At 32.3% G+C, this 53,765-nt stretch overlaps 3 protein-coding genes, 2 non-coding genes and 1 pseudogene across 5 annotated transcripts; 1 reads left to right on the plus strand and 5 right to left on the minus strand.

Moving 5' to 3' along the window:
- Window positions 1–6,391: 6,391 nt before the first annotated feature.
- LOC120577526 (disease resistance protein RPV1-like) lies at window positions 6,392–8,075 on the plus strand (annotated as a pseudogene).
- A 430-nt stretch (window positions 8,076–8,505) lies between these two features.
- On the minus strand, window positions 8,506–11,338 carry LOC120577527 (receptor kinase-like protein Xa21). Its single transcript, XM_039829102.1, has 2 exons — window positions 9,235–11,338; window positions 8,506–9,030 (listed from the first exon to the last, which is right to left on the minus strand). The coding sequence occupies exons 1-2, from the start codon at window positions 11,336–11,338 to the stop codon at window positions 8,678–8,680; spliced, it is 2,457 nt and encodes an 818-aa protein (XP_039685036.1). The 3' UTR covers window positions 8,506–8,677.
- A 4,774-nt stretch (window positions 11,339–16,112) lies between these two features.
- On the minus strand, window positions 16,113–16,219 carry LOC112417591 (small nucleolar RNA R71). Its single transcript, XR_003008192.1, has one exon. It is a non-coding gene; the product is annotated as a small nucleolar RNA R71 (small nucleolar RNA).
- Window positions 16,220–21,502: 5,283 nt separating this feature from the next.
- Window positions 21,503–28,953, minus strand: LOC120577431 (LRR receptor-like serine/threonine-protein kinase EFR). Its single transcript, XM_039828852.1, has 2 exons — window positions 28,329–28,953; window positions 21,503–21,782 (listed from the first exon to the last, which is right to left on the minus strand). The coding sequence occupies exons 1-2, from the start codon at window positions 28,951–28,953 to the stop codon at window positions 21,526–21,528; spliced, it is 882 nt and encodes a 293-aa protein (XP_039684786.1). The 3' UTR covers window positions 21,503–21,525.
- On the minus strand, window positions 24,991–25,097 carry LOC112417590 (small nucleolar RNA R71). The gene has a single exon (XR_003008191.1). It is a non-coding gene; the product is annotated as a small nucleolar RNA R71 (small nucleolar RNA).
- An 8,213-nt stretch (window positions 28,954–37,166) lies between the features above and the next one.
- LOC120577528 (uncharacterized mitochondrial protein AtMg00310-like) lies at window positions 37,167–37,956 on the minus strand. The gene is made up of 2 exons (XM_039829103.1): window positions 37,267–37,956; window positions 37,167–37,172 (listed from the first exon to the last, which is right to left on the minus strand). The coding sequence occupies exons 1-2, from the start codon at window positions 37,954–37,956 to the stop codon at window positions 37,167–37,169; spliced, it is 696 nt and encodes a 231-aa protein (XP_039685037.1).
- Between the last annotated feature and the right edge of the window lie 15,809 nt (window positions 37,957–53,765).

Here is a 53,765-nt window from a genome sequence, read left to right on the forward strand (position 1 = left end):
CCGTTTTGATTCTGTCCAAAGTTCGCTCAAGCGAACCGTGAGCGACCCGTAAGCGAACTGAACCCAGACCTACTGTAAGTTGGTCGCTTAAGCGAGCTAGCCGTCGCTTAAGCGAACTGAGTGTTAGTTAGCTTTTTCTGAATCTTGCTTCACGCACTAAGGGATCCTTTTGAGTATTTCTAGATGTTCCTTACAGCTTGTATAACCCTTGTATAGACTTAAAGTCCTACTTAAATCATGATGATAATTAGTTGGTTAATTTTATGAATTTGAATGTTGGAATGCTTGAATCAATTGGATGAACATGTTGCATTGAAGAGGTGTTAAGTCATATAAGTACATATGCATTTGTTGTTGAGTTGTATGCAGATATACACAAGTGGAGTCAGTTGCATAAGCATAAAAACGATGAGAACTTCGGTTCTGGAACGCTTTGTCGTTCAAAACGATGGAACACGATGTTGTTCAAAACGATGTTAACGATGAGGACTCATGTCCTGATAAAGAATGCTTTAACCATTCTATAACGATGAGAGCTTCGGCTCTGATATGGTACCACATGCATAATTGCATTTGTTGAGGAGTCTTAGAAGAGTTGTCATGTCTTGCATGAGTCTTAGAAGTGAAGTCGAGTAGTCGCATGAGTCATTGTTACTGTTGACATTGTTGTTGAATGATGAAGTTGATAATAAATGTTGTATTATGATTGTTGAATGATTATGATGATAGGGTGTTAGATTCATTATGTTATTATATATTATTATTAATGTTGGAGAATCTCACCCCTTCTGCTTGAAAATGTTGCCCTTCCTATGGGTAACTTGCAGGTGATCCTGAGTAGTAGGTGGTGGCTCACAAAGTCTAGGGCTCTGATACATGGGATGGGGTTTTATTATTTGAATTCTTTCCTATGTATCGATTTTGAATTATAACTGATGTAGTTATTTGGTGGTTGACTTTTATGTTGAAATGGCCTTTATGCCAAGAATAATTATTGTAGACTGAATGATGATGAAAATAATCCGCTGCGAGTTTAATGATAATTTTATGAACGACGTTTGATTAAATAGATTTTATATATCCTCTATTTAGCAATTTTTAAAATGAAGAAATGTAGCATGCCCGTTATGATTACTCTGATTATTTTGTATTATTACTATTTAAGTAATTTTGGGAAACGGGGTGTTACAGCTCGCGAGGCGAGGAAGGGTTGCTCGCCATGGCGAGTTGCACCAAACAACTCGCGAGGCGAAGGGAAAGGGCTCGCGTGGCGAGCGATGAAGGTCATCACTCGCGAGGCGATGATCATCACTCGCCGTGGCGAGCGATGAACAGAAGCACGGGCAGACTACGGGTTTTCTCGAAAATCCATCAAACAACATGGTTCAAAGCCTAATTTCAATTCCAGAATTCATCTAAATCATTATCTAAGGTCTAAGGACAGTTTCTACATCTTTTTAACAAGTTTCCACCGTTTAATCATCAATTCTATCAATTTGACCTAATTTCCGATTCTTCTTAAACTCATCCTAATTCATGTTAAACTTAACCATTGATTCACATACTTAATAGAATTGCAAAGTTAGTCTCACCCTTACCTTATAATCAGGTAATCGCAGCCCCTCTAGGTCTCTCCCTCTTCTCTTGACTTTTCTCCCTTTTCTCCAAAAGCAGTCGTACGTACGTTATGTTTTTCTAAACTAGGTCTCTCCTATTTATATAAATCTTTAACCTACTTATTTTTCTCTTAAATCCAAATATTAATATTCTATCCCAATATATATATATATATATATATATATATATATATATATATATATAAAATGTTTCTATAACAATAATAAATAACAATTTTATCTCTATAATATATATATATATATATATATATATATATATATATATATATTTCTACAACAAATCGTGTATATATTTCTATAACAAATGACATATATACATTCCTAAATCAAATAACATATATTATATTTTTAAATCAAATAGCATATATATATATATATTTCTAAATCAAATAACATATATATTATATTAATAAATATATAACATATATCATAATAAAATATCACTCATCAAAATAAATCATATAAATCACACAAATCATATAAGTATATTCTAAACTCATTTAAAATAATCAAATAATTAGAGAGGGCGTTACAACTCTCCCCCCTTTAAAAGAATTTCGTCCTCGAAATTCAAGCACACAAGAAATAAATTCAATCATTGCATAACCATACTAAACCATATATAGTTAAATAGAAACTTCAACAAAACATGCAAACCATATCAAAGTTAGTCAATCAAACATGATCACATAGTAAACATAACTATTAATCAGAAACACAACAACAACTAATCAAATAGCATAAAGATAGTAATATAACTATTACTAAAACTCGACACAACTCTTCTAATTGGCCGGACGGACCGACCAGCTCTGATACCAATTGTAACACCCCGTTTTCCCAACGTGAAAATTTCATTTATTTAATCAGAGTAATTCACCTAAACGGAATGTCACATTCTTTTCTTAAAATCATAAACTGTATAAATAACTATTTATCCTTTAAAATTCAATAACTAAAAAGTCTTTAATACTTCGCAGCGGAAATTATTCAATAATCAAAACAGTCTTTGGCACTAAAGCCTCTTTACAATTATGTCATAAAAATCCATTCTAAAAACATAGTCATAATTCTTCAAAAACAATACGTAAGGAATAGAAAGCAATAACAAAGTTCCCATCCCGTTACGTATCAGAGTACCTAAAGACACTTGAGCCACCACTCCTACTAATCATTAATACCTGCAAGTTACTCATACGAAGAGCAACATTTTCAAGCAGAAGGGGTGAGATTTCACAAAACAATAATATCAAGCATATAATTCAATAATTATATTTAACAACACAAATAACTTCATCTATTAGCAATAATACTTCTTAATGTATAACTCTTAATAATCCAACTAACCTCTAATTATCATTTACTTTATATTCATCACATCATAGTCATAGTTCATATATAGCATAACAACATCTTAATCCTAATTCATATACAACATAACAACATCATTAATTCATAATAATAATTATTCATCAAACACCTCATTATCAATTCATTAATAAAAGACAACTTATCAATTTAACATAAACATCATCAAGTACACTTAACAACTCATAGATATCATCATGTAATCATCATCACTAATAACTTTAAAACAACACAATATAATCATCTCTTATTAATAGTAATAATTTTCTACATCATAACATAAACATCTTCTTATAATATAACAACAACGTAACATGATATTCACTTAATAATAATAATAATTATATATACATCATCTCGTCATAATATAATAATATAACAACATAGCATGATATTCACTTAATAATAATAATAATTATATATACATCATCTCGTTATAATATAATAATATAACAACAACATATTCATCTTCTTGTATTAATATAACAACAACGTATTCATCATCTTATGAAAATATAATCAACACATACTAACACCAAAATCAACATCATAAATCTTCAACATAAACATCTTAAACAATATCATCATAAACATCATAGCATCTTTGATAAACAATTACCAAGTAATCACAACATTCGATCATCATCAATAACATAACATAATATTCATTTAATAATATTAATCATATATAGAACAACATATTCATCACTTAATAGTAACAATTATACACAACATCATAACAACTTAACAATATCATAATCATTATCTTAAACAACATAGCAACGTAACAATATCATAATCAATATCTTAAACAACGTAGCAACATAACAGTATCATAATCAACATGTTAAACAACATAGCAACATAACAATATCATAATCAATATCTTAAACAACGTAGCAACATAACAATATCATAATCAACATGTTAAACAACATAGCAATATTTTAGTCAACATCATATAATTCACATCGTACAATCTTCGTAGGTACTTCTTTAACAACACATGGGTAGAACACAACTCGACAAACTCATGGATGATAATTCATCGACAACTTAACAACTCATGGATGATAATTCATCAACAACGACCTTGACTCGACATATGCGACAATGCAACTTAGACACTTATATGCATGTGGTACCAATCGTCATCATAAGTATTAATATACTTTTATCGTGCGGAGGACAAAGCTCCTAAAACGTGCGGAGGACAAAGCTCCTAATCGTGGTGAGGACAAAGCTCAATGAAATGCTATGCATGGACTCTTAACAACAAAACACCGTAATCATCGTAATCAACATATCATCATGCATCCAATAATTTGGAGCTAAACGTCATCATTTCATAATATATATATAGACATCATGCACTTAGTTAAATAACAGCAGTAGCACAGTCAAATCACACAACAATAGAGAGATATCAATATATCAATTGCAATTCACAACATAACATTATTAATGTGAAGCATCAACAACTTAAACATCAAACATCTTCCACATAAGGCATATAAATATTTCACATAACCAACAACAACAACATAGGCGACACATAAACATCTCAGGATATAACAATATCAAATGATAATCAACAACAACTCATGCAACTTAGTTAAATAACAATAACAGCATAATCAGATCATATCAACAGCTTAATATCAATTCATTTTCAACAACTTCCTAATCATTCAATAATAATTCAAGTAATGCAATCAATCAATAAATCACATTATAAACACTTAGCATTTCAATATAGCTTCACAAATAACAGTTAACATCTTAGATAGGTCTCATTACTACCTAAAGTTCCATTCCTAATCCAATCAAACGACTCAGGTCTCAAATTCCTCAAAAGCACTCAATTCTGGATGTGCTCGCGAGGCGAGAGTTCTTACTCGCCATGGCGAGTACCACTCATCTCCCAAACTAGTATTGTTCTGGGTTCAATCTGATCCTACATTCAATCCTAATCAATACTAGGTATGTTCAGGCACTATAAGGCATCCAAGGTCCAACTAAAAAGGTCGAAACACAAAATCTAACATGCTCTCTGCCTTAGCTCGCGAGGCGAGGAAGGGTTGCTCGCCATGGCGAGTTGCACCAAACAACTCGCGAGGCGAAGGGAAAGGGCTCGCGTGGCGAGCGATGAAGGTCATCACTCGCGAGGCGATGATCATCACTCGCCGTGGCGAGCGATGAACAGAAGCACGGGCAGACTACGGGTTTTCTCGAAAATCCATCAAACAACATGGTTCAAAGCCTAATTTCAATTCCAGAATTCATCTAAATCATTATCTAAGGTCTAAGGATAGTTTCTACATCTTTTTAACAAGTTTCCACCGTTTAATCATCAATTCTATCAATTTGACCTAATTTCCGATTCTTCTTAAACTCATCCTAATTCATGTTAAACTTAACCATTGATTCACATACTTAATAGAATTGCAAAGTTAGTCTCACCCTTACCTTATAATCAGGTAATCGCAGCCCCTCTAGGTCTCTCCCTCTTCTCTTGACTTTTCTCCCTTTTCTCCAAAAGCAGTCGTACGTACGTTATGTTTTTCTAAACTAGGTCTCTCCTATTTATATAAATCTTTAACCTACTTATTTTTCTCTTAAATCCAAATATTAATATTCTATCCCAATATATATATATATATAAAATGTTTCTATAACAATAATAAATAACAATTTTATCTCTATAATATATATATATATATATATATATATATATATATATATATTTCCATAACAAATCATACATATTTCTATAACAGATTATATATATTTCTACAACAAATCATACATATTTCTACAATAAATAACATTTATTTCTATAACAAATCACATTTATTTCTACAACAAATCGTGTATATATTTCTATAACAAATGACATATATACATTCCTAAATCAAATAACATATATTATATTTTTAAATCAAATAGCATATATATATATATATATATTTCTAAATCAAATAACATATATATTATATTAATAAATATATAACATATATCATAATAAAATATCACTCATCAAAATAAATCATATAAATCACACAAATCATATAAGTATATTCTAAACTCATTTAAAATAATCAAATAATTAGAGAGGGCGTTACATTAGTCAGCAATCCTCGAAGGCAGTATTTTGTTGTTGTTGTTTCTACAAGTTTAAATTAATATTTTAAGTTAAATATTTGTGCACCCTCTTTTTTTAACTTTAGAAACTAACCCAATATTTTAAACTCCGTTGATTCTCAATTCTCTCTTTGCTTTAATTTCTACATATTTTAATGAGCAAAGAAGTTGCATAGATCGACCGTCGATCTATATAAAAAGGGAAGTTCTCAAGTTTCATAATCTAGCTATAGCCGCAATATATGGCAAAATCATCCTCCTCCTCCTCTACCAAACCTAAACAAACGCATGAGTATTCCTTAGCTTCAGAGGCGAGGATACTGGTAAGACATTCACAAGCCATTTCAATAGTGCACTAAGAAGGTTTGATATCAAGACTTACATAGATGACAATCTATAAAGAGGAGATGAAATATCACAAGCGTTTCTCAAGGCGATCGATGAAGCAAAACTTTCTTTGTTTTTCCAAAAAATTATGCAACTTCAAAATGGTGTTTGGATGAAGTTGTGAAAATACTCGAGTGTAGAAAACACAAAGGGCAAATTATATTCCCAGTTTTTTATGAAGTTGATCCTTTCCATGTTTGACACCAATTAGGAAGTTATGTTGAGGCATTTGTTAAGCATGAGCAGCGTTTTGGAAGTACAATGAATATTGTGCAAAAATGGAGGGATGCTTTGGGAGAAGCAGCCAACCATTTTGGGTTGGTGTTTACACTGAAATTTGGTAAACAATCGCTGGTTTCAAAGATGTTCACTTGCAAGATCAACCAATAAATCTTAAGAGCATATTGTGCTTTTTATTATCCGCTTCAAACGTAATACTTGTTCTTAAAGAACTTTGATTAAAACGAGAACAAAATACAAACAATCGAATCCAACTCAATTGAATCCAATCGAAGTTTAGTGTAAATAACAGTAAAGAAAATACTTAAAAATGCTTAAGTAGATTGCAAAGATGTTTAAAGACATGTATTGAAATTGTAAAGATTTAATGAAAATTGGTGCACATGTTCATACTTTGCAACTTGTGACTCGTTTGTCGCTTCCATACGGACAGTATTGAGTGTAAGTTTTGAGTATGATTGAATTGTGACCAATTTTTCCTAAGAAAAACTACTATTTATACAAATAGACCTATAACTACCTAGTCATAGCCATTCAATTTGAATATCGAATATAGCCGTTACTATCTTTTTGACCTTATCCACAAAGATGATAGCGCTTCGATAACATCTCTACCAATCGAACTGGAATTAGCGTCTTCGATTCTCGCTGCGAACATATCTTCGATAGATTTTTATAAAGTCAAGTCCATCTTCTTAGGTCAAACCCTTGACTGTATTAAATGATACCCTTTTCATAAATATTGGCTAACAGTTGGATTGCTCCATCAACAGGTAATTTTTTTTATCATATTAATGTTATTTGATTTACTATTAGAAAAATAAGATTTTTAAAAAATAATCCACTTGAGTTGCCTCGTGGTATTGGCTTGGGACCTAGGAGTATGCTCCTCTTCAAGATCTTAGGTTCAATTTTTCCGCTGCCAATTTGAATGGACTAATTTAGCTTCTTAAAAAAAAAAAAAAAAAAAAAAAAAGACATATGTTTATATTTTTCCATGTCTGTACAAACAGAGCAGAAGCTGAACTTGTTGAGGAAATTGCGATGGATGTGCTGCAAAAGCTGAATCATGTTTATGTTGGTGATCTGGATCACCAAATTACTAAATTAGTGCAACTTGCACAACTTCAGCTACAATACTATAAAAGCATAGATACTTATGAAAATCAACTAAGTCATGAGGCAACGGTTCAACGCATAACTGAACTTAAGATGAAGAGAAGCGTCCACATGCTTCGTTTGACATGTGAGAGGCTTTCATACATGAAGGATTCAGAAGCTTATGAAAAACTATTTTAGGTGCATTATAAATGTGCTTCTTCTTTTACATATTTATCAATGTATGTGTTACAAAACTTTTTTTATTTTATTGAAAGAATGTGTTACAAAACTTTAATCAGCACAAAGTTTAGCGCATGTAGTTGGAGCACAATGTGTGTAACTGTGATTTTAGTGAACTCAAGGATATCAAAATAAAGATTCTATGAACATCTTCATCATCATTCAATTAGTAACACCACATCTTGAAAATTATATTAGAGACATTTGAGAAACTTGAAGCTTCTCTAAACTATATTAAAGACATAAAGCTTGAGAAACTTGGTAAGAAAGGAAATATCATCTCACTACTCTCCTCCAAAGACTGCACCATTAATAAACTTCAAATTAAATTAAAAATAATAATAATAATTGAGAGGGGATACAACATATATGGATACAGTACACACGATTTACACGCAAAAGGAAATATATTAAGGAGATAATGTACTTCAATCTCATACAAAAACAGTTGAAAGGACAAACCAGAAGTAGCAAGACATCAATCAAAAAAAGAATATTGAAAACATCAAACACAAATATTACAAAAGGAAAAAAAATTACATCAGTTTACAAATGAATAACTAGAGTGTGTTTGCACCAACAACCAAAGTCTTGATTTTGATTAGCGTCGCAATAACATCTGCCATATTGATTCTTGCTTCAGGTGAATCTTCACAACAATTCAGTGCTAAACTAAAAATATATGACATGTGAGTCAATATATCATCAATTTGGTCCCCAGTTATTTGGACTAAATTTGAATCCATGACCTCCATGATTGAATTAGGCAATGATCCACTGATCCATGTCTTCAAGCTTAGTTCTACAACAAACATATCATCTGTTGGCTTTTTTCTTGTGAAGATTTCCATTAGCATAATCCCATAGCTGTACACGTCTCCTTTGACAGAAACAATTCCTTTAGATCCATATTCTGCATGTTAAGTCTAGTTATTACTAGTTATCAAATATTCTTAAAGTTAAGGCTTAGATCCATACAATGTACACATTAATTACTAATATAACATGTTGATGACTAATATGTGTTGTAGATATTTTTTGTTGACAAAATAAGATAGATTGGTTGGGACTGAAACATAAACAAGATAATGTTAAGAAGTAAAAGAGAAGAAATGACCTGGTGCAAGATATCCAATAGTAGCCAAAGTTTGTGTATGAGTTTGAGATTGTCCTTCATCCATGAGCTTGGCAATACCAAAATCACTAACATGTGCAACCATATTTTCATCCAACAAGACATTGGAAGGCTTTAGATCACAATGAACCACTGGTATTGAAGAACCATGATGGAGATATCCCAATGCAGATGCAACATCTATCATTATATTTAACCTTTGCAAGAAAGTTAGACAATAGTTATTTAAATATAACCATTTGTCTACACTTCCATTTGACATGAACTCCATCACCAATGATTTGAAATCAAGATTTGAGCAACTACTGATAATCTTTACCAGATTTCGATGTCGTAGATTTCTCATCGCATTGCATTCTGCATCAAAGCTCTTTGATTTTGCCTCTGATTGCAAATCAATTACTTTAACTGCAATCATCTCACCATCAAGAAGCTTCCCCTGATAAACAGAGCCAAATCCCCCCCTTCCAAGGAAATTACTCTCACTGAATCCATTTGTTGCTTGCACAAGTTCATAATATGATATTCTTCTTGGAGCTCCCAAAGTTGACAAACCCTTTTCAAGAGTATTTTCATTCTTTCTCCTTTTATTATGTTTTAAAACTATGATGCAAGCAACAACCAAAATGGCTGACACAACTATGGGAAGTATGCATTTCAATATAAGCTTTTTTTCCATTGACCATTTCTTAACTTGCTTACCACATAGAGGTACCAAGAGGCGAGGATCACCGCAAAGTGCATCATTATGCATAAATGATTGAGCTGTGAAATTTTTGAAATGTCCACCATCAGGAGTCTCTCCTTGTAATCTATTATATGAGAAGTTGATGTTTTGAAGATACAAAAGGGATTCTAAGGATTTTGGAATAACACCAGTTAACATATTTTGGGACAAGTCCAAAGAGATCAAGCTTACCATTTGACCAAGTGATTTGGGAATTGATCCATTCAGTTTATTATCTGCTAAGGAGAGACTCTGCAATGTTAGTAAGGAATTAATGGTTGTTGGAATGTTGCTTGAAATCTGATTTCTTGATAGGTCTAATCGTATAATTGCTCTCAAATTCCCAATCTCAGGTGGAAGATTACCAATTAAAGAATTTGAAGAAAAATTTATCTCTAATAAATCTCTTAGACTCCAAAGAGATAAAGGTATTCTAGAGTTGAAACTGTTAGATCCTACATTTATCCTTATAAGAGAAATCATATTTCCCAAACATGTTGGTAAAACTCCAGAGAGCTTATTATTTTTTAGATACAACTCACCCAAACTCTTCATTTCACAAATCTCCTCAATAAATGATCCTTGTAGTCCATTGTTGCTAAGACTCAAAAACTGAAGTTTTTGCAACTTTTTGAATGTACCAGGTATTGGTCCAGTTATATTATTCCTAAAAAGAGAAAAAGTTAGCAAGTTGCTCATGTTTCCAACTTCTTGGGGAATATTACCATCAATTCCACATGATTCTGCGGAGAAGAATTCCGAAGTTATGTTTCCAATTGACTTAGGAAGATTAGATATATGATTCCCTGATAGCTCTAAATATTTCAAATATCTACAATTTGTCAAGGAAGTAAAGAATTGATGAGAATCTTCAATTGTCAAATTGTTGTCATATATGAATAGCGATTCAAGGAATCTTAAATCTCCAAAAGCAGTATTGGGTAGAGTTCCACTGAATGCATTGTCATCCAATTGAAATTCAATAAGATTAGAAGAGTTGAATATGTTATTTGGAATATTTCCAACAAAATTGTTATCATTCAAGTATAGATATTGCAGACTAGGAAGGCTATATCCCGTATTTGATGGAATTGTGCCTGAGAGGCTATTCAGATCAACCTCCAAATCAGTGAGTGATGACAAGTTGAAGATTTTGGAAGAAATAGATCCACTTAAGCTATTGTTAGGCAAGTATAACACCTCAAATTTATCAAGATAGCCAATCTCCTTGGGAATCGTACCTGGAAATGTTAATAATGTTTTAGCAACACAAAAAGGGACAATAAAATCCGACCACCTTTTTCCTTTTTTTGGTATAATTATGTAATGTGATAAATAGGATTCAACAGTATTTGACATTTCTAGAAAAATAAAAATAAATTAAATTTAAATAGAAAAACAAAAAGTAAAAAAATATATACAACGAATTTGACTTTTGTGAAATATCACGAATTCCTTCCAACCGTTGGATTTTTTTTTACGTTGGATTATTTTTGGTTTTTATGTGCTTTGGATACATTTGTCTTTTAAAAATGCAAAAAATGAATCATTTATGTTTTATGTATTGGAGATTAAATTAGCACATATATGCTATAAATATTTACACCTCTGATTGTATATCAAGTGTACAAACAATAAAAACAAATTTGTAAACTATTATAAAACTCTCTTTTAATTGTGATTAAACATTTGGAAGTCTCTTGCTTGTGTGTTTAAGTATTGAAAGTCTCTTGGTTGTGTCCTTGAGCAATTTCAATCAGTTGTGATTATAATGAAAAATCATTTGGAAGTGCACGGGGACTGGACTACTCCTACATTGTAGGAGGAACCAATATAATTGCTTTGTGTCTGCTCTCTCTCTCTCTCTCTCTCTCTATATATATATATATATATATATATATATATATATATATATATATTTTTGTGTTTGATTATATTTGCTTCTATCAGACTATGTGTCGTTATGATACGCAAATTATCATACATACTTCCCTTTTAGATGTGGAACATGAAAAGACACTGCTTCGGTATTCTCCATGACTATGGAAGGATTTATTATTGTAACATAAACTTTGATGCCACAATTTTTTTTTGAAATGAGGAGGTTATAGCGAGCTTTTGGGAGAAATTGAGGACGACATAAAATTTAAGAGAAGGACAATATCTACTTGTTAAGAGGACGCTTTGATTTTTATTTTCTTGCATTTTACTTAGTATACAAATGATAAGCTCTACCATTTTTATAGGCCTCAGGAAAGAGTTCTGCATGCATCATACAACAATATTCTACACATTTCCCGAGAGAGTTCTATACACTTCTCTCTACTGCATGCGTTTAATACTCTGCTTTTATACTACTAGCCGACTTCTACACATCTCTAGAACTTTTTAGACTACACCACTTATTATCTCATTGGACTTGACACTTTATTATCCAACCACACACACTTCATTAAATTTATTGTTGAGAAAATTCTTGAATAATTTTTTTTGAATTTTTAATTCTATTTCTTAAGGGTTAACTATGCATTTTTTACCAAAAGTTGTTAATATTAAAGAACATTTTCAATTAAGAGACTGTTTTTTTTATGAATATTAAGAGAATATAATTCTAAAATAAAAAGATGAAATTCAATAAATAAATAAAAAGGTAAATGAATGCTTTTAGGAAATGTAAAATAATTGAAAAAATGATAATTATGAATCTTATTTGAGGTAAATATGTCGAGATAGAAAACACAACATACCTGTGAGAAAGTTTGATGATAAATCTAAGTATATCAATGATGTACAGTTACCAATTGATTGTGGAATGCTTCCTTCAAATTGATTGTTGTTTAAATTAAAATTTCTGAGTTGAGGAAGCTGATTGAAAAAATCATTTGGTAGTCTTCCATTTAAATTGTTAAAGCCAAAGTCTACCACCCTCAAATAAGTCATGTTGTTAAGCGATGGAATTTCACCTGCATGTGTGTAACAATAATATCACATTTAATATTTGTTCAGCGATGGAATTTCACCTGCCTTATAAAATTTTCTGACTTGACATGTTGTGATCTTGACACATTTTCTGTTTTTGAACTGAAATTATTTGGTGTTCTGCTGCTCTGTATGTATTTGGTTAGCAATTTTACAGGTTTAAGCGATGTATATGATTCGCTTGTGTCTTCTTGTAATTGATGATATCTTGTACCTCTTGTGCTTGGTATTGGTGTTAGTAATATTTTGCTAAAAAAATAAACAGGTGTTGGGATGATATTGGGGGAGTATTCTGACTAAAATATGTTAGTTGGGATTGTTGGAATCAACACTATTTAATGAGTTTCTTTGTAAAATATGTTCATGCATGTCCTTACTTTTTTTTGCCTTTCTTTTGAATAAAATTTAAATTATAAATAAAATAGATATATTTATTAACTAGTCTATCGTCACGGATTGGGATTATCTTTTTTCCAAACAAGCGGTGAAAGAATTGAGGATCCTATAAGGCAAATAGTTTTAATTTTGTATTTTTACTAGGAAATTCTTTTACGAGTTAAGAAGAGTTATGGGGCTTTTTAACAAGCACAGTAAGTTATCTTATAATCAATAGATTATAACTTATAAGCACTTATGACTAATTAAAAAAAAATCTATTTAGTAACCGTTATTTGATAACGAGTTTATAACTAATATGTTTACTAGCTTTAAGCTTATCATTATTTATTTTTTTTAATTTTTACAACTGTTGTCTTAATTGGATGAAAAAAAAATAAACAAATGTTTATAATTTAATTTCATATTTATAGTAAATTAGTTGATAGCTAATAGTAAATGACTTAATAAGTTAATCGAACCATTAATTTTATCGGTTGTTTTACCAAACAGTGTTATGATGCCTCAACCGCTCTTTTTGTGCTTTATTAGACCAGTGTGTAGGATCTATTACATCTTAAACTAAAATTTGAATATTATAGTGATAATAAATTGGAAAGATATATATAGTTTTATGAAAATTTACAAAATAATTGGATCGTTGTCAATCTTAAATTACTGTGTGATATGTTTTAGTGGCAAAAGGGGATTGCGGCCAATCTTAAATAAAATCTTAGAAATACAGATTTTGCAAAACCTAGACACTTTCATCATTAAAGAATTAAGTCGTTTATCAAGTTTATAAGCATATACTATAGAGAAACAAGTATAACAAACAGACAATGTTGTCAATGAAAATATCTTACCCTCCAAGTTGTTGCCAATAAGATATAGTTGTTGAAGTTTGGTCATGTATCGGATGCCATTCAGCATGGGTCCTTTGTTGAAACTATTGAATGATAGATATATAATGAGTCAATAATTAGTCGTTTTAATATAATATTTAGTTTCGTTTTATTTAGATTTAAGTTTATTTTATTTAAATATTATTTTCTTTTAGAGCTATTTTACTTCAATTGCATATTATTATATTTCAGGAACGAATGTTTGATAGATTGAGTCTTGGAGCAAAAGGAAGAGGATTAGGAGCTGATTCAGGTGAAAAATACGAAGATTGAAGACGAAAATATATCCTCACCAAGTCAGAAGCTTGGCACGGCCAGTGCCACCTCCCAGGGCCTCTTTTGCTGCTTTTGTTTCATGATCTAGCTGCCTGTTTTGACCGAAAAGCCCGTGGTTTCTTGTAGAACATTCTATTGAATAATTGCTTAGGTTTTAAGTCGATATAAGACTATAAATAGAGTAGCTAGCTATCAATAACATTCATCTTTTGTTCTTGGAAATAATAAGTGACAATTGTTTCTTTGAATAAAAGTTCAACCTTTATTTTATGTTTTTCTTCTTCTTCTTCTTCTCTTCTATGTCTCCAATGAACGTTAGTGAGTATACTCTTCTTGTCTTGAGATTTTTGGATATGTCTAATGACATAATCCTAATCAAACGAAGTTTTAAACCCTAATTTTATCTAACCCTAATTTCTAATCTAAATTCACCATTTTAACATGAATTAACCATTATCAAACTGTAGAAGCAAAAGTGGAGGGTTTGATAATTGTTAATCCATCATCTCAAATATCAATTCATAAAACGAAAATGGATTTTTGATATTCGAACAAGTGAATTTAGACAAGGATTGCAAAGGCAGCGAAATAGTCTTTGCAATCCTTGAGACATATAAGTTTCAAACTTCAAGGATTCTAATAGTAATCAAGTCAACGAAATAGGCTTGGTTGCTAGAGGAACCAAAATCTAATAGTAATTAAGTAAGCGAAATAGGCTTGATTGCTATAGGAACATAAGATAAACTTGTTTTTAGAAGTTAGGTCTAACATAAGGTTCTAGGTTTAATAGTTTGGTTTGTGAAGAGTTTGTCATTATGATAAACCAATAATCCCAAGGCGCCTTTTTAATATTATTGTTATTTTCATTATGTTAAAAATTCAAACTTTATAATCTCAAACTCTCATCTAATCATTATTTAAAGTTAATTGAATTCATAACTTCCTGTCGGAACGATACTCTTTTATTACTACTTCGGTAAGACCGTGCACTTGCGGTTTTATCCCATCAAGTTTTTGGCGCCGCTGCCGTGGAGTTATTGTAATTTGATTAATTTTTTTTAGTTGTTAGACTGAATTTTTTTTAAATAAAAAAATATATATTCTTTTTCTTTTTTGCCTTCAACTTTTGGAGTTTTTTATTCTTGAGTGCGAAGAACCATAAGTCTTGGAGAATTCGTTTCTGAGATTGAAAGGTTCTTCGTGAAAGAAGATGCAACACACATAATAATAACAATATACCTGAGGAGCGCACTCTCAAATAGTATGCAATCCCATCTTCATATGAGTTATACGCTGTTATTGTGTACGCAACAATTGAGGACAATTTTGAAATAAAACCTGCACTTATTTATTTAGTGCAGCAAAATCAATTTTTCGGATCACCTACTGAGGATCCGAATCTTCATATTTCAACTTTTTTAAGACTCAGTGGAACCTTGAAGGCAAACCAAGAGGGTGTAAGGCTGCACCTCTTTCTTTTTTCCTTAAGGGATAGAGCTAGTGATTGGTTTCATTCATTGACAATTGGTTCTATCACTTCATGGGACCAAATGAGGATAGCTTTCCTTGCCCAATTCTGTCCCCTTTCAAAAACCGCTCAATTAAGGGCGGGGCTTTTTCAATTCACTCAAAAAGAAGGGGAATCTCTTTACGATGCGTGAGACCGTTTCAAAGAAATGCTCAGGCTTTGCCCTCATCATGGTTTAGAGAAGTGGCTTATTATCCACACCTTTCATAATGATCTTTTGTATACCACAAAAATTTATGTTGATGCAGCTGCAGGTGGAGCTTTGATGAATAAAACTTATACAGCAGCATGTGCTTTGATCGAGGGCATGGCACAAAATCACTATCAGTGGACAAGTGAGAGAATCATAACTGCTTCATCACCCTTCCCACACAAAAATTCACTCAAAAAATTTTCACCAAATTTTTTTTACCCAAACCCCATCATTAAACCAACCCTTCCCACACAAAACCTTTTCCAAACCTAACCTCCACCCAAACCCCCACCAAGTCAAATTAAGGTCAATGACATCCAAGAGAAAAATTAAGGAGATTGAAGGCCTCGGAAGCGGTGCAAGAAGAAAACAATCAATAGTCTGAAATCATGGGATCCAATTCAAGAATCCCGAGCAAAAGAATAAGTATAAATCTCAAATCTCTAGAACTATCTCTTCCGGCAGGTACCCTGATGATTAATGCTTTGGATAGACTAGGAATAGAGGAACATATGATTAGGTTGTTGAATAACACAACCTTGTGCTTAGGTACTTTCAAAGGGTTATGGCTTGCACCATATAGGGTAGGAAAGAAGTAGGAATGATGAGGACTGTTGAGCTGTGTATGTTGTGGGTTATGCTTTATAACCACCCTGTTAACATTTGCTATTATTCGCTTATTATCTTGTTTCAATTGCTCGAAAGAAACCGGATGATAAAGGTGATATAGTGGAATCATCACTTATCTTTATATAACAGTAAAAACAATTGTAAGACATAAAAGTTATATTAATAGTTAATGTGGTAGGCGAATTTAGAAATGAAGGACAAAAATCCATAAATCAAACAAAAAAGGGGAGAAAAACTAGCCAATTAATGTACATATAGTTTATTATTTATTTTTATATAACAGTAAAAACAATTGTAAGACATAAAAGTTATATTAATAGAAAAAATTTGTATCCAAAAATAATTTAATAGAAAAATTTACTTATAAATGTTGATAGTTCTTTGTTAGAAAGTTTTATAATGGACCCATTTGTTATTACTTTTTTTAAAATAGATTTTAGTAGTGTAATATATTTGTTACGCTTTTTTTAACAAAGAAATTTTTTCGGAAAGCTTCAAATGAAAAATTTCTTTGAATAACTTATCTTAAAATGTAATTCTAAAAATTTCATCATTTTTGTTGAAATTTTTTATGATAATAAAATTGTGAAAAAATGTCTAAAAAAAAAAGCTATTTTAAATTGATTTTCATAAAAACCATTTTTAAAGATGTCATTTTGAAAAAATATGTGATTTAGTTAGTGTTTGATAATCACATGCTATTGTTTCATTTGTATATAATAATTTGATGTATTACAATAATTTCATATTTTGTGAATGATAGGTCAATTGTGTAACCATACTGCTTTTTTATAATTTGGAGGAATATGAATAGCTTAACTATGGTTATATTGAATAGATGAGATTGCAAGATGCACAAAAATTATAAATCCAATTCTAATCACATTAGATATCAAATATGTTATGAATGTGAAGCAGATTGCAAAGGTGCATATAATAATAATATATACTTCACAACAATCCAAATTATATAGGAAAACATGTATTATAACTTTGATTTGGCCCCATCTTAACACTCAATACAGCCTAAAAATGATTCATTGTGTTAATAAATTGTGCATGGGATTAAATTTAAACTGAGGAATCAATTACTATGATGTTAACAGGAATGATGTTTGCGTGTTTTTATGATTAAGATTGTCAAGGGGTTATGTGGAAGGAAGTGTGAGAGTAAATTTATTTATCAGCTGTCTTGCTTGAAGAATGAATCATTTATGCTTTATGTATTGGAGATTAAATTAGCACATATATGCTATAATCTGGATGTTTTAGGAGAATTTTGATATTGGCTTGTTTACATTTGTGAAGAACCAGGTCTTGCTGCTATTAGAGAAGCCACACAAAATGGGATGGTCATTCCGAGAGGACTATCCAGTCCTTAAAAGATTTATTGAGAGAGTGTGTTCTAAAGCAAGGGACATAGTTGTTTGAAAATGAGTTTCCTACGCCATGATTAATGAGATCATGTTTATTATTTAAAAATTTATATAAAAATACAAATATTTGTAAAATATTACATAAAATACATGAGACTCATTAACGCCGTCTTTATTATTAATGAGATGTATCTTTATTATTTGTAATACTATGACATATTTTTAGTCTAACATATTATAATATTTCAGCCAAATACCACATTTGGTCCTTTTAGTGTGACATAATTTTCAAGTTAGTCCTTTAAGTTTCAAAAGTTTCAAATCGATCCTTTTAGTTTGACCAAATTCCTAAGTTAGTCCTTTAAGTTTCAAAAGTTTCACATAGGTCATTTTAGTTGATAAACTATTTCACCGTTACCCATGTTGTCAGTTAATAATTAATTGATGTTGATGTAGCCGTTAAGTTGTTGACTTGGATCAAAACGATGCATGTTAAAAGTTTCGGATGTCAAAACGTTACGTTTAATGGTCACAAACATCATTTTAGCACTATAAATGTCGTTTAATAGTGCTAGAAATGTATTTGTTGTTATAAATAGCTGTCTTTCTAGCACTATAAATGATCAATTGTGATATTTGACCTAATATTTATTAATAACTATTTCAATATTTTTATAGCAAACACAAAAAAGGTTACGAGAAAATCAATGGGTTATCTTCAGAAAAGTCGGATTAAAGTCTATTTTAAAATTTGGTTTTAGATTATTGTAATTAAAGAAGATGAAAATATAAATGGGTTTATGAGAATAGATAGAATAGAGGGAGGTGTTGTTTTTTAAATAGGGAATTTTAATCTTAACCATCGAATTTAAATCCAAGGTCAATAACTATTCCCATTATTCTCACTTAAAAAATGAACTCTCTCTCTCTTTCTACATATATATGATATGTTTGAAAATATAACTACGATAACAAGATCTTGACGCTCGTGCTGAAGACGATCTGGTTCAGCGAAGGAAGAGCTTTGATACGGTGGAGGTTGTCCTTCGACAGTGGGGAAGAAACATGTAAAGTAGGTAACTTTTCCAACGCTCAAATTATTATATAATTAAGGAGTAGAAAGTGTGTAAAATGCATTTGTACTTAGGTGTGGCAGTGGTGCCACGGTTATATAAACGAGCTCACTGTAACTGCTTTTGTGAAACTCGTACGTTGGAGATTCTAGGATTTGGTTAGAGATCAGTTGGACGGCTAGGATCGCCTTAGGGTGGTGATTTTGTGCGAGGTGGTGTAATGGGTTAATACATCTATTGAATTGGACCGAAATCTGGTCTGGAACAAATTCCCCCTAAGCCCTCATTATCTTTATGACATGAGTAGATTGTATATTCTCAAAATTGTTGGTTGGCCGATGACGTTTTGTTGTTTCTCCCAAAGAGTTCGTAGTGCGAGGAGAACTTCTAAGGAGCACTAAATGGGAGTTGAAAGGTGATAATTGGAGGAAGGTACATCATTTTGTTGGAACAAAATTAGTTTGTACATTTTCTCTAGAGTTTTAATGATAACAAAGTACTGAAGAACCATAGATTAAAATTTAACAAGGTCTGAACATGTATAAGAGCATCAGAAGCATAAGATAAGTTAAAATACTTTGCTAGAAGATCTGAAGAAAGGTCAATCAGAAGTTAACATTTTAATCAGAAGAAAGGAGATCACTCAGAAGCTGAAGATCAACATCAAACTCTGAAGACCATCAGACTCTGAAGACCTCTAGACTCAAAAGAAAAGAATCTTGAGGACCCAGATGTCACGTTAGATTTGTCCTCTTCTATGACTTGTCTCCATCAAGAATTTTCAAGGACAAAGAGAATGGAAGGATAATTCCAATTGCAGTAAAGGAATTTCAAATGTCTAATCAACGACATTATTCATATCAGGCAAAGTCCTAACTATCTAGATTTTAAGCTTATCAACGACTCTTAGTGCACTAACACTTCTACAACGTCTTTTAAATCCTTACCTATATAAGGAATTGAAGACTTGAAGGAATATAACAAGACTCTGTTATTTTAACGTGTCATTACTTTGTCAAATTCAAAAGCGCATATAACACTTTAAGAATTTCTTACTAAGTTTTTATCTTAAAAATTTTAAGTTCATAAAGTATGTTCTTAATATAAATATTTACACCTCTGATTGTATATCAAGTGTACAAACAATAAAAACAAATTTGTAAACTATTATAAAACTCTCTTTTAATTGTGATTAAACATTTGGAAGTCTCTTGCTTGTGTGTTTAAGTATTGAAAGTCTCTTGGTTGTGTCCTTGAGCAATTTCAATCAGTTGTGATTATAATGGAAAATCATTTGGAAGTGCACGGGGACTGGACTACTCCTACATTGTAGGGATACCAATATAATTGCTTTGTGTCTGCTCTCTCTCTCTCTATATATATATATATATATATATATATATATATATATATATATATATCTTTGTGTTTGATTATATTTGCTTCTATCAGACTATGTGTCGTTATGATATGCAAATTATCATACATACTCCCTTTTAGATGTGGAACATGAAAAGACACTACTTCGGTATTCTCCATGACTATGGAAGGATTTATTATTGTAACATAAATTTTGACGCCACAATTTTTTTTTTTAAATGAGGAGGTTATAGCGAGCTTTTGGGAGAAATTGAGGATGACATAAAATTTAAGAGAAGGACAATATCTACTTGTTAAGAGGACGCTTTGATTTTTATTTTCTTGCATTTTACTTGCTTAGTATACAAATGATAAGCTCTACCATTTTTATAGGCCTCAGGAAAGAGTTCTGCATGCATCATACAACAATATTCTACACATTTCCCGAGAGAGTTCTATACACTTCTCTCTACTGCATGCGTTTAATACTCTGCTTTTATACTACTAGCCGACTTCTGCACATCTCTAGAACTTTTTAGACTACACCACTTATTATCTCATTGGACTTGACACTTTATTATCCAACTACACACACTTCATTAAATTTATTGTTGAGAAAATTCTTGAATAATTTTTTCTGAATTTTTAATTCTATTTCTTAAGGGTTAACTATGCATCTTTTACCAAAAGTTGTTAATATTAAAGAACATTTTCAATTAAGAGACTGTTTTTTTTTATGAATATTAAGAGAATATAATTCTAAAATAAAAAGATGAAATTCAATAAAAAAAAAAAGGTAAATGAATGGTTTTAGAAAATGTAAAATAATTGAAAAAATGATAATTATGAATCTTATTTGAGGTAAATATGTCCAGATAGAAAACACAACATACCTATGAGAAAGTTTGATGATAAATCTAAGTATATCAATGATGTACAGTTACCAATTGATTGTGGAATGCTTCCTTCAAATTGATTGTTGTTTAAACTAAAATTTCTGAGTTGAGGAAGCTGGTTGAAAAAATCATTTGGTAGTCTTCCATTTAAATTGTTAAAGGCAAAATCTACCACCCTCAAAGAAGTCATGTTGTTAAGCGATGGAATTTCACCTGCATGTGTGTAACAATAATATCAAATTTAATATTTGTTCAGCGATGGAATTTCACCTGCCTTATAAAATTTTCTGACTTGACATGTTGTGATCTTGACACATTTTCTGTTTTTGAACTGAAATTATTTGGTGTTCTGCTGCTCTGTATGTATTTGGTTAGCAATTTTACTGGTTTAACCGATGTATATGATTCGATTGTGTCTTCTTGTAATTGATGATATCTTTTACCTCTTGTGCTTGGTATTGGTGTTAGTAATATTTTGCTAAAAAAATAAACAGGTGTTTGGATGATATTGGGGGAGTATTCTGACTAAAATATGTTAGTTGGGATTGTTGGAATCAACACTATTTAATGAGTTTCTTTATAAAATATGTTCATGCATGTCCTTACTTTTTTTTTGCCTTTCTTTCGAATAAAATTTAAATTATAAATAAAATAGATATATTTATTAACTAGTCTATCGTCACAGATTGGGATTATCTTTTTTCCAAACAAGCGGTGAAAGAATTGAGGATCCTATAAGGCAAATAGTTTTAATTTTGTATTTTTACTAGGAAATTCTTTTACGAGTTAAGAAGAGTTATGGGGTTTTTTAACAAGCACAGTAAGTTATCTTATAATCAATATATTATAACTTATAAGCACTTATGACTAATTAAAAAAGATCTATTTAGTAACCGTTATTTGATAACGAGTTTATAACTAATATGTTTACTAGCTTTAAACTTATCATTATTATTTTTCTTCTAATTTTTACAACTGTTATCTTAATTGGAAGAAAAAAAAAATAAACAAATGTTTTTAATTTAATTTCATATTTATAATAAGTTAGTTGATAGCTAATAGGAAATGACTTAATAAGTTAATCGAACCATTAATTTTATCGGTTGTTTTACCAAACAGTGTTATGATGCCTCAACCGCTCTTTTTGTGCTTTATTAGACCAGTGTGTAGGATCTATTACATCTTAAACTAAAATTTGAATATTATAGTGATAATAAATTGGAAAGAGATATATAGTTTTATGAAAATTTACAAAATAATCGGATTGTTGTCAATCTAAAATTATTGTGTGATATGTTTTAGTGGCAAAAGGGGATTGCGGCCAATCTTAAATAAAATCTTAGAAATACAGATTTTGCAAAACCTAGACACTTTCATCATTAAAGAATTAAGTCGTTTATCAAGTTTATAAGCATATACTATAGAGAAACAAGTATAACAAACAGACAATGTTGTCAATGAAAATATCTTACCCTCCAAGTTGTTGCCAATAAGATATAGTTGTTGAAGTTTGTTCATGTATCGGATGCCATTCAGCATGGGTCCTTTGTTGAAACTATTGAATGATAGATATATAATGAGTCAATAATTAGTCGTTTTAATATAATATTTAGTTTCGTTTTATTTAGATTTAAGTTTATTTTATTTAAATATTATTTTCTTTTAGAGCTATTTTACTTCAATTGCATATTATTATATTTCAGGAACGAATGTTTGATAGATTGAGTCTTGGAGCAAAAGGAAGAGGATTAGGAGCTGATTCAGGTGAAAAATACGAAGATTGAAGACGAAAATATATCTTCACCAAGTCAGAAGCTTGGCACGGCCAGTGCCACCTCCCAGGGCCTCTTTTGCTGCTTTTGTTTCATGATCTAGCTGCTTGTTTTGACCGAAAAGCCCGTGGTTTCTTGTAGAACATTCTATTGAATAATTGCTCAGGTTTTAAGTCGATATAAGACTATAAATAGAGTAGCTAGCTATCAATAACATTCATCTTTTGTTCTTGGAAATAATAAGTGACAATTGTTTCTTTGAATAAAAGTTCAACCTTTATTTTATGTTTTTCTTCTTCTGCTTCTTCTTCTTCTCTTCTATGTCTCCAATGAACGTTAGTGAGTATACTCTTCTTGTCTTGAGATTTTTGGATATGTCTAATGACATAATCCTAATCAAACCAAGTTTTAAACCCTAATTTTATGTAACCCTAATTTCTAATCTAAATTCACCATTTTAACATGAATTAACCATTATCAAACTGTAGAAGCAAAAGTGGAGGGTTTGATAATTGTTAATCCATCATCTCAAATATCAATTCATAAAACGAAAGTGGATTTTTGATATTCGGACAAGTGAATTTAGACAAGGATTGCAAAGGAAGCGAAATAGTCTTTGCAATCCTTGAGACATATAAGTTTCGAACTTCAAGGATTGTAATAGTTATCAAGTCAGCGAAATAGGCTTGGTTGCTAGAGGAACCAAAATCTAATAGTAGTTAAGTAAGCGAAATAGGCTTGATTGCTAGAGGAACATAAGATAAACTTGTCTTTAGAAGTTAGGTCTAACATAAGGTTCTAGGTTTAATAGTTTGGTTTTTGAAGAGTTTGTCATTATGATAAACCAATAATCCCAAGGCGCCTTTTTAATATTATTGTTATTTTCATTATGTTAAAAATTCAAACTTTATAATCTCAAACTCTCATCTAATCATTATTTAAAGTTAATTGAATTCATAACTTCCTGTCGGAACGATACTCTTTTATTACTACTTCGATAAGACCGTGCACTTGCGGTTTTATCCCATCAAGTTTTTGGCGCCGCTGCCGTGGAGTTATTGTAATTTGATTAATTTTTTTTAGTGGTTAGACTGAATTTTTTTTAAATAAAAAAATATATATTCTTTTTCTTTTTTGCCTTCAACTTTTGGAGTTTTTTATTCTTGAGTGCGAAGAACCATAAGTCTTGGAGAATTCGTTTCTGAGATTGAAATGTTCTTCGTGAAAGAAGATGCAACACACATAATAATAACAATATGGCTGAGGAGCGCACTCTCAAATAGTATGCAATCCCATCTTCATATGAGTTATACGCTGTTATTGTGTACCCAACAATTGAGGACAATTTTGAAATAAAACCTGCACTTATTTATTTAGTGCAGCAAAATCAATTTTTCGGATCTCCTACTGAGGAACCTTGAAGACTCAGTGGAACCTACGGACAATTTTCGGATCACCTACGGACAATTTTAAGACTCAGTGGAACCTTGAAGGCAAACCAAGAGGCTGTAAGGCTGCACCTCTTTCTTTTTTCCTTAAGTGATAGAGCTAGTGCTTGGTTTCATTCATTGACAATTGGTTCTATCACTTCATGGGACCAAATGAGGCTAGCTTTCCTTGCCCAATACTGTCCCCTTTCAAAAACCGCTCAATTAAGGGCGGGGCTTTTTCAATTCACTCAAAAAGATGGGGAATCTCTTTACGATGCGTGAGACCGTTTCAAAGAAATGCTCAGGCTTTGCCCTCATCATGGTTTAGAGAAGTGGCTTATTATCCACACCTTTCGTAATGGTCTTTTGTATACCACAAAAATTTATGTTGATGCAGCTGCAGGTGGAGCTTTGATGAATAAAACTTACACAGCAGCATGTGCTTTGATCGAGGGCATGGCACAAAACCACTATCAGTGGACAAGTGAGAGAGTCATAATCCGCTTCATCACCCTTCCCACACAAAAATTCCCTCAAAAAAATTTCACCAATTTTTTTTTACCCAAACCCCATCATTAAACCAACCCTTCCCACACAAAACCTTTTCCAAACCTAACCTCCACCCAAACCCCCACCAAGTCAAATTTATGTCAATGACATCCAAGAGAAAAATTAAGGAGATTGAAGGCCCCGGAAGCGGTGCAAGAAGAAAACAATCAATAGTCCGAAATCATGGGATCCAATTCAAGAATCCCGAGCAAAAGAATAGGTATAAATCTCAAATCTCTAGAACTATCTCTTCCGGCAGGTACCCTGATGATTAATGCTTTGGATAGACTAGGAATAGAGGAACATATGATTAGGTTGTTGAATAACACAACCTTGTACTTAGGTACTTTCAAAGGGTTATGGCTTGCACCATATAGGATAGGAAAGAAGTAGGAATGATGAGGACTGTTGAGCTGTTTATGTTGTGGGTTATGCTTTATAACCACCCTGTTAACATTTGCTATTATTCGCTTATTATCTTGTTTCAATTGCTCGAAAGAAACCGGATGATAAAGGTGATATAGTGGTAGGGGGAATCATCACTTATCTTTTTATAACAGTAAAAACAATTGTAAGACATAAAAGTTATATTAATAGTTAATGTGGTAGGTGAATTTAGAAATGAAGGACAAAAATCCATAAATCAAACAAAAAAGGGGAGAAAAACTAGCCAATTAATGTACATATAGTTTATTATTTATTTTTATATAACAGTAAAAACAATTGTAAGACATAAAAGTTATATTAATAGAAAAAATTTGTATCTAAAAATAATTTAATAGAAAAATTTACTTATAAATGTTGATAGATCTTTGTTAGAAAGTTTTATAATGGACCCGTTTGTTATTACTTTTTTGAAAATAGATTTTAGTAGTGTAATATATTTGTTACGCTTTTTTTAACAAAGAAATTTTTTCGGAAAGCTTCAAATGAAAAATTTCTTTCAATAACTTATCTTAAAATGTAATTCTAAAAATTTTATCATTTTTGTTGAAATTTTTTATGATAATAAAATTGTGAAAAAATCTCTAAAAAAAAAAGCTATTTTAAATTGATTTTCATAAAAACCATTTTTAAAGATGTCATTTTGAAAAAATATGTGATTTAGTTAGTGTTTGATAATCACATGCTATTGTTTCATTTGTATATAATAATTTGATGTATTACAATAATTTCATATTTTGTGAATGATAGGTCAATTGTGTAACCATGCTTTTTTATAATTTGGAGGAATATGAATAGCTAACTATGGTTATATTGAATAGATGAGATTGCAAGATGCACAGAAATTATAAATCCAATTCTAATCACATTAGATATCAAATATGTTATGAATGTGAAGCAGATGGCAAAGGTGCATATAATAATAATATATACTTCACAATCACAACAATCCAAATTATATAGGAAAACATATATTATAACTTTGATTTGGCCCCATCTTAACACTCAATACAGCCTAAAAATGATTCACATGTGTTAACAAATTGTGTATGGGATTAAATTTAAATTGAGGAATCAATTACTATGTTGTTAACAGGAATGATGTTTGCGTGTTTTTATGATTAAGGTTGTCAAGGGGCTATGTGGAAGGAACTGTGGGAGTAAATATATTTATCAGCTGTCTTGCTTGAAGGATGGATCATTTATGCTTTATGTATTGGAGATTAAATTAGCACATATATGCTATAATCTGGATGTTTTAGGGGAATTTTGATATTGGCTTATTTACATTTGTGAAAAAACAGGTCTTGCTGCAAAATAGGATGGTCATGCCGAGAGGACTATCCAGTCCTTAGAAGATTTATTGAGAGAATGTGTTCTAAAGCAAGGGACATGGGATGACACATATTTAGTTGTTTGAAAATGAGTTTCCTACGCCATGATTAATGAGATCATGTTTATTATTTAAAAATTTATATAAAAAATACAAATATTTGTAAAATATTACATAAAATACATGAGACTCATTAACGCCGTCTTTATTATTAATGAGATATATCTTTATTATTTGTAATACTATGACATATTTTTAGTCTAACATATTATAATATTTAAGCCAAATACCATATTTGGTCCTTTTAGTTTGACATAATTTTCAAGTTAGTCCTTTAAGTTTCAAAAGTTTCAAATAGATCCTTTTAGTTTGACCGAATTCCTAAGTTAGTCCTTTAAATTTCAAAAGTTTCACATATGTCATTTTACTTGATAAACTATTTCATCGTTACCCCTGCTGTCAGTTAATAATTAATTGATGTTGATGTAACCGTTAAGTTGTTGATTTGGATATAAACGATGCATTTTAAAAGTTTCGGGTGTCAAAACGTTACGTTTAATGGTCACAAACATCAGTTTAGCACTATAAATGTCGTTTAATAGTGCTAGAAATGTATTTGTTGGTGTAAATAGTTGTCTTTCTGGCACTATAAATTATCATTTGTGATTATTAAAAGTTGCTTTTTACACCATGGAGCTTTTAAAAGGTAACATTTTGATCCAAGTCAACAACTTAACGACTACATCAGCATCAGTTAAACGGATACTGACGGCAGGGGTAACAGTGAAATAGTTTATCAACTAAAATGACATATTTGAAACTTTTGAAATTTAAAGGACTAACTTGAGAATTCTGTCAAATTAAAATGACCTAATTTGAAACTTTCAAAACTTAAAGGACTAACTTGGAAATTCTATCAAACTAAAAGGATCAATTGTGTTATTTGACCTAATATTTATTAATAACCATTTCAATATTTTTATATCTAACATCAACTTATCATTAATCTTTTATTATTTTTCAATGCAGATGACATTGTTAATACTATAACGCATGATTTGGGCTTCGACGCTTTACCCGTGCGGAGTTTATTACGATTTTTATAAAATGGTCATATGTAACCGCTGTTAGTGTGGAACGGGAGGAGTAACAAATGAATCCTATATTAATATTCTAAAATCACAGATAGTGGGAAAAAAATATAACACATTATATCAAAAAGTACGAGTACCTGAAAAGTAGTTAACAGCTAAATTGATATGTTCAAGTGAAGACATGTTTAAAATTGTTTGAGGTATGGGTCCAGACATCTTGTTCTGACCAATTTCCAATTCTTTCAACTGATGAAGGTTACCAATAGATTGGGAAATAAAACCACTGAAATTGTTAACGCCAAGATACAAATATTCAAGTTGTGATAAGTCCCCTAACGCTGCAGGAATCCCCCCTTCAAACTCGTTATAGCTGATATGAAGAATCTTTAATCGGCGCAACCGACATAACTCTGTAGGAAGCTGACCACCGAAGCTATTGTTTTTGAGGTCAAGTATAACAAGAAAGGACAGATTCCCCAAGTTTGGGGAAACGGTACCTCTAAGACGCATATTTCGGAGAATCAAACTGTGGACTCTACCGTGTCGCTCATCACAAGTTACACCAACCCAATTGCATACAGAAGAGGAGGTTGACCAATTATTAGCCAACACATCATAAGGGTCTGAAGTAATTAGGGATTTGAAGGCTAGAAGAGCAGATTGATCAGTTGTGATGTTTTTTGTATTTGCAGCTAAGCAAGCAATAAAACAACAATGCAATGAAAGCGATAAAAGAAAGAGATGAGATGATAGATCAACCATTTTCCCGTAATGTGTGTGAATAATTGATGAGGCAAGGGACTGAAGGAATGATACATATATATTAACGTGTATTTCACTTCACTCCCCACTATTTGTTGGTGGGTTGTGTGGTTGAAGTCAACCGGGTCAACAAAGATAGATATTAAAATGATTGTTGTCTTTGACGAAAATACGATACGACCAGGAAGCAACTATAGATGAAGGGATTTCCACTTATTCTTAAAATAATAATGTTAAAGACGAAGGGCAAATGAAAAGAATCCCTTAAAGTTAAGTTTCTATTTTAAAGTCAATCAACGACAAAAAGGGGAGGAAATAAAGAAGCAAATGGGTAACATACTTTTGCAGGATTTTAACTAAACATATGTGTATTACAATTAGTCCCACATCGGGGAGTTTAAAAACAATAGTCAGGAGTGGTGGTTATAAAAGAAAATCGCTTGTGTGAATGCATAGTACGCTACAGTTGTAAATGACTACATATTATTTTCTTCTTTGTAGTCTTAAAATAAACATGTTCTATAGTTTTATCTTAGTTCTTTTGTTTTTTTTTTAAATAAAGTAAATGGTCAAGATATGGCCTTTTGACAAAAACAAAAAAACTTTCGAATTATGTTACTTGAACAACGGGTTGAACCTACCGAGCCGAACTGAGTTTTTCGTGAACTTTAAATGAGCCGAACTCAAGTTAAAAAAAGGGTTTGCATCGAACTTGAGTCGACTTTCGAGCCGAACCAATTCTTATCGAGTCGAGCTCAGACAAATTCGGTTCGACTCGACTCATTTCCAACACTAGTTGGCGGGTTGTGTGGTTCAAGTCAACCAGGTCAACAAAGATAGATATTGAAATGATTATTGTCTTTGACGAAAATACGATACAACCAGGAAGCAACTATAGATGAAGGGATTTCCACTTATTCTTAAAATAATAATGTTAAAGAGGAAGGGCAAATGCAAAGAATTCCTTAAAGGACAAGAGTATAGCATACGATAATATGTTTTATTATTATTTTTATCATTTAGTCTAATGACTTTTTTTTTTTTTTAGAGCAAATAAATTATATCATTTCATTAAAAATCAATTCGGAAATACATGCTGGAATATCATCAAAGACCTGGAAGCTAGTACTACATGTGGTTGCCTTAGCTAAAGCATGTGCAACCTCATTTGCTTACCTCCTAATAAACTCGACATGAGAGTTTGTTAAATATTCATTACAGAAGCTTAAACTACTATCCATAATGGAGCCAAACTCGGTGATATCTCCACGACCTTTGTTGAAATAATCAGCTACTCTTTTTGAGTCAACCTCGAAATCAACATTTGAGAGTTGAAGTTCATGAATCCACCGAATCGCATGATTTAAAGCCAGGGCTCCCCAACATCGACAGAGTAGGTCGGAGTGAACCACATGATTTTAGAACGGACATGGTTCCCATCCGAGTCTCGGATACACATACCAAAACCTACCTTGTTTGTTGTGGTGGGAAAGGAGGCATCAATATTACACTTATATCTGCCTCTTGTTGGTTTCTCCCATTTGAAATTGGCATCGACGTTGAATTTTGAAGAGCTCGGAGCGGAGGCTGAAGTGTTTGAGTTTATGTGCACTTGCTTGCGGTTTGCATTCCTCCTCCCTTCAAGAAGATGCTTTGCTCTTTCCAGAATGGTAATATTTGAATCAGACACTTGTTGCCATAACTTGAGATTTCTAGCTTTTCAGATGCTCCACATGAGAGTGACATTTATCTCAATTTGAGTTGCTGACAACCTTTGCAACAAGTTAAAAATAATATAAGGGGCATTGTCAAATTGGTTTAGTGATGGAGAGATTAAATGCCACAAATTAGTTGTCTGCCAAATATCAACTGCACTTGGGCAATGAAAGAGAATATGATAGTTGTAACGCTCTCTTTAATTATTTGATTATTTTAATAAGTTTAGAATATACTTATATGATTTGTATGATTTATTTTGATGAGTGGTATTTTGTTATGTTATATGTTGATATTTATTAGTATAATATATATATATGATTTGTTTTAGAAATATATATTTGTTATTGTTAATTGTTATAGAAATATTTTATAATATATATATATATATATATTAGAATAGAATATTAAGATTTGGATATAAGAGAAAAATAAGTAGGTTAAGGATTTTTATAAAAGGGGAGAGCTAGAATATTTTGCAACACAATCTGAAATATTTTGGTAGGCAATCTAATATATTTTAGTGCATGCTTTGAAATATATTTTGATACTTAATAATATATTTTTGTACTGAATAATGTATTTTTGTACTTAATATAATATATTTTAGTACTCAATTGAGATATTTAAGTACTAGATCTAATAGGTGCATTACTTGTTTCCAGTTGTAAACTATCCCTATAAATAGAGAACTCTCAGAGTGCATTCTACACACCGAAATTCACAGTTGATGCTTCCTGTACTTTTCTTGTCTTCTCCCTCTTTTGATTTGTGTTGACGAGTCTTTCTTCTTTTTTTTACTCCTTTCTGTCCCTTCGGAATTAAAAGTGTTCTTAAGACCATAATCCCTCTTCGGTTTAATATCCTTTTAGAGAAGAGAAAGCGGTAGAGTCCTTCGACGATCAATCCAAGGTAAGGGTGGGACTAACATTCAATAATCTTATGTCATTGATTCTGAAAATTGGATTTAATATGTTGTAAGTTTTAGTTTTGAGAATTTGGGAATTAGGGTTAAAATTCATTATTTGATGATTTTCTAAAATAATGTTTTGGGTCAAGTTTTATATGATTTTGAGTCTCTCTTCATGTATATAAATGTTTAGACAAACTTTGGGATCAAATTTGGGCATAGGGAAGTTAAAATTAGGATTTTGGGGTGAAAAATGGGTTTTTCCCGAGTTGCTATCTGACAGCATGTCCTGTTTCATGTTCTTGCGTCTTTTTCACATGTTTCTGTTTTGAACTAGCCTTTGGTGTAAACATGAAAGTTGTAGATAATTGTGTTAGCTTTCCAGTGGCATCGGTTTGACTTTAAAATGATTTTTGGTTTAGGAGTTATGATGAAAATAATTCCAAACCTCAAAACTAGAAGTACTAGGAGTTTAATTAAAGCGTTTAACAGTATTTAACATGTGTTGTGATGGATCCAATTTGGTCGGACGTGAATATCTTTGTTGAATAATTTGAGATACATATATTATGTGAATATTGTATGATATAGAAATAATGTTGTTCATGATTGATGATTTATTATATGAATGTATATGTTGATGAATATGATTTGATGTTGATGGTAATGTAATATATTTGTATATGTGTTATACCCTGATTTTGGACCTAAAAATACTCATTCAAATTTATTTTCTACTACTGATAATTGTCAATTTACTGTTGTTTTACCCTGAACCTTTACTTTGTTTCATCTGCATCTTTTACTGTCTCTGTCTCAGAGTATTTTCAATTGTAATTTTGTCTGTGATTTTCTTGCATAAAAGCATCCAAAGTGTCCTTTCTTGTGTTATAAGTCATTTGAAAACTCTCTAAATCATTGCTTTGTTTTCTTGCATTTTAATTCAAATATTTGCAAAAATCATACAAGAAGGGTATTTTGGTCATTTCCTGCAGTGGAACCCATTTTAGTCCCTGTGTTTGTCTCTGAGTCTTTTCAACTTGTTTTACAAATCATTGTTGAGTCTTTGTTAAAAAATTATTGCAAAAATTGCATCTGAGTCAATTTGAGTCAGTTTAGTCCCTAGGGGCATTTTGGTCTTTTCCCATCAAAATTTCGACAGAGGTATTTTAAAATACCTCATTTTTGTAATTGGTTCATTTTAGTCCTTTTGTTGATTTTATTTTAGGTTTCACTTTACTTTTTTTTCCAACTTACCAATTTTAATTCAATTTTATTTTCAATTGCATTCTGGTCCCTCAAACAAGTTTCCAGAATTGCACTTTAGTCCAAAACTTTTTAAAATTGCATTTTAGTCCATTATTATTAATTGCAGTTTAGTCCTCAATTTTACTTTTTTGCAGAGAGGTCCCTAAGTCACAACAAGTCCAAGGCCGAGCCATACAAGTCCAGGTGTCACCATTTCACTGGTCCAAAGGCACACTTGGCAGCTTATAAATAGTGCACAGTGACACAGACCCATTCAATCAGTGCCAACTCACAAACAGAATCCAATTTCTCTCTCCATTCAGTTAGATCAAAATTCAGAAAACCATCAAGAACAAGCAAGAACCCTAATTCTCCAGAACCAAAATTCATGAACAAATTCATCAGATTTTTCATTGATTCTCAGTGATTCATAGTGAATCTTCATCATTGAATCGTTTTTCTCTGCAATTCAAGTGCGAATGCATCACCAAGTGGTGACAAACTCAAGCACGATCACAGAGTTTTTCTGAAGAAGAAGAAGAAAGAAAGAAGATGAAGAGTATGAACCGGTGAAGAAGAAGAAGGAATCAAACCAGCAAGAAACACCGATTTATTTTCGGTTTCAAGTCAAAAATCAACAAACAGAATCAAATCGAAGATTTCTAAAAAATCTTGTTCGAAATCTCCGATTACATCTCAGGTAAAACTCAAACTTCATCTTTCTTTCTCAAGAACAGCATCAATAAGGACAAATCTATGTAGATCCTCAAGGTTTCAAACAGTTTCTTTCAAAGAATTTGAAAACCTAAAAAATATTTTCAAAACCGTAACAAAAATGTAGATCTACAAAGATTCATGTCTTGCATGTGATTTCTGGTGTTAGATTCGTGTTTAGGGTTTAAAGGCGAGTAAGAAAACGTAATTAGAGGTTGACCGGAAACTGGAGATCTCACCGGAGAAGATGAAGATTCCGGCGGACCAATGAAGGTTCCGGCCAGATCTTCATCTTCTCCGGCCGTTCATCCATGAATCCGGCGGACAAAAAGAGAGAGAGAGAGATGAGAGGCTAGTGAGAGAACGAAGGAGTTAGAGAGAGAAATGAATTTGGCAAATGAAATAAACCGGCGCCTTTACATATATATAGGCCAGTGAACCGGACCGGTCCAAGACCGGTCCCGTCCCCTTCATTCCTGGCCGTTGGATCTAGGGTTTGATCTCCTTTTGCTTGGGCTTGGGCTTGGGCTTTTTCCTTTTGGTTTTGCTGCGTTTTTTTGCTATTTTCTTGCTATTCACACCCTATTTCTTGCTATGTGAACCTCCTGCTTGCTTTATTTTTTTCATAAAATTCTTAAAAAATTTCTGTGTTTCTTGGTACATTTTTGATATTTTTGAGATATTTTTGCATGTTAAGAAATTGATAAAATGTGTGTGTTAGTTCTTGATTAGTTTTTTTTTTCTTTTTAAGTTGATTCTTGAGAATTTTTGCCACATTTTTGTTCATAACATTTTGATATATGATATGAGTGATTGATATGCAATTTTGTGATGAATATGCCTCTGATCATGTGTTTGTTTTACTGTTTTAGATGTGATTTTTTAGTTTCTCGTGTTTCAAGTAATGTGTTTCCTTTTATATTTTGGTTATTGTCGTCATTTTGCCGTTTTATCTCATATTCAATTGCTTACTTTTTTTTCTTACCATTTTATGCCTTATACTACTAACCATTCCATTTCATGTTTCATCCATTTCATAAGCATCTTATCACTTTATCTTCATTTTTGTAGTTTAGGCATTTTATCTTTCAATTTCTATGTCAAATGGACATGTAATTTTAGGTAGTTTAATTTCCTTTTAATTTCTTGCAAGACCATAGCATGTAAACTAGGGCAAAGTGTAAAGGACAATGGACTCTCTATAATGATGTACACCGACACAAGCACCGACATGCACACACGTTGTATGTTTACCGCTTAGATGTATGTTTAGGAAACGCGATACTTAGAAAATGTTCATTTTTCAAAGCAAATTAATTCCATCACTCAAATCTTTCCTAATAAACCTTGGTGCCAAAACTCCATTGTATTTTTTTCTTTATTTTCTTAATCAAATTCAAATGAATCTTAATTTCCACTTAGACATTTTTTCGTTAATAATTGAACCAATAATTCACTATCTTTTTCTCCCATGCCTTTACGGCCTCTTTCTCTTCTTCAAAACCATTTTCAAAAACTAAAATCAATTGAAACACACCAAAAATACTTTTGAAAGAGAACTACATGGAATTTTGATCCCTTAAAAGGGTATGTAGGCAAGAGGTCAAAATCTCTCCAAGTCCAATAAAATAAAATCTCAAACATTTTCTCCCTCCATTCTTAACCTAAATAAACTCTCTTTTTTTCGATAAATAAGCATAAAATTAAAGCGTAGACATAAAGCTAGGAAAGCGGTTCCTATAGAATACTATAGTCGTTACGGGTGCCTAACACCTTCCCGTAACGAAAACGACCCCCGAACTTAGAGTTTTTAAGGGTTTTCTCAATTTTACCCTTCCCAAGAAAAAAATAGAGAATATCAAAGAATGAAAGGTTCAAGCCTAATTAATGACTTGATACCCCAAAATCGAGATAACAATATGCATTGTGTGAATTATATAAGATGTTTAAGTTGTTGTTGATTATCATTTGATGTTGTTATATCTTGAGATGTTTATGTGCTGCCTATGTTGTTGTTGTTGGTTATGTGAAATATTTATATGCCTTATGTGGAAAATGTACGATGTTTAAGTTGTTGTTGATTACGAATTGAGCTTTGTCCTCACCACGTTTTGAGCTTTGTCCTCACCATGATGCCTTAAAAGTATATTAATATTATGATGTTGGGGGCTCATGCCGTGTATTGGTACCACATGCATATAAGAGGTCTAAGTTGCATAGTCGAGTTGGAGTCGCATTTGTCGAGTCAAAGTCGTTGTTAATGGATTATCATCCATGAGTTCTTAAGTTGTTGATGAATTATCATCTATGAATTGTTGAGTTGTCTTCTACCCATGTGTTGTTAAAGAAGTACCTATGAATATTACATGATGTTTATGATATGAATTATATGATGTTGACTAAGATGTTGCTATGTTGTCTATGATATTGATTATGATATTGTTATGTTGTTATGATGTTGTTTATGATACTGATTATTATGTTATGTTATTATTAAGATAATGTTTATGTTGTATTGTATATAATTATTATTATTAAGTGATGATTATGTTGTATTAGATATGATTATTATTATTAAGTGAATATTATGTTATGTTGTTGTTATATTTTTATAAGATGATGGATATGTTGTTGATATATTATTATAAGATGATGATTATATTGTGTGGTCTAAGCTATTATGAGATGATGATTATATTGTGTTGTTTAAGTTATTAGTGATAATGATTACATGATGTTATCTATGAGTTGTTAAATGTACTTGATGATGGTTATGTTAAGTTGATAAGTTGTCTTTTATTCATGAATTGATAATGAGATGCTTGGTGGAGAAATGTTATTACAAATTAATGATGTTGTTATGTTGTATATTAATTAGGATCAAGATGTTGTTATGTTGTATATGAATTATGATTAATGATGTTGTTATGTTGTATATGAATTATGAGTAAGATGTGGTTATGTTGTATATGAATTATGATTATGATGTGATGATCTATGTTGGTTATGATTTAGTTATTATGTGTTATATGATAATGTTTATAATGTGATGAATATGAAGTAAATGATAATTAGAAGTTGGTTGAGTTATTAAGAATTATTACATGAAGGATTATTATTATTAATAGAGGAAGTTATTTATGTTATTAAATATAATTAATGAATTATATGCTTGGTATTATTGTTTTGTGAAATCTCACCCCTTCTGCTTGGAAATGTTGCTCTTCGTATGAGTAACTTGCAAGTAACAAAGAATAGTTGATGTCGTGTGAAGTTTCTCTCTCGTGTGTCTTAGGTGCTCTGATACGTAACGGGATGGAAACCTTGTTATTGCTTTTCTATTCCTTACGTATTATTTTGAAGATTTATGACTATGTTTTTAGATTGGATTTTTATGAGACATTTATGAAGAGGCCTTCGTGCCAAAGACTGTCTTAGTTATTGAATAAATTCCGCTGCGAAGTATTAAAGATTTTTGAATTTTAAAGATAAATAGTTATTTATTCAGTTTATGATTTTAAGAAAAGAATGTGACATTCCGTTTACATGGAAAACTCTGATTATTTTTATGAAATTTTTATGTTGGGAAAACGGGGTGTTACAATAGCTATCTTCATGAGGGTCTTCACACCTACACAATCCGACGAAAAATTAACACCCCTTGTTCGCAGCTTCACCCTTGTTGGAAAACAGTCTCTGCAAATTCTCCAAACTAAATTCTTAACCTTGGGGGGCACTTTCAATCTCCAGATGCCACTCCAGTACCCAGGTCTACGCAGATGGTCATTGTTTATGACATCTTCGATACAAGTGCGATAGGCGCTTCTAAGTGAGTAGCACCCATTTTTCTCTGCCTTCCATATCATTTTGTCCATTTGAACCTGATGATGTAATGGCGTATTTAAAATATCCTTGGCCGTATCATCCGCAAACAACTGACGGATCAAAGGTTCATTCCAGACTTTAGCCTCTTGATCAATTAAGTGTCCTACAGAAAAAGCTTGAAGTGCTACCATATCATCACCCACAGGGGGAATACTGGATCCTGAACCAATCCGTGGTTCACTAATAATAGGAATGTTAAATCCTGTGCCAATTTTCCATCTAGCTCCTTCACGGACCATCACCTTAGCGCTGAGGATACTTCGCCACACAAAACTAGGGTTATGCCCTAGTTTAGCCTCTAGATAGGTACTGTTCGGATAGTATCTAGCTTTGAAGATTCTTGAGACGAGACTTTCCGTATTTGTTTGCAACTGCCAACCCTGTTTACCAAGCATTGCCACATTAAAAGCTGCAAAAACTTTGAATCCCATCCCTCCATCATTCTTTTGAACAGAGAGCTTTTCCCAGGATAGCCAGTTTAAACCTTTGTTGCTTGAGCCACCATGACCCCACCAAAAAGCATTCATCATTTTTTCTATTTCCTCTAATAGAGTGTTTGGTAATCTAAAGATACTCATGACATAAGATGGAATAGCTTGAAGGACAGATTTGATCATAACCTCCCTCCCAGCTTTAGACAAACATTTGCTGCTTCAATTACTAATTCTTTGCCACACTTTATTCTTGATGAAGTTGAAAGTTGGTTTTTTGCTTCGTCCTACCATTGATGGTAAGCCAAGGTACTTGCCAGTCCCTAAGACCGCTCTAACCCCCCAAAATATTGGTGATAAATTGTTGTAATGGATCTTCAACATTTCTGCTATAAAAAATTTCAGACTTTGGTAGACTAACAGCTTGTCCTGAAGCTTCCTCATATTGATTCAAAATCTGCTTCATTATATTTGCCTGCTGGACCTCCGCTTGAAAAAACAAAAAACAATCATCGGCGGATAGTAAATGAGACACTCTTGGGGCTGAACGACATACACGAACACCTTGAAGATCACCTCTATTTTCAGCATTCCTGATTAGCGCAGACAAGCCTTCAGCAGAAAGTATAAAGAGATATGGGGACAATGGGTCACCTTGTCGTAGTCCACGACCTGGAATGATAGGGCCAACCATCTCTTTATTCACAATAACAGAATAGTCAACTGTTTCTACACACATCATAATCCATTGGATCCATTTATCTGAGAATCCCATTTTGAACATGACATCTTTGAGATAAGCCCAATGATGGGATAAAACCGCAAGTGCACGGTCCTATCAAAGTAGTAAAATAAGAATATCGTTCCGACAGGGAGTTATGAATTCAATTATCTTTTAACAATGATTAGAGTTAAAGTATAGAAAGTAGAAGGTTATATTTTTGTATATTTAAAAGAAAATAATAATAAAAGATAAAAGCCTTGGGATTATTGGTTCATCCTAACGACAAGTCCTTCTCAAACCAAACTATTAAACTTATAACCTTATGTAAAACCTAACTTCTAAAGACAGTTTCTCTTTTGTTCCTCTAGCAGCCAAGCCTATTTCGCTGACTTGATTACTATTAGATTTTGGTCCTAAGTTGCAACCAAGCCTATTTCGCTGACTTGATCACAATTTAGAATCCTTGAAGTTCGAAACTATATGTCTCAAAGATTGTAAAGACTATTTCGCTGCCTTTACAATCTTTGTCTAAATTCACTTGTTCGAATATCAAAGCTTCACTTTCGTTTTATGAATTGATATTTGAGATGATGGATTAACAATTATCAAACCCTCCACTTTCGTTTCCACAGTTTGATTATGGTTAATTCATGTTAAAGCGGTGAATTTAGATTAGAGATTAGGGTTACATAAGATTAAGGTTTAAAGCTTAGTTTGATTAGGATTATGTCTACTCACTAATGTTCATCGTAGACAAGGAGAAGAAGAGAGAAAGCATAAAAGTAAATAACAAGAAAGTAAAAGAACTTTTATTAGAAAGACAATTGTCACATATTGCATTCCAAGAAAAGATGAATATTTGTGATGGATAGCTACTCTATTTATAGCATACATTCGACTTAAAATCTAAGCAATTACATTACTGGAATGTTCCACAAGAAACTGCGGGCTAAAATAAAGTAGCTTAAAATCTAAGCAAAAGCAGCAAAAGTGACTCTGGAGGGTGGCCGTGCCAAGCTTCTGACTTTGGGGAGACATATTTTTGTCTCTGAATCTTCGTATTTTCGTACTAAACTAACTCAAAATGCAATATTCGTTCCTTTTGCTGATGATATTCGTTCCTGAAATATAATAAAATGCAATTTGTAGTAAACTAACTCAAAAAGGAAATAATACTAATATAAAATAAAATAAAATCTATTTAAAACTAAACTAAATAACATATAAAAATAGATATTAAATGACTCATCACCCAATCAATTCTATCATAAGCTTTACTGATGTCCAGCTTCAGCACCACACTTTTATCCTTTCCTTTTGTCTTTGTCTTCATATGATGAACCAATTCTATAGCAACTAAAGCATTATCCAGAATGGATCTCCCAGGAACGAAAGCTGACTGTGAGTCAGCAATGCATTTATGTAGTATTTTCTTCAGACGATTTGCCGGAACCTTTGACAAAAGCTTGTAAAGGACATTACACAACGCAATGGGTCTCCAATCCTTCATTGGTTTTTGTTCTGTGTCTTTTGGAATTAAGGCTATGTTTGTGGAGTTCAAAGATGGAGGAAAATGTCCTTCATTCATCCATTGGCAACATTCATTGAAGATATCATTACTGCAAACTTACTAGAAGTGCTGATAGAATCCATGGTTGAATCCATCAGGACCCGGACATTTGTCAGGCTGCATGGAAAACATTGCTTCTTTAAATTCTTCTATGCAAAAAGGAGCTGTTAGTTGAGCATTATCCTCATTGTCAATCACCTAATCCAGCATGTTAATTACTGGAGAACGCACACTTTCATGACCTTCAAACAAATCTTCAAAATAGCTCTTTGCAATAGAGCGCATAACAGTGTCATCTAATATACGAATTCCTTCATTGGATTCAAGTGAAAGAATTTTGTTTACTTTCTTTCTGGAGGTTGCGGAAGTGTGGAAGAATTTGGTATTTAGGTCTCCATCACGATACCAGTGTGTTTCAGCTCTCTGCCTCCAATACATATCTTCTTAAACAAGCAAATGGTTGAGTTTTTGTCTCAAACTGTCAAATTGAATCTCGTCCTGAATTCCATGAGAAGTGCGACTTCTACTAAGTTGTTTTCTGCAATGTTCAATATCAACTTGAAGTTTATTGCAATGGTTTTTGCTCCACTGTGTTAAATTAGATCTTCTGCGCAATTTGATAATTTGTTAATGACACTACTTCCTGCGCTACCAATCCAGCTATTACTAACAACATCGTTCACTCCATCCTTAATCCTCTCCATGCATTTTCGAACTTGAAGGATCTTTCAATTCTATGACTTCGAGCTACCAGAGTTCTGTCTAGTAAGATAGGAAAATGATCCGAAGATGGAGCAACAAGATTTTCCAATTTAGCATTAGGAAATAATTGCATCCAAGAATTTGTGGCCATAACTCGATCCAACTTTTCTTTTACGGCACACACCGTTCCCAAACTCTTAAACCATGTGAAAGGATATCCCTCCATATGAACATCAATAAGACCAGCAACTTGAGTAGCTTCTCGAAATCCCCTAATGAGCCAATTAGGTCTAGTGGCCCTCCCTTTTTTCTCGTCTGCATGGAGAATGTCATTAAAATCCCCCATCAGGCACCAAGGTAAATTTATCTTTCTAGCAAGACCACGGATAAAATTCCAAGAATCTCTTCTTCTGCCAATTTCTGGATAACCGCAGAACCCTGTGAACATCCATGCCATACGATTTAGTCTAATGACTATAAATCCACAATATGAATATATGGGACGTCTGAAGTTGAAACTTCGGCTCTTGTATAAATGTATTGTCTCTACAATTAAACTAAGCTCACAAGGACTACAATAATATGTTTTTAATACCTATAAAATCATCAATTTTTTCTTTTAGGTCTTAAGAAATTTTGACTAAATTATATATTTTGTCCCCTAAAGTTTTTTTTCTTTCCATTTTAATCTTTTAGCTTATAAACAATAGACACTAAGAACTCTTAAAAAAAATTGTCAAAAAAAAAAAGATCACTTAAAAAATTGTTTTATATTGATCTTCTAAATTATAAACAGTATACACTTTTGTTAATAATTACTACCTCCGTCTCTAATTATAAATATCGTAAGGAATCTAAATTTCATACATTTTGTACCTTAAAAGACCAAAGTGTACACAAAATTACGAATATTTCATACATTTTGTAAAGTATAAAATTAAGTAAACAAAATGACACCAATAAATCTTAAAGGATTAAAGTGTCAAATATTTGTAATTTAAAAATATTAAAACAAAAAACTAATGGAACCAAATGAAACATTTTTTTTTACTGAATCAAGAGTGAGGAACACATCCCCGTCCACTCATAGAACAAAAAACTAATGGAACATTTGTAATTTCATACATTTTTTTTTTGCTCCAATCCTATGCCGTCCACTCATAGAATATATATATATATAGAGAGAGAGAGAGAAAAGGGAATAATTCTCTAAAAAAGGGGGTCAAACCTACAAAAGTAGAAAAATTACGGAAACGAAAATTAGGTAACCCATAACGGTCTTTATAGAAATCATACCGAACAAAGACGGGCAAAGACTCCCACCAAACCAGTATCTAAAACAGTGTGACCGTGAGTAGCAAGCTTTTTCGCGCAACCATTGCCCTCGTGGAAAATGTGTGAAGAGAGAACCTGAATACTATGAGACAAGCAATTGTGCCAACAGTTTCGCCACCGAATAGGAATCAAAGAGGGATGAGAGAAAGCCAAAAGAGCACTCGTCAAGTCCCCCTCAATCCAAATGTACCGACAATGATGTGTAACTTCCATTTCTATCGCTATGATAAAGCCCATTATTTCTGCTTCGAACACCGAGTAATCACCAAGATTAGTTGAAAAACCGCCCATGAAAGCACCTGTTTGATCACGGAAAATACCACCACAAGCCGCACTAAGATTCCGAAGAGACCCATCCGTGTTAACGTTGATGTAAGGATGAATTGGAGGTTTCCAGATTATATTCTCAATATCCTTAAACTTCCAGAATGACGGGGAAATCGGAAATTTGTCAAAAAGATTAATGTCAAAGCTCGTAGGAAGGCAATGACCATTCGAAGCATGACCCGACATGGTGACAATAGTAGAAATCTTCTCCTTGTCAGTCAATAGCGAAATTTTAGAGCCATTGAAACGCATGTAGTTCCGAACTAACCAAATGGTATGGAACATGTGAAGAATACCGGAGATAAATAAGTCACGAACTTGTGAGCTTCCGCGTGTGGGGATACAAGAAAGAGTGGAGAAAACCGTAGATGTATCAATAGAGCGATGGAGCAGCTCTCCAAGCCAAGTCCAAAGGTGTGAAGCAAAAGGGCAACAAAGGAAGAGGTGTGCCGATGTTTCAAAATTCTGCAAACACAAATTGACACCACCGTACCACCACGCCTCTGAAGGTTCTCATATGTAGGCATTTTATCGTGCATAATGTAACACCCTATTTCTACTAAAGCAATAACACATGCGAATAATACATTTATTCAAGAAATAGATTCTACGTCGTCTTACAAAATTCAAATTCATCATGCATGCATATAAATCTCAACAGTCGCAGCGGAAATAAACCAGAATACTTCGGGGCATACATGTCATGAATCAAATAATACATCAACATAGATGAATCTCCAAATCCCAACAACGGGTAAATCTCCAACATGAGTAAAATCCAAAACAGATAATCTAGGAAATCTAACAGACGCCTAGATCAGAGCCTATCCTAGACTCTACAACACCGATACTGGAGATAGCTCCCGATATTCGACCAAGCATAAAGCAACTCACCGAAGCAACTAATCCTGCACAACGTCTACCCATCATACAGACAGGTAGGCGGTCCATCACAGATCCACTGGGGGTAAGTATTACATCAATCATAATCAACATAAACAAATATAAGTATTCAAGGATTCATGCATAACACATATACATAACCATCCCTCCTAGAATACTAGCATCACATGATTGTTATCCCCCATCATAAACATTTCAAGCTATCAAATTACCAACATAGCATAGCAACATATGCAATCACTAATCAAATCATCGACACAAACTCATCATTCATCAACAACAATCAAGAAAGTATTACTCACATTATTCTTCATTTAGCATACTTAACTCAACAATGCATTTCAAGTTATAAGCAAGTAATTATCATTATCAAAGGAATCACCAAAACATATATGTATATACATATATACAACTCTCACCTCATCACTATTACCAAAACATTTATCATTAGATAGATTCATCAAGTGTATAAGCACAAGTAAGCAAGATATGCAATTAGAGCATATATCATTTATTTACAACCATTAACAAAATCCACCAATGTACATATACACAATCCACATCACATCATTCAACAATTCCACCAATGCACAAATTCATCAAGTCACATATTCAATTATGACCAAATTCATCAACAATCAATCCAAATGTCACAAGTATGTATTCATCAAACACATTTATCATTAACAATCATCATCCACATGCCACAAATAAGACTCATGTCATGATATGCATCTAGTTCGACGCATATATGCATGTGGTACCAAATCACCTCAAGGTCGTCACCTTCGATGCAACAAAATCTCCGAAGTAAAAGAGCTCAACCCTTTTACAACTACAAGACTCAACATGACTATGATGCATGGACATACAAGCAAAGACTCAACAATGCAATATCACCTCATAATTTTCACAACAATATAAAGGACAACTTCCAAATATATTGATCATCTCCACAACAATTGCATTAATATTATAAAGTATTTACGTCCACACAACATTCAAGTCATAAATCAATTAAGAGCCATCACCACATCATCATCAATCATTTAGCATATATGTAATCATCAACAAAATCACCATCACATAACGTATATGAATTCACCAAAAATATCACAATCAATCAACATATATGTATTCACCAACAATATCACCATCAATTAACATATATGCATTAATCAACATCAACTATATCATATAGTTCAACAACTCCATACAATTTCTCACAAGTCAAGTAAAGGAGAAAATACAACACATTATGATAAACATCATATTCAACACTTAAAAATCATTCACATATCTTCATATAATCATATAAAGATATCCACAAAATATTTATAAGGTAATTGGCTTTAAAGAACCATTTTCGACAAAGTTCGTCTCTCATTACACAACTTAGAATAATTGAGACAAATGAACCAAAACCAAGTAAATAAACTCTAGGGCCTCGACTATGTATACACTTAGATCACATAGGAGTGTAGTTGATTATACATGTGCGTTTCACCGACTGACCACGACAAAATCATCAAAATCACAAGTTACGACAAGTTCGTATCACTTTACCATTTTCCAAGTTATCCAACAAAACAAAGCAAACATATTGGGAAACCTCAACTAAGTACATACATAAATCACATATGAGTGCAGTAGTGTATACATCAACGTTTCATATGCCAACTCACTTAAATCTCAAAGTTTTGCAAAGTTCGTATCGTTTTACTCATAATGCAAAACCAATTCATTTTCAAAGCAAAACCAAGTTAAATCCATTACAACATAGGTTAAATACTCTTAAACCTCTTAATTAAACTCCTAATACTCAAATTTTGAAGTTTGGAAACAAACCATAAAGTTTGGTTTAACTTAGGAATAATTATGCTGAATTTTCATGAAGTTTTGCTAAGACCCACTTGGAGTATTTTCATCATAACTCCAAATCTAAAAATTATTTTCAAGTCAAACCAAAACCATTGAAAAACCAACACAATTATCTATAACTTTCATGTTTACACCAAAGGCCAATTCAAAACAGAAATGTGTGAAAAAGACACAAGAACACGAAACAAGAAAAGCTGTCAGAGAGCATTTCGCTTAAGCGAAGTATTCTTCGCTTAAGCGAACTACTTACAGTAGCTGTTCGCTTACAACTCGCTTCCGGCACGCTTAAGCGAACAGTCATCAGTTCTGCAGAATTTTTCACGGGTTTAAACCATTTTTCACCCCAAAACCCAAATTTTGATCTCCCAACGCCCAAATATGTTTCCAAGGATTGTTTACAGGTCAAGACACTTAAAACGGCTCTCATGAACACATCAAACATCACAACAAATGCCATTTAAATACAATTCACCAAATCAACCAATTTTCACAAAACCAACAACAACAACTTATTTTTCATCATCTAATCATGATATATGAACACCTAAGTCATGAATCATCAACAACATCAATTAAACATAATTCTCATCATAATTGAACAACACATAGAACAATTCAACAATTTGAGCATAATTCAACATATATCATTTTCACAAGCTTTGAACATGCAATTTCACCAACAGCAATTCAATTATCATTAATTTCATGCATTCAAACATATCATCATAGTTAGGGCACGAATTTTAACATGTATGAACAATTAATTACTTACTCAATTAAACACTTATTCATACAACAATCAAAAATTTACACTAAAAATGATTATGATTGAATTCTAACCCCCTTACCTTAGTTAGATCAATTCCCTAGCCCAAGCTTCACTTTAGCTCTTAGGTTCTCTCTTCTTCTTGAATCTTCAAGCTCTTCTTCTCTCTAATCCTTTTCCTCTTTGCTCCCACTTTCTCTCTCCATCTCTCTCAAAATATCTACGTAAATGAAAGTGTGAAGGAAATTTCTTGTAAGACAAGGTTTATAAAGGATGTCCCCTTATTGGGCCTAACCCTAAGGCTTAGTGGACTTAACCCAATCCAATTCAATTCTAAAATGTTTCTACACTCTAAACGGTAAAACACAACAACGGTCACTTAATAGTAAAATTCTAATAACTAATCACTACGATAATAACTTAACAAAAATAACGGTTCTCACTAACCACTAAAAGTAGTTCTCACCAAAAGTTATTAATTTACTCTTACACCCAAAATGATCAAAATACCCCTAAGTCTAAAATGACTAAATTACCCTTCTAACACGAAAACCCATGAAAATGCACCCAATGATAAATAATCACACACAAACACATATAAACACATAATAAAACAATTAAAAAATAAATCTAGCGAAAATCGGGCTGTTATACATAAGACGCCAAAAGATAGAGTGTGAAGGGGGGATGCTTACTCGCCAAATAAGGGCTAGCGAAGAGAGGACACCCGCTGAGGGATGAAGGAAAGCGTGAGCATGCTTAGAAGAAAGATCACCGTCGGAGGAATGCAACCAAATCAAATGATCTTGCAACGGGCTGATTGGAATAATAGTCTTAATAATGCGGTCAGTCACCAAAGGAAAAAATAGCAGCACCTGCGGGAGATCATACTGCCCATTTGTGATGATAGATGAAACTTTCTCGGGAAGAGAGGGAGCTAATGAAGCTGGGAGGTCAAGTAACGACAACAAGGAATCACCCAACCAATTGTTGGTCCACATGTTAATTTGTTCACCACTGCCCACAATCCACATCGAATTGCTAAGAACAGATTCCATATGGTTGCGGATGCTCGACTAAACAGAAGATTTAAAGTGACGGTGGAGAGGTCTCCTAGCCGCAAAAAACCGCTTCCGAAACAAAATCACGGGTTGAGAGGTCAAGACCACCCTCCTCCCAAGGCATACATGTTTCCATTCCACCATACACACTTTCTTTGTATGAATATCGTCGCTCCAAATAAAATTCTTTATCCAAGTGTCTAACATCTTTAGTAACTTCATCGGCCATTGGCAAACATGAAAGAAGTAAACCAACTTTCCATGGATAATAGATTTTATTAGATGAACTCGGCCCATGATTGATAATAGAAAGCCCTTCCAAGTAGCCATTTTCACCTTAATTTTATCTACGATAGCCTGGAAATGAAATATTTCGGCTTCCCTCTAAAAATAGGGCATCCCAACTCCCAAGTAAGTAAAAGTAATGACACCTTCGGTAAAACCAAGCATGTTCGAAATCATAGTAGTGCGACTATTTGTTATAGCTCCAGTGTAAAACTTGCTCTTAAGAGGACTAATAACTTGTCCCGAAGCTTGTGAATAATAGTGAAAAATTTGCAGCAAGCACCGAATATTTTCCTTGGAGGCAACACAAAAAATAAGAATGTCATCGGCGTAAAGAATATGAGTCGGAAAAGAAACTCCCTGGTAATAAGACATAGGAAAGAGTCTTCCTGAGTTCGCAGCAACTACACCAAAAAAGGGATTTAATAGCACTTTTTTGACCTTCAATAGCACTTAAAAGTGCTATTAAATCCCCCGCTATTGTAAGTACAGCACTTATAATAGCTCTTTTAAAGTGCTATTGAAACCTTGTCATTAATAGCCCCTCCGCTAGAAGTGCCATCATAGCCCACGTTTTCCATGACTAATTTCACAGGTAATTCTAACAAGATTTGATAGCGTTTCTTTAAAAAAGGGCTATTATATACCCTGTCTTTAATAGCAACATGTTAGAAAGTGCTATCATAAGCCTCCTTTTTCCATAAAAAAAAAAAATTTATAGAAGGAATTTCGTTAAACATAAAAAACATTATACAAATTATTCAATATATTCATTATAAATCCTTAAAAAAAAACATAACCATTATAAAAGATCCTAACAACTAAATACAACTCTAATTCCATTAACAAGTATGAAAATTACATCTTTCATGAAATAAAAGTTTCATGAAATATAATAAATGATCAACCAAACTGTACCACAAAATTATAATAAATGATCAATCAATTATTATCCCAAAATTGAATAAAAACCTCAAAACAGTATAAATCAATCCTGTATATGATTTACACTTGGAGTGTTCTTAACAAATATCAAATGACACCTTTAAAGATCAATAATTTCTTTATCAACTTCAGACATAAGCTTTTTCCCAATTGTTCCACCTGTGTCATGGAAGGAAAAAAAAACTAATACTCTACATATACTCACTTTTTTAACTATAAAGTCAATTAAATAAAAACATACATTTAATCTTTAATCATAATCACAGTACATAAATGTGATTTATGTACTGCATGAAGTATCATTCACTTTTAATTAATTATAAGAACAACATCAAGAATATAAGTATATTGAGAACATAAGCACATAAATACACACTAAATTTATATTAGAACAATATATTGTCACTACAAATTTAACATTCCTACACAAAGTTCAACAAGCATTGTATAAAACACTGTATTTTGGGTATAACCAAATAAAAATTTCCTTTTACAGATTATCATTCTCATAGCATTTGATTCATTCCGATAGCATTTTGGGATCCTGCTTATCTAATTTTCTTACCTGAATCATTTCTCTAAATTGAGATAGTAGGAACACACATAAGAACTTAATTTTCATTATTCATTTTTCTTATATTCATTTGATACCATGAAAACCTTTTTTTGCTAAAAGGTGCATGTCAATTGTTCAAAGTTCAAACATGAGATAACATATGAGAAATTTGATCCTAAGGCTAGAAAACGGTCTATCATGTAATGTAACACAAATACACAAGAAGATATCAGTCATCATGAATTGTGAAAAACAAAAACCTAAACTTTAAAAACATGTAGTCGCAAACAAAGATAGGAAGAGGAAGTAATCACAACATTACCCCAATGAGCATGTTGAAATACCTCGTGTGTTAGCTCAAAATCTTGTTCAATCCTCTCAAGAGCCAACAATACCTGAATACAATTTAGAAAACATTAAGCCAACAATAGTATGTAATTCATATGTTCAACTAACCATCAGAGACAGAGGTATTGCATAGTCTAGTAAAATGTGCAGCTAATTAGACAAAGGGTCGATGAACTGAACATATCTAGAGAGTAAATTCAATTACATCAAACAATCATGTCATCGACATTGAGTTTTAATAGGGGCTGAAAACACAAAAATTAGTGTTATAAATAATATGGAATTTTAGAGCATTTGAAACAATTGAACATATGAAGAAGTATATATCATGCTAAATTGATCCTAGAGAAAGGTTGTTGTTGGATCGTGGGGAATGAAAAGTCCATCAGTGTATGGGAAGATAATTGGATTCCTAGTCTAAACAGTTCTAAACTCCTAACCCCAAATAACATGACAGTAGGTAGTTTGCTAGTTAGGGACCTAATAGACTTAGAATCAAATTGTTGGAACTAAACTCTCATTAATAGGATTGTTAATCCTATAGATCAGGAAGCTATTTTAAAAATCCCCATAACCAATACTAATGAAGAGGATCAATTTATGTGGAACTACACAAAGGATGGTAAATACTCTGTTAAGAGTGGATATTATGAGATAAAAAATTGGGAGAGGCAAACTAGCACATGCTCTTCAAGTTCAGATCATCATAATAAATTTTGGGACAAAATTTGGTTAACCAATAACACTCCTAGACAAAAAACACTTGTGTGGAGGATTCTTAACAAAATCATCCCTGTTAGAGAAAGTTTAAGCAAAAGGGGAATTAGATGTAATATTCTTTGTCCCGTCGATTGTTGTTTTCGCAGTCATTTTGGAATCAGACTGTGTGATGATAGTGAAAGGGACAAATGCTAACCTTAGGATCCGTACCAGATGGGGTTTCCTGGTTCAACAAATTAAAGACAAGAAGCATTTGTTTGAGGATATGAAAGTTCAACACATTAGGAGAGAAGGGAACCGGGCTGCTCACATTTTGGCCTGAGGCTCATATTATTTTAGATAATGTTTGGTTTGAGGATAATCCATCGGCCATTTCACACCAATTGTACATTGACAATTTGATTTAATATAAATTCTTTTAGTTTAAAAAAAAAAAAAAAAAAAAACAATTGAACAAAAGGTAATCAACAACTTCATGAAACCTATTCATGAGTGAGGGATAAGGTCAACTAACCTTGTTGCATTTGAGTAAATTTTATAGTAGGAATAAATATTTGTATGTACTAGCTCAAAACCTCCAATCATATTACAAGATAATATGCCTCAAAGACTTAGTCCAACCTGTACTACACATACAATAGGAAAACTTGTCAAACTCCAATATACGCTTGAAGAACACACTTTGCATACTAAAATCCAATGCAAAGCCTGATGCATCCACACAAATATATCACAACAGCTCTTGAAACACTATAGATCACACCAAAGGCACATAATATAAGTAATACACTTAGAGTGTGTTTGCAAGTTGGTTTTTGTAGGGGAAGGCTTCGAAGGGCTAAGCCTATGATATATATTTGATTAAAAAAATAAAATAAGTAACATGATAATTTATGCTCATTTATCATGATGTTCTTTCAATTTTTATAAAGTATCAAATCAAATATATATGAACATATAGACTTAACCCTCTAAAGTTCAACTCGTACACACAGTCTTATGAGCAGATATAAATTTATAAAGGAGTATCAATTAACCAAACAATATTTTGTCAAAAAAATTAACAAAACAATATAATCACTAGTTAAATTATGAATGATCCTTTCCAAAAAGAAATAAACAAAACAGTACAAGATTCACATAATTAGACTTGAATTTGAACTAATCTTATACTTTTGTCAATCACAATTGACTACATGTGAATATATCATTTCATCTCCAAAGAAGTACCCACTCAATAACAACTACAAATAATAAAAACAAACAAACTCCACAAAAAAACAAAATACAACAAAACCTAGTCATCAATCGGTGAGTAACCAAACTACAAATAAAAATGAGAGTTGATTGCCTCCTTAATGCATATAAAAGTGCTAACAACTTTAAAGTGTTTTTAGTGAAATTTAACGATAAAAATTGGAAGAAAAACTTCCAATAACACAAAGACACACCGACACCAATACAAACAAGCAAAAACAAACGAATAAGCTAAATTAGAGCGAGGGAATTAAAAAAAAACCTTAATTGGAATTTGCATTTTCTCTTCTTGTGGATACCCGTAGATAGAAATCTATAATGAAGAATGAGGTCATCGAGAAGAAGATTCTTCAACTAGAGATAGATTTAGAAGATTTGATTGAAATTAAGATACGTGGAGCAGGAAGGAGTAAAATTCCTAACCCTAGCAGAAAGGAAAAAGGGGTTTTAGAGAAAAAAGGATCAAAGAGAAAGAAAGGGGTGAAGGCGGTGGTTGTGAGAAAGAAGGCGATGGATGGGTAGGAACGAAGACCCAGGGTTCGACGCAGATGTATGGATGAAATCCATGGGAGGGATGGGAGGTTTGATATCGACGATATGCAGAGAAAGAGGAGTGGAACACGATGAAGAATGAGGTAGAGATGAATTGACTGTGTTTTTTTCTTATTTTAATTTTAATTTTGATCTCATTTTTTTTTACGTTCATTTATATTAGCAAACCAGGGGGTCAAAGGTTCGACACCAAGATATGATAGATTTTATTCAATTAATCTTTTTATTATAGTAGCACTTAGTACATCAGAGTCGCTATTTTTGGCAATTGGCATTAATAGCGTTTTCCATAAGTGCTAACATAATGTTCAGCGTTAATGGCATTAATATCGTTTTCCATAAAAGTGCTAACATAATGTTCCGCATTAATAGCATTTTTCCTCAAAGTGCTATTCTATGGGCTCTGTACTACTGCTTTGATAGCACTTTTTAAGTAAGTGCTATTAAATGGGCGATATTAAAGCTCTTTTTTGTGGTAGTAGCACGGCTTAACACTTCCTCGTTTTGAGAGTTGGCAGCAAATGAAACCTAAATTTAACATAAAAGACCCCATCAATTGCGTGAATATAGTTATGTTAGGCCACGGAAGGACCAAAGATTTCAAAAGATATATTTAGCCCTTTTATTTATTTTAGTTATCCTTTATTTTAATTTAAAAAGAACAATACTCCCTCTGTCCTTAGTTATAGGAATATTTTAAAAAAACGCACGTATTAAGAAAAGTGGTTGGAGTAATAAATTATCTCAAATGTGTTATTTTGACAAGTTTACCCCTACACTAAATATTTTTTTAAATTATTTTAAAATACAACATAAAAGTGAAAACCTAAAGGCGTATTCAGTCCGATCTTTTGATGAGCATATGTCATTTCTTATGGCTGGCCTTAAGGCAAGATACATGTAAATTTTCTGTGTCAAAGATCGAGACTACATACGGACCTCTCCCTCGGCTAGACAATTTTTTCTCTTGAATGAATTTCCCTATCTGTGGACCTCGAGAAACCAATTAGTTGAAATCATAGCAGGTTTGTCCAACCAATTAGTTCAAAGCTCCGTTGCTGAGATGATTAAGCTGTTGCTGGAAGTTTTCTGCAAAAAGTTAATCAAAATCATGTTAGTTCTTAATTCAAGTTAGTCGAGATAAGCTCAAGTTAGTTAAGATAGAAATCGGTTGAAAAAGTTTGTTATGTTTGTTAGCTACTTTTAAGCAAGTTTGTTAGTTTTGAATAATTACTTTTTTAGCAAGTAATGTACATAGCTTGTATATACCTATGATGTAAACCGAATTTCATTGTTAATGTGACTAACAAATTTTCAATCAATAAGAACTTTCCCTTCTTTTCTCTCAATTCTGTATGTTGAAAACAGATAACTTGCACTGCAAGTTATCACTGCCGCGCTAACAGTTCAATGGTTAGTTATGTTGTTGAGAGATGAGATTTGGATTTGTTTATGGTGAAAGTGAGGTTGATTTGGATATAGAAATTTGTTTGTGAATGTTTGAATTCAACAAGGAGAAACAGATATCAGAGCCAATATCAAATGCATCTGTCTTTAGTTCAAGCTAACGAATTTGCTTATATTACTGTCAAAACTCAAAAACAAAAAAATAAATAAAACATTTACAAGGGATATAACTATATTTTGAACTATAATGTTATAGGCTGTTTACCCATTCCATTTTGATCTTGTTGTAGTTTTAGTTTATTTTTCTATTAGGTATTAACTTATGTGTACAGATATTTAGGGATGGAAAGTATATGAAGCTTAAGGAGGTGTTTGAGAGTTTGGATTTGACTGGGTATGCATTGTCCTCTGATAATTTAATCTAGATTTTTGAAAAATGTGGTCAGAATATATTTATGGTGTCATACCCTAAATTTTGACCTAAGGTTCCACTAACGCGCGGAGTTTGACTCTGATCGATCTCTGATTTTCTTTTTTCAGTGAAAATTCGGCAGGGAGGTATTTTAAAA

This window comes from Medicago truncatula, chromosome 8 (assembly GCF_003473485.1).
Source record: "Medicago truncatula cultivar Jemalong A17 chromosome 8, MtrunA17r5.0-ANR, whole genome shotgun sequence".
Lineage (NCBI taxonomy): Eukaryota > Viridiplantae > Streptophyta > Magnoliopsida > Fabales > Fabaceae > Medicago > Medicago truncatula.

What these genes read in the sequence shown, in the direction of transcription:
- LOC120577527 (XM_039829102.1), bottom strand. Translation starts at nt 11,338, where the DNA reads ATGTCAAATACTGTTGAATCCTATTTATCACATTACATAATTATACCA. An exon ending in TATTGGATATCTTGCACCAG is followed by an intron (nt 9,031 to 9,234) that starts GTCATTTCTTCT and finishes CTTAACATGCAG; the next exon opens with AATATGGATCTAAAGGAATT.
- LOC120577431 (XM_039828852.1), bottom strand. Translation starts at nt 28,953, where the DNA reads ATGGTTGATCTATCATCTCATCTCTTTCTTTTATCGCTTTCATTGCAT. An exon ending in AGCTGTTAACTACTTTTCAG is followed by an intron (nt 21,783 to 28,328) that starts GTACTCGTACTT and finishes ACACACATGCAG; the next exon opens with GTGAAATTCCATCGCTTAAC.
- LOC120577528 (XM_039829103.1), bottom strand. Translation starts at nt 37,956, where the DNA reads ATGATGAATGCTTTTTGGTGGGGTCATGGTGGCTCAAGCAACAAAGGT.